General features: G+C 31.9%; 5 protein-coding genes across 6 annotated transcripts; 3 read left to right on the forward strand and 2 right to left on the reverse strand.

Annotated features, from left to right (window-relative positions):
• Positions 1-6,816: 6,816 nt before the first annotated feature.
• Positions 6,817-8,596, reverse strand: LOC140884097 (transcription factor PRE5-like). Its single transcript, XM_073290764.1, has 2 exons — positions 8,268-8,596; positions 6,817-7,232 (listed from the first exon to the last, which is right to left on the reverse strand). Exons 1-2 carry the CDS (start codon positions 8,403-8,405, stop codon positions 7,083-7,085), a joined length of 288 nt encoding a protein of 95 aa, XP_073146865.1. The 5' UTR covers positions 8,406-8,596; the 3' UTR covers positions 6,817-7,082.
• An 18,995-nt stretch (positions 8,597-27,591) lies between these two features.
• Positions 27,592-29,857, forward strand: LOC140880620 (tubulin alpha chain-like). The gene is made up of 3 exons (XM_073285217.1): positions 27,592-27,805; positions 28,337-28,942; positions 29,042-29,857. The coding sequence occupies exons 1-3, from the start codon at positions 27,713-27,715 to the stop codon at positions 29,690-29,692; spliced, it is 1,350 nt and encodes a 449-aa protein (XP_073141318.1). The 5' UTR covers positions 27,592-27,712; the 3' UTR covers positions 29,693-29,857.
• An 11,893-nt stretch (positions 29,858-41,750) lies between these two features.
• LOC140881207 (protease Do-like 8, chloroplastic) lies at positions 41,751-44,910 on the forward strand. The gene is made up of 13 exons (XM_073286333.1): positions 41,751-42,053; positions 42,143-42,303; positions 42,598-42,680; positions 42,786-42,884; positions 42,992-43,058; positions 43,235-43,310; positions 43,437-43,503; positions 43,647-43,864; positions 43,957-44,024; positions 44,121-44,200; positions 44,295-44,381; positions 44,454-44,561; positions 44,686-44,910. Exons 1-13 carry the CDS (start codon positions 41,884-41,886, stop codon positions 44,812-44,814), a joined length of 1,413 nt encoding a protein of 470 aa, XP_073142434.1. The 5' UTR covers positions 41,751-41,883; the 3' UTR covers positions 44,815-44,910.
• Positions 44,911-44,930: 20 nt separating this feature from the next.
• LOC140881206 (uncharacterized) lies at positions 44,931-47,553 on the reverse strand. Of its 2 annotated transcripts, XM_073286331.1 has the most exons (6): positions 47,529-47,553; positions 47,120-47,396; positions 46,173-47,032; positions 45,657-46,061; positions 45,349-45,578; positions 44,931-45,197 (listed from the first exon to the last, which is right to left on the reverse strand). In XM_073286331.1, the coding sequence occupies exons 2-6, from the start codon at positions 47,239-47,241 to the stop codon at positions 44,931-44,933; spliced, it is 1,884 nt and encodes a 627-aa protein (XP_073142432.1). In that variant the 5' UTR covers positions 47,242-47,396; positions 47,529-47,553. The 2 variants fall into 2 exon arrangements, with proteins under 2 accessions (XP_073142432.1, XP_073142433.1); XM_073286332.1 differs by lacking the exon at positions 47,529-47,553 and having other exon boundaries at positions 47,120-47,467.
• Positions 47,554-54,915: 7,362 nt separating this feature from the next.
• Positions 54,916-56,319, forward strand: LOC140882958 (myb-related protein 306-like). The gene is made up of 3 exons (XM_073289227.1): positions 54,916-55,163; positions 55,266-55,395; positions 55,539-56,319. The coding sequence occupies exons 1-3, from the start codon at positions 55,031-55,033 to the stop codon at positions 56,173-56,175; spliced, it is 900 nt and encodes a 299-aa protein (XP_073145328.1). The 5' UTR covers positions 54,916-55,030; the 3' UTR covers positions 56,176-56,319.
• The last annotated feature ends 15,770 nt before the right edge of the window (positions 56,320-72,089 follow it).

The following is a 72,089-nucleotide window of genomic DNA, read 5'->3' on the forward strand; positions in this document are numbered from 1 at the left end:
CATTGCAGTGACAAATGGTTGGACATGTATGTGCAAGCATGAAGCATGCATATTACAAGGCACCGTTTGGTTACCTATATTAATAATCTATGTATAATTTATTTTATTCAGTTCTACGTTCTTTTTGTCATATTATTTATTCATCTATTAATTATTTATATTACATCAATCAAATCATTAATTATTTTTCTACATCAATCAAATCATTGAATTTAAATTATTATATTACACTTTATAAATAATATTATTCATATTTTATTAATTTATTACAAGGATGAAATGGTCATTTTATCATCTTATATAAAATTTAATCAATCAAATCAAATAAACTATAATCTAATCAATCAAATCAAATAATATATCAACTATCATTTTTTATTTATTTTTTATCACATTATATTACTTATCTCTGTATTAGTTATCCTATCATCCAAACCAAACGGTACCTAAAAGTATATATTATGGAATTTTGAGTTGATATGCAGCAAAATTATGTTATTAATTAATTGGGGTAAGTGTTGCAGGGAGGGAGCCAAAAATTAATTAAGGATGAATTTTTAAAAATTAGTTGTAGGAATAAATTCACGTAATATAACAAAATTCAAAAGTAACAAATTAATTTGGGCCGGGCTAAAATCAGTTCGGTCCAGGGGCATAAAGAATTTTTTTCTATAAAAATAAATATCTATCTAATATGTGCCAAAGCAGGCTTGGGCTACGGCCCAGGCCTGCCACGCTTTCTATCTACGAGGCTATCTTGTGATACATTCTCACGAGCAGTTTATGTGGAACTTTTCGTGTTATGACTCGTTCAAAAAAATGCCAAAATAAGTTATCTAGAGAGAAATATATATCGATTCTGATTAACTTGATCGTGCCTTTTCAACTCTCCCTTAGGCTCTATCACGGCATCATGACTACATTGGAACCGATCCAGTCTCTTTTCTAAATCCCACATGAGTCAGAGGTCAATTGGCTCGTGGGAGGTTAAATCGAGGGATGTGCACGAGTAGGCAGGGACCTGAGGGAGGGAACAACATGGTCCAACCCCCAGAGCATACCCCCAAATATTTCAATGAGGAATATGCTCTACACGAGGATCGAACCCGCAACGCTAGGGAATTGGAACCGATCCAATCTCGTTCATGCATGTCGTGGACAATAAACGTCTCTTCTAGATAACGATTGAAACGTGATGTTGAATAAAATATTTATAATTTGTTGATATTGTAATTACATTCTTAGAGAGCAGTCATTTTTCCAACATTATATAATAATTGGCCCAGGATATAATGGACTACCCAACGCTTAGATTGTGGAAATTAAGCCCAGTGGCCTCAAGAATGCTTAGATTTCAGTTTCTCAAAATTTTTTTCCACCAGGCCCAATTTCGATCGCTCGTTGTGATACTTGTGTTTATAAAACATTTTTTTATATATAAATTTATATTTTAATAGCTATTTCTTTTATGTTATCAATTCTTGAAGACAACGGACAACCTACATTTTTAGTTTTAGAAAAACACTATCTGAGCACGAAGAGAGGGTGTTTGGCTGAACTTATAAAATATTAAAATTTGTTTGGTGAACATTTTTCCAAACAGCTTATAAGCTATCAAAATAAGCTGTTTGACGACTCATAAACTGTTTTTAATTTTTTTTTTGAAAAAAAAATCTTATTTTCACATTTTATCTTTTCAAAATATCCTTACAATATTTTCATAATTCTCGTCATATCCTCCAACAAGTTAAATATTAAATATTGTTTAAAAAAATTCCAAATAACACAAATGTTTCTGAATTAAAATATAAAATATTTTTATTTTTATAATATATTTATTCAAAAACTATTTTCGTATATGTATTACTCGTTACATTATCTTCATAACATTATATTTTTTTAGTAATTTTGACCAAAAAAAAAATTTTATACCAAGCATACCAACATCTTTAAGTTGTTTAAAATAAGTTTACCCAAACACTTTAACAACTTATTTTAAATAAGTTCTAACAGCTTATATGGTAGTGTTTTGGGAGAGAAAAAATTTTTGAAATAAAAGTTGAGAAGTGCTTCCTAAAAGCTCTCTCAAACACTACTTAGATAATGTTTAATTTGCAGAGCTTTTAGGAAGCATTTCTCAACTTTTTTATAACAAAATTTAGAAGTTTTGTGAATTTTTGTGAAAAAAAACTGAGAAGTGCTTCCTATAAACTCTCTCAAAGACTACCTTGTAAACTCCTAAAAGAATTTATAAGCTCATTGTTCTTATAAGCAATTTTTTATAAGTTTAATCAAACACATTCTAAATTGCATGTATATCACCACTCATATAGTGATATATATGTTTACTTTGGGTACTGTAAAAAATTGTCATGATAGGTCATATATATATATATATCTACTTAATATGAAATGATGGTAATATTTTAAGAAATTGCTGTTAGTCAGTGAAAAATAACATTTGAACTCAAACCATCTCCAATTCAATACTATGTTGGCGTTTTTGGGATTTTCATCTCTAACATATAACGCTATTTTCAATGCTAGGTTGGTGTTGATCTACAATGTTGCACCAAATTTGGTGTAACACAGTAGCTCTACGCTATTTGTTTCTTTTCTTTTTTTTTTTTTGGTTTTCTATTTCTTAATTATAATATATATTAAGATTATGTATAATATAATATATTATAATAATAATATTATGTACATTTTTAAATATTTTGGAAAAAAAATAAGATTAAAAAACCCAAAATTTATTGAAATCAAAGAAAATGATACAAAATTTATTATTTTATATATTAATGATATTTAATTATTGTGTTTAAAAATATTTGGTGGAATAAATTAATTGTTGTGAATAAAATAATAAAAAATATTCTGAAAATATTTTTTTAGTGTGAAGTTTAAAGTAAATGAGTTGGAGATTAGTTTTGTATTTGATGTAAGAATTACACTATCTTCAAGTTTATGTGATATCAAAATAACGTAATGGGTTGAATATTGCTTCAAACTCGTAATTTCAGATGTATAAAAATAATTATAGAATATATTTCATCAGCAGCAAGCGCCCGTGGTTCTGACGAATCCCTTTTGCTTAAACAGTGAAAATTAGTTAGTGAATCCATCAACTATAGTTAATGCTATTAATTACGAATCCTTATTTTGATGAAGACAAGAATTAAAACCAATAAAGCAATGTCCCTTTCTTCCGCACTTAGAGAGCAGATTTGTGTATGTAATTATCGCTTAATTAACAATCTTGACTTGGTAAATAAACACTTTTTGTTTTTGTATTAAGCTTGTTAGCCATGGATCTGATATTCACAAAAAATGTATGTACCCGAGGACACACAGAATCCCATCGTTTCCGTGAGATGTTTAATTACTTAATTTCAGTTTAAATAAAATTCATGATCAACGACCGAAATCTCTCCTTTGATTTAAGGAAAAATTCTTTTTTGGTCTTGTATGTTTGTTATTTTGTAATTTCGGTTCTCTATATTTTCAAATTTCAGTTTTAGTCCGCTATCTTTGTTTTTTTTTTGGGTAACTTTAGTCATTTTTCCGATTTGGTGCTGATATAACACCAATGTGGTGCTGATGTGGAGCTGACATGTATGGTGCTACGTAAGCATTTTCGAAGAAAAATGATTAAAATTATCAAAAACCGAAATATGCAGGACTAAAACTGAAATTTAAAAACATAGAAGACCAAAATCACAAAGTGACAAACATATCAGACCAAAAATACAATTTTCCCTTGATTTAACGATAGTTACTGTCGTTATCCATTTGATCCAAATTCTACAAGTATTATGCTTTTAGAAATTATAATGTTTTTCTACCATCATGGATTCATGTAGGGGTGGGTGTTCAAATTTTGGATAAAACCGAAAAAACCGGAAATTCAAACCGAAAAAATCAAAGACCGAACCGAACCAAAAACCGTATTTTGTAATTCAGATATAAATATTAAAATCGAAGTTTGTTTGGTTCGTTTTGGATTATATATGTCAAAACCGAACCGACCGAAAAAATCAAAATTAAATTAAATTAATAATTTTATTTATATTTTATATTTATATTATATATGTTATGAGATGATATTTAGTGACTGAATAATCATTTTGAATAATTTTAGTTGATTATTGTTTATTTATTCATTGTTATCGTTTACATAATTTATAGTTGATTAATTGAATGTTATTTATGTAATTTTTAGTTGATTTTATTTATGTAAGTCATTTAAACTTTATTTTCAAAGTTTTTACTAAAAAATCATGTAAAAAACATATTATATTTTACAATGTATTTATATTATTAATTTTAATAATTGTATCAAAATAACCATATCAAAATTTGTTTTGTTTTTTAAAAATATTATAAGACCGTGGTTGGATGTTTGTCCTTGTATTATTTGTTATTTTTTTGTTTCTTCACTATATGACTATAACTTTAAATTGTGTGTTGGGGCATTTAAATTACATGTTGGACGAAATTTATGTTTTTTTATTCTGTTATGTATTATTAATGATCAAACCGACCAAACCAAACCGTATAAACCGGTCCATTATAATACAAAAACCGAACCGAGCCGAAGTAGAACGGATTGACTTCGGATTACATTTTTTATAAACCGAAAACCAAAAAACCGAACCAACATTAGACAAATTAAAACCGAACCGACCGATGAACACCTCTGGCATCATGTTTCTGAAAATTATAACAGATAAGCGAAAAAATGGTTCGAGTATTAAATTTTTTTAGATTATAATTTATTTGATTTTATTGATTAAATTTTATATAAAAATGTTAAATGACTATTTTGTCATTTTAACAATAAATAAAATAAAAATTATATTATTTATAAGGGGTAATATAGTAATTTAAATTTAATAATTTGATTGATGTAAAATAAATAGTTAATGATTTGATTGATGTAAAATAAATAGTTAATATATGGATAAATAATAGTATGAGAAGAACGTGGGATGAGATGTGATGAGTTATACATATATTAGTAATACGATGAATAGAACGATGCCTTAAGATATGACACAACAATCAGTTCATGAATTCAACCAAGCGAGCCAGGTGATATTAACGTCGGTAGACATGACAACAGCTGAAGTTGAAGGTTATAAAGGCCTCTCGAAGCTCATATCACGGTATAAACGACGACGTCTCCCTCTAGACAGTTTGGTGTCGCATTTTTTTCCCATATTTCAATTAATTTGCACCAATGTGGTATAATGACATGCAATAATGGTAGTAAAGGTGATTATATATCATGAGCTAAGAAGGTGGATTATGCCAATATGTTTGGTGTTGTATATTTTGCTACATATAATGATACCCCGGGAAGTCAGGGGTATCAGAGCTATGTAAAATCAAGGCGTTAGGGCTGCTAGTCAGGACAACGATCAGGGTTCTAGCCCGACTATTTTATGGAGGAGTGGTGATACCCCGAGAAATCAGGGGTATCAGAGCTATGTAAAAACAAGGGCGGCAAGGTTTGATAAAGTTGGATTAGTAGCCCGGGATCAAGTGAGTAGCTCAGTTCGGATGGATGTGTGAGGCGGAAAAGACCAAGGCTAGCTGCATGACTTGGGCAATACCCATTTCTTCAGGAGCATGATCCCCACGATTGCCATAACCCCGATCCTTCCGGCTTCATCGTGCGTGACAGGTAAACGTGGGCAACTCCTACACCCACGACCCAGACCGTGGCCATTATCCTGGAAATGCTGAGTGACTCTCTCACTCCAAGTCCTATAAATACCTTGCCACAGGTATCTTTAGAGGTATGTTCTTCTGAATCTCAAAAACACTATATTCATTCTTCCTAAAAGCCCACTCTATTTCTAAGTCTGACTTAAGCATCGGAGTGGCCCCGCCGAAAAAACCTTCCGACGCCCCACTAATGTGCTTCTATTTCCTTTCCGTGTGTGCAGATCATCTTGGTTGTGGAAGGACCAACTGTATATCATTTTCATCAACCCGATCATCTCGTCAGGCCCACTTCACTACCCTGATAGCCCGGGCATTCATTTTTATCAAACATCATCATATAATATAAAATATTTTAGTCGCTCGTTAATTAGTCTAATTTGCTCATTGGATTCAATTTTTTGGATACAACTATAGCTTGTTAGAGCTAGTCGAAAAATAATAAAATTTCTCTTAACCAGTGTTTTCTTGTTCTTCTTTCGGATTTTAGTTAGGGGATCGATCATATTGAGATTTGATGTTTTGTATAAAAGAGTGCAATCAATCTAAATTATTAAACAAGATAATATTCGTTGGATTGAGTAAATCCAAAAGTTTCGTCAAATCCCTTCTAAAATAGTTATAATTATGATGGTTAAGTGTGTGATGAAAACGCTAGCTCTTTGATTTGTGAGATATAATAAAATGATGTATAATATATGAATGGTGAATGTCGATAAATATTAAATGCACTATCATTTACGCCAAAAGAGATACAAATTAAGTTTTTAGTGAAAAATAAATCATTTTTTTTTGCTATAACATTCAATTTATAATGATTAGAATTTCGAAATAATTATTTTTTACCATTGATTATTTGGATTTCGAACATTTAATTTAATTGTTCAAATAACACGCGGCCTAGGTAAATCAAATGTTTTTAATTTGAGATCAAGGTTGCATGTGACATGTGTAGATTTAAAATTTGAAAGGTATTTCTTTCAAAAAAAAAAAGAAAAAAAGAAAGGTATTTGAAATTCATTTTGAACGTTAACACTTAACATAAAACTAATACAAAAATCATCACATTTAAGATCAGCTTAGCAAAGTACAATCAATTTTTTTAATAATAAAGTACAATCCCATTTTTTTATAATAAATAACTTACTTTATAATTACACCATATATATTATCATAACCCCTGATAAATAAATATCTCAGATCTGATGAGTGATTGGCCTATTAATTAAGAGGCCCCTCATACAATAAGATCTAGCTATCCACACTAATAATTAATTAATTAATAAAACATGCAAACTTCATATAATTAAGATAAATTAATTGATTATTAATTATATAATAATATTGCATGATTAAATCAAAGTCCTAATAATTGCGGCCTCGGGGCTATCGGCATCTATGGTGGACAGCAACTGGGATAGCCTATCACTCAAATTATCCACCTCTCTGTGCAAGTTCTTTATGTAGTTGCAAGTTTCTTGAAGAACTTTGTTTGCCGATGCCTGTTAATTCATCCCAAAAAAAAACAAATTAAATAATTAATTATTGTAATCCCTTTATTTGTTTTATGATTAATAATTAGGTACAAGTTAATATCAACAAATTTTCTTGTAGTATATATATGTAATTGAATTCGACTCGAAACGCTCCATTGATCATACTTCACTTGCTGATCATGATCATCCAATATGTTTGTAATTTTTTTAAAAAAACATATATTTTAAAAAAGTATCGATTTTAAACACGAATTACTTTCGTGTTCTTTTGATTTTTTCTCGATCGGATGTAAATAATGCAAACTACCGGCAAATATATCGATATGCATTAATGAGTCGAAATGGATCGGAGACACTCTAAAATTAATTTGTACGTACTATACGTGGAATGGTCTTAATCGAGACATGTGATATACTGATGTATGTGCTTTTAGTCCCAAACAATTGATGCTAACTTTTTTTCCCTACAAGGAAGAAAATTTAATGAACTTTGACTTCCACAGTCCAAACCTTACTTGGGTAAATACTACCACAGGTATAGTTCATAAGGATTTCCCTAAAAGTTTCCTCAAATTTTGTAATTTTATAAATCCCAAATCCCATTAATGTCAAAATATATAAGTGGAATACATTAAATATATGCAACTGCTCATGCATGTGCTAATATTTTTTTTTTTTTTTAAATTTTTAACACGGTTGCATGGACTTTGCATCACATTGATCCAATTAATTTAAAATGTTTTTTTCCCAGTTGTATTACAAGCAAAAAAAGAAAAAAAACAAAACAAAACAAATAGAAAAGCAAAACCATTCATTTGGATTTTAAAAAGTGCATGTATAACAATATAAGCATCTCCGGTGAAATTTTCACGATTTTTTTTTTTCATTATATACGTTGAAAAACTATAAATATGAGTTTTTTTTTTGTGTGCGCGCTTTTTGAATTTTTAGAAGAAATAAGTATATTATAAAAACATGAACATACTCTAAAAAAAAAAACAACATGAACATATACGCATACGAATATATGTACGTACGTACCTTGTTGGATCGACGACCATTGCTCCGATTAATCTCAGGAAGGAGTTGGTGCAATTTGGAGACGAGTTCGATGATTTGATCATCAGAAATTCTCGAACTCCCTGTTGTTGACTGTGCTCTAGACCTCCTACTAGACATTCTTAAAGTAGTAGTAGTAGTAGTGTAATATATAATTTCACAAACTCAATTCTTTATGTCAAAAATCAAACAAATATTTAAATAAAAGTTGGTACAATATATTGCAAGACAAAAGGAAATATATATTCGAGAGAAGAAGAAGAAGAAGAAGAAGAAGATTTAGTGTAGCATATGAAGAAGAGGTGGCCGGATGAAGAAGAAGAAGACAAGTGTATTTATAACACGATTTTGATATTGAGGGTTAGAAAAAGTATAAATTGGAAGAGTTTGCGAAGTGGGAAAGGACCACAAATGAAAGAAAAAGGGGGGATTCATTAGTGCAATAAACTAAGATGGTGATGTTGTGTGTGAACAAGACAAGTGCATTGGGAGGAAGAAAACTATGTGGTAATTTTTTTTTCTTATTTTTTCTCCTAAAAATTTTCAAGATTGGGAGAAAAATTATCCCAAAAATTTTGTTTAATCAATCAATCGACTCTAAAATCTAGGAGTTCGGTGAGTTTGGCTAAATTTCATAGAATATTAATAATCGAGTTACGCACGTACGTATGGGTAGAAATTGCTTATTATTGAGGCGATTAAAGTCAATCGAGGATTAAGAAATTATTAAATGATAGTTCTAGTTCATGCTTTTCGGGGTTGTTTTCGCCCGATGAACCTATTAATTTCATAGGACGGGGGAAGGAAATGTTATGTGGGGGCCTACCGCAATTCTTTGCGAGATATATAGTCGTCGGTTTAGTTATCTATCGGATGATCAATGTTACACACAACATAGAATTGGTTTCAAATTAAATTATAATGTGTCGATTTTTTTTTCTTGAAAACAATATATATATATATATATACATAGATTTATACTTATGGTAATGTTATCATTATCAACATTGCATGTTTTTCTTGTATTTTTATGCATGAGATACTTATATAAACTAGTTTTGGTATCTAAAAGTAACCTCTACCTATATATAATGTTTTAATTTTTATTTAAATATAAATTTATGTCCTGATTTTTCTTAATTCGATAAAAATAATCAGTTGAGGCGCATGCATGTGTTTGTTTTAATTTTTTTATTTTTTTACCATAATATAGAATTTTTAATTCCTCTAGTTTTCCATTTTTTGTTTACTGATTTTTGTAGCGAGGAATAGACATATGCATCGTGCTTGCTATGGTACTAACAATGTGGGCCTTCGTGTGCCTGTCCAATATACATCACCATGTGATCATTCCACACTTATTAATAATCTGAAATTTCTCGTGACAATTATTATTATTAGACAAAATTCATCATGTTAGTTGATTTTCTCTTAGGTTTTTCGTCATGCAATCGGTCGAAATTTGGTTTCGACATCATTTTTTTCCGCATACATATATATATATATCCTTATCTCTTCTATATCTCTTCTATATTATTATTTTTTTTCAAAAGACGTCTGTTGATCTCTTTTATATTATTAAGTTTTAGGTATAGATAGTAACTATTTTTTGTAAGTCACGTCATACAAATTTTTATCTTCCAAATACCTTTACCCATAATTATCATAATTTTTTTTAAAATAAAATAATTAATAAAAAATTAATAACAAAAAAACATAAAATTAAATATAAAATTACTCAATATTTATTATTATATTTAATATAAAAGTTTGTTATACACGACAAAAAAATTAATTTATATACACGCATCGTGTGCTTATGTTTACTAGTTTAGTATGCATGATTTTCGGAAATATATTGACATGATCCCACATATATTAATATATGCAACTCAAATAATTGAGAACTCGATCTGACGAATATCAAATTAAATACTTCATATCATATATACAGGAGAAATATTTCATGTGTATCATAGAATAATCCCGTTAAGAATACCAAACTCCTACGTAAGTTTGTTTCCCCCAAACGTTACATTTTTCCCCCAGAATTATACCTTCATCAAATCGAATTACCAAAATACATGGCCCCGAAAAAAAAAATATAACATTAAAAATACGAAACAAAAATAAACAAACTTTAATATAAATATTTAAAATAAATAAAACTATTCAACTAAAAAAAGTTATATTATATAAGTATTACTATACACAAAAAATATAGTCAAAATATACAGCATAGTGCAATATATTAATTATTATATTATTCCATTAGACCATGCATGCTTTCCGCAGACCTTTAATTTCCCCGAATTTTGCTCACCTGGTTATGTGACAGTAAGCATTTATATATTATTTAACCTTTGACTTTGCCATAAGATCACCATGCAGGATTTCTTGTTTCGAATTGAAGGCTCTGCAGAAGTAAAATATTTGTCGATAGTTAGATTTCTTACTACAATATATTAAGGGTATAAAATTTCATTTATTTATTAATTATTTTATTTTACCTGAAAGGATCGATTCTCCATATATATTACAGAAATAAATTGTGCAGTTTAACTATGGGGTCTCGGATTGCTAATTTCAAATTTTAAGGGCAATTAATGAATAAGCATCATTAATCTAATAAGGAAAGAATAAAAATCAAGAAATTTTTTTTATTTTTTTTCAAAAAGGGGTGGGCACGGGCGGTCAAAAACTACCGCCCGGGCGCCCCTATTTTTTTTCCAAGCAGTAGGCTGAGATCCAGACTGCGCGCGGGCGATAATAAACAGCGGCGAGGGCGCAACTCCGGGCAGAAAACACACTGTTTGTATATAGCAAAACTTGATCCTTAAACTCCTCCCAATTCATGGTCTATTAAGTCTACAACATGTATTGATCAATACAAGAAGTGCCCATCATGTTTTTATTCATGAGATACCTCTCACAACTAACTTAAAGTACAACAAAATAGCTACAAGAAAACATGAGGCACCAATAGTTGCTTCAAACTCTAGTAATAACATCATTTTACTAGATTCATCAAGGATCTACTCATCAAACTCGCTAAAACCCGAGTCCACACGTGCAAAATCTCTCCCTTGAGCTATCAATGTCGTCTTCGACTAGCTCCTGCCCCACCTGATGTCATGCACACATACAAAACAAGACAACAGCCGGATAAACTCCGGTGAAAACTCCATTCTCAGTATAAGCAACATATCAAAAGCGTTAAATAAATCATATCGACTATATTTAACTCGACTCAACAAATAGAGTAAATAACGCATATCTCGATTAAGAATTGATTCATAAATCATCGTTGCCATCAAGATTCGTATCCGATCTTGACATAGATATCCATCTAACGTAGCCATTCTGGACTCGAAAATAAGGTCGCCTCAGACCTTGGCATAGAATCAATTCAATAACATCATCGTATCATAATCATATCGACTCAAATCAAAGATCCACTACCTGGGATGGATCGACAACATTAAAATCAAATCGAAACATAAACATGTATGTGGTTTTTGCGGAACAACTCAAGAATAATCGATCTTGAGTTTCAAAATCCCTGACTCGCGATGTCGTCATTATACCTTCGTATTTCTTCGGTTGTGAACACTTCAAGTCTAAGATATATAACCAAGAAATATATTTCAACTTCATTTGATCTCATCATATCCAAATCTGCTCACAATCATGGTTAGAACTTCAACCAAATATGGTTTCAAACCTTGATCATTTCCTCTTCGTTTCGAAGCAACTTCTCGAGCTCGTCAACTTCAAAATAATCTGAAATGAAGTGTTTCCAAGTTATGATTATCACTCATAACTCAAGGAATGTCCAGCTTAAACAATTTAACTTCAAAGTTGATCAAAATCTTGAACCGACGGCGTAACGGTACAAAATCGGTAACCGAAACGATATCGAATCAATTCTAAAAATCTTAACCATAATATATCAGCATCATATCATCCTAAACCAGCATCTCAGCAGCTATACAACTCGAAATACATGCTGGAAATCATGATTAAGTTCATTCAACATCAAATCGTCGATTCAATTTCAATATCGGAATGAATAAACATGCACGAACACAAAACTAACATCAAGTTCTGATCTATACTCATAACTGATTTCGAAATATATCAAACACATCATAATACTTACACGAGATCGAAGCCCTCGTCGCAAGGATTCCAGAACATCTTTCGGAATTAAAATCGAACGAACGGATCAAAAGTTACGGGGTTTCAAAAATCAAAAATCAAAAGAAAAGAGAAGACTTCGGCTCTCTGTTCCAACTTTCTGAATGAAAATGGCTTGTACACGTTCATATGCTGAGTAAGCAATTCAATAATCGGATATATGTTGCATAATTGTAATTTAGTCCCTCAAGTCTTCATTAATTGCAATTCAGTCCTCAACCTTATTTTTAATTCAATTTCAATCATAAATAATTTAAGAATATTAGAATTTAAATCTAAACTCCAAATATTTCCAAATTAAATATACTCGGACTAAAATTAAATAGATTCGGATTAATTAAATAATCCCGGCCTTTTTGCATTTAAGCCCTTGCAACTTTGATATTTGCAAATCAGTCTCTGATCAGGTTGAATCCTCAAAATTAATCTTCTTTAATTTCCGAAACATGGAATTTAATCTCAAATTCCATAAATATTCAATTTGAATATTTATTCTTTTAATTTAAGAATTCTCGAAATTTAATTCTCAAAATCCATAAATTCTCAAATTAAATATTTTCGGCTCGGAAATTAAATCTATAATTTCTTTCACTTCTCAAATCAATATTAGCCCATAATATGGAATTTAATTCTTAAATCTCATAATTAATAATTTAATATTTTCGGGCCTTACAATTCCTCCCCTCTAAGAAATGATTTCGTCCTCGAAATCACATTCAATCGAACTATTCAATATGATAGACTGAATAATTATCTGAAGTTATTCTCACTTCAATCATATAGTTCTGAACTTCGTATCTCATCTCTTTATCTCTTATCAGATTCTTTTTTCGAATCTGCTTCTATTCTCATGTATTTGGTATCTATTCAGTTGTACTTTAAATCATTAACAAGAATTGGTTCTGAGTTGTTTCTTTCTTCAATCAAAGATTTGTCGACTAATCGACTTAACTCAAAATATTTTCAATATTTATCTCATCTAATTAAAGTACATAGTAAGAATCTTCTGATACTTCCTTCACTTATATACGTGGAACAAATCAGATCCATCATATCTAGCTGATCAAGAACATCATCAATTCTGTCTAACATCTTAGTCAGTGAAATTCAACTTCACTGACGACTTGTTTCTTTCTGAATATCATTCGATGTTCTGTATAGAACATATATAAAGTCTACGTTATCATTCAATTCATCGCTTCAAGATCAGTATTCAACTTCATATTCTGAATCTGTAAATTAAACTCTGCTTTTTTTCTATTCTGAATTGAATGATGTTTCACGAATAACTTTTCCGCTTAACTAATCAGTTTCAGCTTCAAAAATTATATCTATCATTCAATTACTAATTCTGTTTCTTCTTCTATGTTTTCATTTCGTACAGATTCATCTTCAAAATCTTTGTGTGTCTCAAATCAAATCTGATCTGATATCGACAAATCATGTCTGATCTGATGTCATATATTTCGATAGTATCATTTCAACACAAAAAAATCGGATTTCTTTTCATCATATCATCATAGCATTATCTCAATATCGACTTAATAGCTGTTACAAGAATTATAATCATAAAGTGGCAACACATCAAGTCAAGTAATACCGAATCAGGTATTAAAGTTCTGAGAATATTCTCAACATCTGGAAAATCAACTCAGATAATCCATCAATCGAAGAATGGTATAATGCAATCACATATAACTATCTCTCAGAACATCAGTCAATCAATCGATGCCACATTATGTCGAATATATCTAAAGTCTTAATCCTGACAATAGATTTTAATCATTCTTGTAATTTCATCATATCTCTATCTTCTTCACAGATCTGAATAGATAGCTGTTATTCACATCTCATACAGTGTATTCCGCAAAATCTGATTAGTTTATTCGGACTATTCATTAATCATAAAATAATATACTGTATTCACAGATTTCAAAGTATTCAGAGCTGTTGATAATCGGTATCATATCAGGTAAAGTTCATTCTCGACATTCGGTTCATCTTCCATAACTATTCTTCCAATTCAAGGGTAATATGTTGTACCTTTACCTCAAAAAGTACTCGAAGTCTTCTGATCATCTGTATTATAATTTAATAGTAAACTCAATGTTTCAATCTGAAACATTATTTCTTGGCTTACTATTCATCTTACAACGAATCTAATCACAATTCAGTGATTTGATTATACAGACAGATCATCGTATACAGTAATTTCAATCAATCTGTTCATAACTACCACCTGTTGACATCATATAAACGTACTAATTCTGTTACCTCTATTTGCTTTATCTTCTGATAAAACAATTATTGGATGAATCTTAAATTCATTATTGTGCATTTTCTTCAAAATCTGATATTTCTTTTCAGAAATATCAAGCACAATCAGATAATCAATCATAATAGAATTCATTCATTCTGATCTGAGGCTTCAATTCATATCTCAATCGGGCATTCTTTACTGAATTCTCATCGCTTCAGTTTATTTTCTGTGTTTCTTTCATCTTCTGAACAGTTCTGTCTTACTTCCAATCGAAAATCATTCTGATTGGTGATATATTCGTCTGAATATTCAAACCAGAATACACAGAAATCTGGAATCACTTCATCGGATGCCTATTTCATTCCTCATTTCTATCTCCAAAATACTGACAAGTCATATCATCTATAACCCAAAAATCATGGATCATATTCAAATTCTTCTATCAGTTACGAGCCAAAAATCTTAAAATATGCTGAAATATCATCAAATGATCAATAATTCTCAAAATCAAAAGAAATAAATCAAGATTGAGAAAATCCCTCAATCAAGGTCATCCAAAATCAAATCTTCTGGATAAAAAACTCTGCGAAGTGAAAACAACTCACTTGCATCACATAACTCAGAATGAGTGAATCACTCAGGCTCTATGAACAAAACAAGGAGAGCCACTCGAAATCAAACATTTCAAGAATTATATGTCCACTTGAGGTATTCGACTCAGCATAATCAAAGAAAAGACTCATCTGTAACTGATTTTCATATCATCATCTATCTTCTAAACCTCAAAATCAATATTCAGTTCATAATCTCATTAAATTGGTAATTCATAAATTCATCAATTCTCTATTGAATTCCAGTTCACAACTTAAACTAAAGTCAAAAATTTTACTGGAATATATTTATAATCTCTATTCATTAGCATATTTATCAATGCTGATTTCGATCGTGAACATATCTAGTGCATCGAATATACTGATTTCGAAATATTTCTGTAATCAAACATCATATATCAAACCGAAATCACAGAATCTTAATTCGAGATTCTATATCATATCATCATATTTATATGCACATTATGTTCTTGCTGATCTAATTTTATCGCTTTTTATCATCATTCTTTCCGCTAATCTGTATTCGATTATTGCATCATCATCTATCATGCAACACAACAGATATTTCAATATGAACAAAATCATGTTCAGTTTCAGTTCATCGAAGCAATAGTTCCATTCTTCAGTTTAATTCACAAAGTCTCTTTTCTGATACAGAGGTGATCATACAATAAGCTTTCAGCTATCATGTATCTATTGCACCAATAATAAACAGGTCAAAACAAAATAAATCTGTTACCTGAAATTTCATTCTCAGGTGCAATTTCATTCTGATCTTCTGTATACTTCTGGAATTTGTTCTTCATTCGAATCTTTTCTCTGAATCGGATTTTCTTCTAAATTATTCTAGCACCTCAGCTTGAAATGTCTTTACACTACTTATTCGAATATCCCCCTCTAAAATGAGTGTAGTAATCTCTAACATATTCTGCATTTAGACCCAAACACTTCTGTCTCGGTCCGCTAGAGTTAAAGATTTACTTTCATATCATTCACTTCATATCTGTTCTGGAATAAAAATTGTAGATAAAGTTGTGAGTATCTCACATACTATTGCATCATTCTCCTAACTCATCATTCAGCTTCAATTTTCTTAGACAGGGCTAGGTCTTTCATAAAATGTTTCAGTCATCAACATTTACTCGGACATAATCTTCGAATTCAAGCCATGAATAAATACTGAATCTTGAGCTTCTTCATCATCTACAATTCAAAGAATTGTAGTAGGCTTGAAATCTAGTAAGATGTTCTTCAGTATTCAAAATATTCAACTTCTAGTTGGTATATTCTTTTTTCTCATCTTTTCTATCTACTGTGGCAAAGAACCGTTAATCCAAATCTGTTCTGAGCACTTACCACCAAATAAATATACCTCTGTTCTGTCAGAATTTCTTCATCAGAATCTATCAGCTGGTTGCTAGGTTTCGAAATTGGTATACAGTCAATCTGATACGTCATTCATCTGTATCTTTCAGGTATTTGAACAACTGGTAAAGTTCTTCAGGCCAACTTCTCCTGCAATAACATCTATTCATTTGCTGATATTATGTTCTGTTTAATCAGAAATACTTCTTTCAGCTGAGCAATATTGTTCTGTTCAGTCTGACCATACCATTCTGTTTAGTCTGGGGGTGCTTACATCACCCAAAAAACACTGTTCTCCTCGATTATGGGTGCTTACATCACCCGGGGAAAATCTTATAACAAAATCAGTAAGAAATTCAAAAATTTACAAATCAGTAAATTAGGCAGTTGAATTTCAAAGATAGATCACGCTCACATGCAATTTATCAAATCATCGAATCATCAAATCAAGTAATGCATAATCATGCAATACTATAAATGCATGTGACTCAATCTATCCCGCTAAGCTTCTATCTCAGTCCAAGAAACTTACGCTTTGATACCACCTGATGTGGGGCCTCGGGTTGCTAATCTCAAATCTTAAGGGCAATTAATGAATAAGCATCATTAATCTAATAAATAAAGAATAAAGATAAAGAAATTTTTTTATTTTTTTTTCAAAAAGGGTTGGCCACGGGCGGTCAAAAACTACCGCCCGGGCGCCCCTGTTTTTTTCCAAAACAGTAGGCTGAGCTCCAGGCTGCGCGCGGGCGATAATAAACAGCTGCGAGAGCGCAACTCCGGGCAGAAAACACTCTGTTTGTATATAGCAAAACTTGATCCTTAAACTCCTCCCAATTCATGGTCTATTAAGTCTACAACATGTATTGATCAATACAAGAAGTGCCCATCATGTTTTTATTCATGAGATACCTCTCACAACTAACTTAAAGTACAACAAAATAGCTACAAGAAAACATGAAGTACCAATAGTTGCTTCAAACTCTAGTAATAACATCATTTTACTAGATTCATCAAGGATCTACTCATCAAACTCGCTAAAACCCGAGTCCACACGTGCAAAATCTCTCCCTTGAGCTATCAATATCGTCTTCGACTAGCTCCTGCCCCACCTGATATCATGCACACATACAAAACAAGACAACAGCCGGATAAACTCCGGTGAGAACTCATTCTCAGTATAAGCAACATATCAAAAGCGTTAAATAAATCATATCGACTCTATTTAACTCGACTCAACAAATAGAGTAAATAACGCATATCTCGATTAAGAATTGATTCATAAATCATCGTTGTCATCAAGATTCGTATCCGATCTTGACATGGATATCCATCTAACGTAGCCATTCTGGACTCAAAAATAAGGTCGTCTCAGACCTTGGCATAGAATCAATTCAATAACATCATCGTATCATAATCATATCGACTCAAATCAAAGATCCACTACCTGGGATGGATCGACAACATCAAAATCAAATCGAAACATAAACACGTATGTGGTTTTTGCGAAACAACTCAAGAATAATCGATCTTGAGTTTCAAAATCTCTGACTCGCGATGTCGTCATTATACCTTCGTATTTCTTCGGTTGTGAACACTTCAAGTCTAAGATATATAACCAAGAAATATATTTCAACTTCATTTGATCTCATCATATCCAAATCTGCTCACAATAATGGTTAGAACTTCAACCAAAAATGGTTTCAAACCTTGATCATTTCCTCTTCGTTTCGAAGCAACTTCTCGAGCTCGTCAACTTCAAAATAATTTGAAATGAAGTGTTTCCAAGTTATGATTATCACTCACAACTCAAGGAATGTCCAGCTTAAACAATCTAACTTCAAAGTTGATCAAAATCTTGAACCGACGGCGTAACGGTACAAAATCGGTAACCGAAATGATATCGAATCAATTCTAAAAATCTTAACCATAATATATCAGCATCATATCATCCTAAACCAGCATCTCAGCAGCTATACAACTCGAAATACATGCTGAAAATCATGATTAAGTTCATTCAACATCAAATCGTCGATTCAATTTCAATATCGGAATGAATAAACATGCACGAACACAAAACTAACATCAAGTTCTGATCTCTACTCATAACTGATTTCGAAATCTATCAAACACATCATAATACTTACACGAGATCGAAGCCCTCGTCGCAAGGATTCCAGAACATCTTTCGGAATTAAAATCGAACGAACGGATCAAAAGTTACGGGGTTTCAAAAATCGAAAATCAAAAGAAAAGAGAAGACTTCGGCTCTCTGTTCCAACTTTCTGAATGAAAATGGCTTGTACACGTTCATATGCTGAGTAAGCAATTCAATAATCGGATATATGTTGCATAATTGCAATTTAGTCCCTCAAGTCTTCATTAATTGCAATTCAGTCCTCAGCCTTATTTTTAATTCAATTTCAATCCTAAATAATTTAAGAATATTAGAATTTAAATCAAAACTCCAAATATTCCCAAATTAAATATACTCGGACTAAAATTAAATAAATTCGGATTAATTAAATAATCCCGGCCTTTTTGCATTTAAGCCCTTGCATCTTCGATATTTGCAAATCAGTCTCTGATCAGGTTGAATCCTCAAAATTAATCTTCTTTAATTTCCGAAACATGGAATTTAATCTCAAATTCCATAAATATTCAATTTGAATATTTATTCTTTTAATTTAAGAATTCTCGAAATTTAATTCTCAAAATCCATAAATTCTCAAATTAAATATTTTCGGCTCGAAAATTAAATCTATATTTTCTTTCACTTCTCAAATCAATATTAGCCCATAATATGAAATTTAATTCTCAAATCCCATAATTAATAATTTAATATTTTCGGGCCTTACATAAACAAACACAAATATATCGGCATTCAAACTAGTGTAGTTTCTGAGCTTAATATAAAACTCAACTCTAATCCATTTACGTTAAATTTCACTCTAATATTGGTATTCCTAAAATATTAATTACCAACATTTTCAATTATTATAATGATTTTATACTGTCAGTTATTCATTCATAAATATATTAACTTATTTATATCAAAGTCACTTAAAAAAATTTAAATTAAAAATTAATATAAATATTTTCATGCATACTAATAATAAATTAAATTTTTATAAATATTTATCTCAAATAATATATATAACAACAAAAAAATTATTTAATTTATTGTTAGATAAATGCAGTGCTCCAAATAATTATTTATTTATAAGATAATCAAAATATTAATTATATCTAAAAAAAATTAATACAATAATCAACCTTTTTTCACCTGTTGTAACTTGGAAAAGGTCTTCAGCATAAATAAACGTTTGGATTTCAGAGTGTAGTATAGTTACTTATTTATCTGAAATAAAAAGACACGCGTATTTTATCAAAAGAAAAAACAAAAAGACACACATGTATATATATATATGTGTGTGTGTGTAATATATAAATATGTGTGTGTGTGTCAGTGTGTGACAAGTATTTTGACGTGCATACGACATATGATTATACAATTAAGATTGTATACAATTTTGGTGACAATCGTATATAAACTTTATCAAGTATGTCTCCTCAAGTACTATAATATGCATGTATATAAATATTCGCATATTCACCCATGATCTCTATATTTAAAACCATTTCAAAGATTATATTATACTAGTAGTACTACACACAAGCAATACATGTCATGATAAAATATATTATCAGGAAAAATTTTTGACTATCAAACATTCTTGGAAATAAATTTAAAGAAAATATGGTCAGCTAGCTTTTGGTGGTTTATATATAATAGCAATAGATATATGGAGCGTTGTCTGATTTTATTTGAATTCTTTTAACAATATATATAATAGGAAAACAAATTCACCAAATTCTTCGAAATCACTTGAGAATAATGTCTTATATATGCTCTGGGCTGACTTGCACACAAACAACTCGATCACATTGCACAGTTGCACTTAATTATTTCCTGGTATTCATTTTGGTGACCTTCTCCAATGTAATCATATTTTGAACTTAAGCTCGTGCAAATACAGCTGCACAATGAATTGCAGTAGAAATACTATTTAATATTCGTCTTTTTTTTACGAAGATAGCTAACTAAAATTTGCGCATATTTATGAGATTTCTTTGAAATCCAACCTTTTTTATAACATATCATTAATTTCGATATAAAATCTCCATATCGTTTAATTCCACATTTTACAAATGATATCACTCTCGATATCATATGGTTTTTTCGCATATGAGAAAAAAAAATTACAAATCAAAATGCATAGTGATATAAAGTCATAAGAAAAAAGAAGCTGATTGACCAAGATTAAAGGTCAAACTACCCTTCATACGTCGACGACTTATCGTATTCTGTGAGATAAATTTAATTTTTGTTTCTGTAAAAAGTAAAAACAACAACAAAATCAACATAAAATGTAAAAAAAAAAATAGAGATTGTCGTGCCTAGCCACAATAATTAGGGGTGGTTCGGTACGGTATACCGCGGTATTCAACGAATACCGCATACCGTACCGAAAACATCGGTACCAAAATTTTCGATACCGATTACGTACCGAAAATTTTTGTATGACATAAATTCATACCGAATTTCGGTATTCGGTACGGTATCGGTATGATACCGTGTATAACAATTTTTTAAACTATTTTTTTAAAAAAAAATGTCGATATACGCGGTATCATACCGATACCGTGTATATCGAATTTTTTTCGGTATACCGAAATATCGAAAATTTGAAAATCCTATACCGATACTGAAAATTTTGATACGATATTTTCGGTACGATATCTAAATTTTCGATATATATGATTTTTTTCGATACGATATAAACGATATAACATCATTTCGGTATTTTTCCTCAAACCCTAACAATAACTCTCTCCAACAACACACTTGCAACGAACTTAGGAAGGAAGGTTGGAGACAATTAATAAATTAGATCGGAGACATGACCACGAGAGTGTTTTATATTGTGCAAAATATGAAACTCACATGGCTTTCAAATCCACCCACAGCACGACACGTGGCTTCCTACATTTTTATTATTGTGGAAATAATTTTTCTAAAAGAGGCAACCAAATCCCTATGCCGACCCCTACTCACATGTCTTTTATAAATTTTTATGACCCCACCTCGAACATCATTTCCTACCTCCTCCCCCTCACATTTATTTCTCCCTATTTCACTTCTTTCTTGTTCAATCAAATTTTTTTTTTTCCCCTCAAAATCATTACAATTTTACAACTCCTTTATGACGGTCTCATAAATCGATTTTACGAGACGAATCTCTTAATCATAAAAATTTATTACTTTTTGTGCAAAAATATAAATCTATAAAATCGTCACACGAGAAATTTACCCACCCTTTCGAAATATAAATGTTAGAAGAGCGTATCTTTCATAATTCCTAATATTTTTATGAGAATTTGCAACACATTTTTTTCTTAGAAATGGTACAAATTTCGTAATCACACACGTCATTTTCCCAAGAAAAGATGCAAATTAAATTTCTTAATGACGGTACTGCACTAATTGGTCTGGTTTTTTTTAAGTTTGCATTTGGATCGAAGGATTTCAATATTGTTAATAATGAAATAATAGATAAAATTTTAAATTCATATCTTATTCATTTATTCATTAGTTATATAAAATATAATGTATTTCAATTGACATTATTATATGATGAACATAAAATTTATCCTAATTAACATAAAATACAATATTAACATGGAGTGGATTTGAAGTTTATGCTCATAATTTTCAAAACGACAAAAATAAATTTGAAATCCATGAATTTAAAATTGTCTCATCTAAACGTAACCTAAGGAAATGGGTATAATTTTTTGGGAACATTCAATATATATACATATATTTATATCTATTTTTATCTATATATATACGAAAACGGGTCAACATCAAACAAAAATAGTTGTGGGTGTGAAGAAAATCTGTGGGCCATGGCCTATTAGTAATGGGCTGAGAATACCACGTTCAGGCCGGTTAATTTGGACTGGTCAAGCTCGATGTTTTAATTGTAATTCCAATTTTGGTCCGTCTAAAGCTCCGTGCTTGCTGTTGATAACCAGTGAAACCCAATTGATTATGGGCCTATTGGGCCACATTTGGGACCTTTTTATTAAAAAAAAAAAACATTATAAGCTTTGGAAAGCTACTTTATAAGTTTGGCCTTTATATTAAATTCAAATATATCATTTAAACTCTTTTTTTTTTCAACCCATTATAGTTAAGTCTATTTGACTACTTTCATTTCAAGATAAGTTAAAATCATTAAATTTCCTTAGTTTGTTTTTGGGGAGATGAATTTAAAATCAATCGATTTCGATTATAGTTTTATTGTTAATACTAAAACAATAAGTCATACGTAGGGTTGGCAAAAAATATCGAAATGCCGTCATACCGCCTTTACCGTATTGAAAATAAATCGAAAATATCGAAAATTTCGGTATACTCATACCGTATCGAAATTTTCGATATCGGTATAAGATTTTTGAATTTTCGGTATTTCGGTATGCCGAAAAAAATCGATATACACGGTATCGGTATAATACCGTGTGTACCGATATTTTTTTTAAAAAAAAAGTATAAAAAATCGGTATACACGGTATCATACCGATACCGTACCGAATTTTGGTATTCGGTACGGTATCGATATGAGTTTATGTCATACCGAAATTTCGGTATACAGACATGTCGGTATACTGAAATTTTCGGTACGGTATCGGTATCGAAAATTTCGGTATCGAAATTTCCGATACGATATGTGGTATTCGGTACGGTATGCGGTATACCGTACCGTACCACCCCTAGTCATACGTTACTTATTAACTCCTACTAAAACAATAGTTCTTACATTTCTGCGTACAAAAGTCATATACAAATATTTAAACTTATTTCAAGAGATATATTTCGTAACACAAATTTAAAGTTACGGTTTTATGGGTCAATTTTACGATATTAATTTCTTATTTAACTCAACTCATTAAAAATATTATTGTTATTTACGTCAAACTATTACTTTTTATTATAGATATAAGTCGGTTCGACTCATCTCACATATATAGATGTGTGGAGCCGTTTCACATGAGACCAACACATTTAATGACAAAGCTGTGTTGGGTTACTACATATAATAATTCAATTCCATAAATTGTTGGTAAACATGTTTGACAAGACATGGGAAAACGTGAATTCAACTTCTCGAATAGGAGTTCATGGTGTGCAGGATGGAGACTTATAACGGGTTACTAGAGAGATGTGAAGCTCAAGCAAATGCGTTGCTTGAAGCTTTTATGTGGGCTGTTTCGTTGGAGTTTCAATATGTCATATTTGAAACGGATTCCAAGTTGGTAGTTGATGCGATACTTTTAACTCGGATTGATTGCATCGAGTTTAGAACAATCATTTCAGAATGTTGTTCTTATCTTTCAAGATTTTAATTTGTGCGGAGACAAGCGAATATGGTTGCTCATTTATCTACTCGAACGACCAATTCTCATGTTAGTCCTTGTGTTTTTTTATGATTCTCCTAGATTTATTATTGATACATTAGTTTCTGATTGTAATAACTCCACTTTAGTTGAATGAAATTTGTGTCTTTGAGGACAAAAAAAATAAAAAATGCTTCCTTCTTACTCGGCATTTAAAAATTAACTTGAGGTTCGACCAAATGACCAATCTTTGATCATGAATAAACCTTGAAAACGATTTGTTATCTAATCTATTTTTGCACATTGTTTGGCCCCAATATCGAGATATCAAAGTCAGCGTCTTAAACGAGAATAGTCATCGGATTAAACTCTTCGTCTTATACATAATCCCTTTTTTTTTTTTTGCCTGTTATATCTAAATATTTAAATGATATGCAAACGATGTTTTAAAACAAGAGGCGTGAAAAAAATATTCTTCGAAAATGTTATGTATTTCGATTTTGTTGAACAACTGCTTTATTAACTGGGCTGGGCAATATGTCATAAGAGGCTTGGTTTTGTTGGAAACCCTATCCAAACTTCAGAAAATTAACCGAAGCCCATTTCCCCCTATCTTTATGTGATTAATGGGCCCATTCTTTTATATTGAGTATATTAAAATTTTATTATTTAAACCACTATAATATACAATAAAATTCATAAGGTACACAATTCATATTATTACATTTTTTAAAATTATACTGAATATAATTCTTAATCAGAAGAGTGTCAAAGCTTGATGGTGGAAATCAATAACAAACTGTAAATCATGAATTGTCATCTGTTTAAAATTTGAAAATTTTGGGTTATTTACTTTATAATAATAATAATAAATTTATTCAAACCATTCTCAATAAATTATTTTTATATAAATTATTATCGGGAATTCGTGAACAAATAGGTCCCAACATGCAATATTATGAAAAGTGAAGGGGGTTCCCGGCAAACAATCCGATATAAAAAAAAATCCCCATACGATACCACGTGCCAACCTCGCCCGGCCCATATCGAAACCGGGTTTCTTCTCGGTTCCAGAATTTCAAAATTTTAAAACCAAATTCAAAGGTGTAAACGGTAATTATAAACTAGTGGACGTGGCACACGCGTTGCGTGTAGGACACAAAACATGAATATTATATATTTTATGTGCAATACACATTTTTTTTTTCAAGATATTTGATTTTATTGAACAAATAAAATCAAATTATTGTTAGTATTTTATTTTCAAAATTGAAAATCTATAGCAACATACTTCATACAATATGAAGAGAAATATCGAAAAAACTAAACCATTATGTATGGTATGTGAGTAATACTGATACATTTATATTTTAAAACTGTTGGATTTAATTATGATGAAAAAACTTTTGTTTTTTTAAATAAATGAAATTATATATCAAGAAAAAATAATATTATACAAAAATTTTGGCATAATTACCTCATAAATTAAACTTTCAATAAAAATACATCTACAATATAATCAATATATATTTGGTAGATAATCACATAACTTCAAAGGCATATCAATATACACCAAAACATGAAATAATAGATTCATTGTAAACACGTATATAAGCTACACCAACATAAAAAGACTATCAACAAAAAAAAAAATGAAGTTAACTCCCAGTGTAGTAAGCATATTCTAACATTGATTTAAGTATAACTCCTACACTAACAAAATCAATTAGAACATGAATATTTATATACAGACTAACGATAGCACTTGTAGTCTATTTACTTGTTAGTGGTCCAAATTAAGTAAAACAATATAGTTAACAGATACTAAAAACTAACTTTGTATTCATATTTTTACCATATGCTCTATCGGTGAAGAAGAGTATTTCATCTTATAATATGGTATCAATAGAAGATCTTTTGCTGCTTTGATTCTGGATCAATTCTTATTGATTCTCAGCGCTATTTCTGCTTCAATTGCGGAATTGTTGCTTCATTTTCATCCTGGAATTCGCTGAAAATTAGTAAAATAAAATAAAATGAAATATTCCATTGGTAAAAAGTTCAGATAAAGATAGGAAATGAAAGTTGATACAATGAAATTTGCTAGCTGTTAAAAAAGTCTTCTGATGCATATTTTCTCAAACAGGTTAAGATAACTTTTTTGGACGATAAGTAAGACTTAAGACGCTATTCTAAAATCAATTTGATCAAAAAAAATTAATAGTAGAAGTTGGAAGAAAACCGTGTTGGTTGAGGAATTATCAGCCAAAAAGGTATTTCCAGCCTCGTGATCACCAAACAGCTCACAGAACATGTTAAATTAATTATGTTAAATACCAGCCAAAATTAATTTTGCAAGTCCTGATCATGCTAAAATAATAGTCCTTGGTAATTCAGAAAAAAGATCACCAACAACGTGACTTCGAATTTTCACCACTTCAAAGTTTATAAAGTTAAAGACATTCCATAAAATGCTAAATGTTGAATTTAGGTAACAAAATATGGTATTCGAAAATTTTCTTCAAGAGAACCGGTTAAGGTTCCATACGTGTGGATAATGGTGTTACCAAAATATTATATTTCTATTAATCATGTATGATAAACGTTTCAATTAAGACAACACAAAATCGTTCCGCACATCCAAACTTAAGAAACCACAAAAGGTTCTTACCGAGATGGATCTCTGCTTAAGAAACCACAAATATGCAGAAGAATTGCACCGTAATTGTAATTACCTACGGAGAAGTTAATTGTTTGAAATAATGAACGTGTGGAAGCGGTTGACAGAAATGGGTGTGAGAAGTTGTTGTTGGAGAGATATCCACATTAATATTATTAATTAGCCCAGTGTTTTGAATTATACCATTACAATATATGGGGGTAAATTTGGCAAAAAATGTGGTGTATTTTGCCACACTAAAAAACAGTTAGTATAAGGTGCTCACCATTTATAAGATAGTAAAGAAGTAAAGATAGCAAATATTATAATTATAAACTATCCAAAATGTAACAATACTTACCAATGTAGTTTCGTTTTTTCCTACACATTAGGAAAACTCATAAAAAGATAAATCATATACAAATTTCAAACTTATTTAATTCATTCAAAAACTATAGTGTAGGTTTTTCAAGACATTTGATGTATTTGTAAACGATTAAAAAAACATTGTTAAATATAATACAAACTTACATGTTTGACGTAAATAAAAAAATATAATGACATATATAATCGAGATAGAGAAAGACGTAGTATATATTATTATTGTTAATTTTTTTTAAAAATCAGTAGTATATATTAAATTTTTTTTTTAAAAAAAAAAGGAAAAGGAAAAAGAAAAGTAAAAGAATGAAGCAAAGTATAAAATAGAAAACTGCCCCTAATTAACTGCTATAAATTGGGTAGAGACTCAACCCTAGCGCATTCCTATCATCACTCTGCATCTCACATTGTCCGGAGACGTCTTTGTATACGCCTCGGGCCATCGCAGTTCCTTCTTCATCAGATCCAATCTCAATTCTCTGTCAATATGAGAGAGTGCATTTCGATCCACATTGGTCAGGCTGGTATTCAGGTCGGAAATGCCTGCTGGGAGCTTTACTGCCTCGAACATGGCATTAAGGTTTGTATTTTTCAATTATCTGCGTTAGATCTGTGGTTTCGGGTGATCCTACGTTTTTTTTTCTTTTTACATGATGATGTGCATTTCTCTCAGATCTGGGAGAGATTTTGCATGGTTCTTTTGGTTTTCAGAACGAGAGTGATTAGATCTCACATCAACATTTGATTTTTTTTTAAATGATTGGAGTCTGAATTCGTAGGTCCGACTTTGGTTGCTTTTCTTATGTCTTTTTTACGGTCAATTTTTTATACGTGTAATTGTAGGTCCGGAGGGAAGTTTTTGTTCGGCTCGTATTTATTGTAGATTGTGGGGTTATATGATTTCATAGATCTTTGCAAACTATGAAGAAAATGTATCAGAAACCGGAGATCTAAATGTGTTTTTATAATTCAGAAGTTCAATTTTGGATGTTAATGGACTTCTGTCAGATTCGTTGTTCTTATCGTCTGGTGGTGTATTGAACGATTGATAAAAGGAAATTGAACAATGATGATATTGGATTCAAGTATTTTCATGCTCTACTTTATGCAGGCTGATGGGCAAATGCCCGGAGATACCACCGTGGGTGGAGGAGATGATGCCTTCAACACGTTCTTCAGTGAAACAGGCGCTGGGAAACACGTCCCACGTGCTGTTTTTGTGGATCTCGAGCCTACGGTGATCGATGAGGTGCGCACAGGTGGTTACCGCCAACTCTTCCATCCGGAGCAGCTGATCAGCGGCAAAGAGGATGCTGCCAACAACTTTGCTAGAGGTCATTACACTATCGGCAAAGAGATCGTGGATCTCTGCCTTGATAGGATCCGGAAGCTTGCAGACAACTGCACCGGTCTGCAAGGTTTTCTGGTGTTCCATGCTGTTGGTGGAGGCACCGGATCTGGGCTTGGATCTTTGTTGCTCGAGAGACTCTCTGTTGACTACGGTAAAAAGTCGAAGCTGGGATTCACTATTTACCCATCCCCTCAGGTTTCTACTGCTGTGGTTGAGCCGTATAACTCCGTGCTTTCGACCCATTCTCTTCTTGAGCACACCGATGTTGCTGTGCTTCTTGATAACGAGGCTATATATGACATCTGTCGCAAATCACTTGATATTGAGAGGCCTACATATACCAACCTCAACAGGCTCATTTCTCAGGTAATTTGTCTCTGGATGGTATAAAATATAGCATCCCGTACCGTCAATGGCATTTCTATGGTCCTAATGTGGAATCGATTCGATTGGAAATGTGTCCAGGTGATATCTTCTCTGACTGCATCTTTACGATTTGATGGGGCATTGAACGTGGATGTGAACGAGTTCCAAACTAACTTGGTCCCATACCCAAGAATCCACTTCATGCTTTCATCATATGCCCCTGTTATCTCGGCCGAGAAAGCATATCACGAGCAACTCTCTGTTGCTGAAATCACCAACACTGCTTTCGAGCCGTCGTCTATGATGGTGAAGTGCGACCCTCGCCATGGGAAATACATGGCTTGCTGTTTGATGTATAGGGGTGATGTTGTTCCCAAGGACGTGAATGCTGCTGTTGCCACCATCAAAACCAAGAGGACAATTCAATTCGTGGACTGGTGCCCGACCGGATTCAAGTGTGGTATCAACTATCAGCCCCCCACTGTCGTTCCTGGTGGAGATTTGGCCAAGGTTCAGAGGGCCGTTTGCATGATTTCCAACTCAACCAGTGTTGCTGAGGTCTTCTCAAGAATCGATCACAAGTTTGATCTGATGTACTGCAAACGTGCTTTCGTGCACTGGTACGTGGGTGAGGGTATGGAAGAAGGAGAGTTCTCCGAAGCAAGGGAAGACTTGGCTGCTCTCGAGAAGGACTACGAGGAAGTTGGTGCCGAGGGTCCTGAAGGAGATGACGATGAGGAGTACGAATAGATTTTTTTCGTTCCCGGACGAAATTAGATGAAGTATTTGTCTTGAGACAGTGCCTTTCTGTTGTGTCTGTGATCTGTGTTTCTCGTGTTTGTTATCCTTGTGTTGTGTTCTTGTCTTTGTAGCAACAAAACTTTTGATGCTATGTGTTTGTGTTCATCGTGTTAACTGATTTGTGTCGGGGTAATGGTGTTTACATTTTTTAATAATATTATATTATTATTAATTACAAGATTATTATTATATACTAAGGATCAGAGAATAATTTATATTATATATTAATAAATAACAAATTTTTAAATAGATATTTATCTTCATAGATAGAATATATGTATTTTTTGTTCACATGTCTAAAAGTTAAGAGTATAGGGACGATTTGATCCTACCTGGGTGAGATCCAAGGTTAATGTAAGGTATTTTTCATGAAGGTCCCACATGTAAAACATGAGAAAAATGTGTGGTCAATTCCCGACCATACACGTACACGGTGATGCCCTCACTATAATAATATCGAAACGCCAAGGGCCCAAGAGAGTATAGTTTTTCAAAAAAAGAGAGTATACTATAAACCTATATTTAGTGTGTTTCTTCTATATTTTTTTACTCATATATTTTTATTTTTTAATTTTTTAATTAAAGCATTTGGATATAAAACTCAAAAAATTCAGATAAAACCGGAAATTTATTCATATAATCAGTTTTTTTCCAATGTATCATAAAAACACAAATTAAACTACATTCGATAAGTTTCTCCTTTTCTTTTTCTTCTTCTCGTTGGAGCTATATATTAATATATCTCTCTAGTTTTCTTCTATTCGACGCATCAACTTTATTTTCAAAGTTGAAGCTTCATCGAGACTTCATGTGCATTATTAGTTACGTACGCTGCACGTCTGCACCTCCTGCTCCAAACAAAAATTGAATTAATTAGATTAACTAAAATAAAATTTTAATTAAGCTAACTTTTAATTCCATAATTGTTAATCCTAGATTTATAAAAAAATTCTTTAATTACCAATACCACTGCTGAACTCTGGAAAAATAAAAATATTTATAATAATATCATTTTTTTTTATAAACAGATATTTTTACGTTTATAAGAATTGAAGACATAACTCAGCTTATAAAATATAAAAGTTTATGAACTATTTAAACATAAATTAAACACCTTCTAAAACACTTCTCTCACCTGTCATCGAACTTTATATTTCTTCTCAATCATTAATAAAACACGTGGCTTTAATACTGAACATGAATCTAATGAATATTTTACTTTGATGCTCGTGTACAAACGTTCATGTTGTCGGTCATTTAAACAGTCCGATCCTTAGAACAACTACACAAAAATTTTGAAGATTTGTCCGGATTAATTTTGTGAGATTCGAGACTCGTGCAAAATATTATTTTTATTTTTTCCTGGTAGATATGATTATTATGTTGGTACGTGAACACCAATAATTTATAGAGCAGGAGCTGAAACGAATTGTTGTTACAGCAAAATTGCAAGAGTGTCTTAAAATAAAAGTAATCAGAAATAATATTACTAAATTTTATAATTCAATGCTCGTATAAAAAAAAATCCAAAAAACTAGAAATATTAATATATTATTTGAAATATAATAATTTACAAACCAGGCAAACAAAGATTCATTGGCCATCATCGATTCGATTCGATTGGTTTCGTTTCAATTCAAGCCTTGCCACCGAGAGGGGAAGCTGGCAAAATAGGCCTCGAATATATAACGAAATCCCGAAACCCTAATTTATTCAATTTCCCCTCCCCAATATCGTCTCCCAGATGCAAATCCTCCGCTCTGATCCGCAAGACCTGGCTATGGGCGCGCCCTTTGTCGCCGCCGCCGCTCTTCCGATCCGCCGCCATCATCAGAACCACCGATCTGGGAGACTCCACCTCCTCCGTCGAAGAACCACAGCTCTCCTGATCCATATCCACCCCTCCGGATTCGGAACCGGAATGTTCCGGGAAAGAGAACACCCTGAAGATCTTGTGATGAACGCTGAAATTCATGGAGAACGAAGGAAAACAAATCTGGTATTGGGTATTATATAAAGATGATGAATGGAAGGATGTAGAGATTGCGTGTGATATTTAAGTGTGTGAAAGAAAGGAGTGATGAGGTGTTGAGAATACTTGGCAAACTTGGCCGAGCTTCCCCTTGAGTGACGCTCTTTCCATGGCGACTTCAACTCCCTTCTCGCTTTCCGACGCGTGTCCTTTCCCACACTTTCTTGTTTTTTTACTATTTTTATTTTTTTAATTCCAAATGTATTATTATTATTGGTCGACGGGCCACACACTATTAACAGAATATTGATATGAAAAAAAATTATTTTTTTATGTCAAAAATATTATTTATTTATCGAATGGATACATCTCATGAGAGATATCCTATTTACATATTTTAACTCTCAATACGGTGTTCTAGTTGTTGGAGTAGGTGAGTACTAAATCAGAGATAAAGAGTTCGGTTTCCTCTTACCAACAATTTTTTAAACTAGTATGTCACAAAGAGCTTATCTGGATTCCCACATCATAAAAATAAAAAAAAAAAAACCTTTATATTTTAGCAAAAAAAAATCTCGTGTGATATTGAATTTATACCGTCCAAGTTCCAACTATCTTGTAGGTAGCCGGTCTACATGGTAGCTCGTGTGAGATCTAAAAGAAGCTGTTGTGTGACATTTTGTATTTAATTAATTAATCGACCGTTGCACGAAAAGAGTTGGTAAAAATCCTATCTCTAATGAAAATAAGATAAGAGAATGTGGAATGTAAGTAAAAATATATTTTTCTTGTGGAATTATGAAATTTTTTCTATTTGTTCAAAACAGATTGGAATATTCCTAGAACGACGATATAAGTATTGTAGAATAGTATGGATTCCATTTCCGACCATTAAAATAATATTCAATACAGGAGATCGATTTGGCTAGGTGTTAGTTGAAAATTTTATTTTATTTTATATTATAAATAAGTGATTAAATAATGTATAAGGATCTGAAAAAGCGAAGAAGATTTTAAATATGATATAAAGTTTTATTTAGTTGTTGGGGCAATAAACGTGCCTAAATGTTATTGGTAAGCGGTGGGTCGGCCGGTATGTTCGGTTCTATTCATATTCAATGAGTTTTCATATTTCTTCTCGAATATGAATATATATATATATATATATCATTATTTAATTTCTATAATATGATTTGTCCATTATCAAACCCCAGCTTAGGCTGAGCCCCGTGTGATGGATACCTCTCGTTTGGAATTCGACGTTCTAACAATTGAAGAAGACGATTTGTCGCACATGAATATTTTATTCTACACTTTTAAGTGACGAATCGAAAAATGATAACACATCACTTTGTCTCACATTATACTTAACTCATAATATCTATATATATATATATATATATATATAATTAATGACGATCAACATATTTTCATCATAAACCGATACAATTACATTTGTATTTGACATGCTTAATAACAATCGCTTTTCATTTGTATTCATTTTAGGAAAATGATTGATATACTGATATATGAGTCCATTGTGACATATTAAAATCAATTTAAATGTTTTGTTCCGAAGTGACAAATGATTTTTAAATAATTCACTAGAAAACACATTTGATATGATAGATATGTAATTAATCTCTTCAATGACATAATTATTATTAAACAAAGTTTGATTCATTGTCCATTTAGACGAGTGGCTCAAGGGGTATGCATACAAGTGGCAAGGACACGTGTGTTTCCAAGTGGCCGAAATTGCTTGTGCATTTAGAAGAAAACGTTTATTTGTATTATAAAATGTAAAACGTCAAAATTAATGACAATGAGATGTTCAATGTTGCCCAACAACATGAGTGGATTAAATTCTTACCAAGTCTACCAAACATTTGATTACCTAGATAAGTTTATCCTATCATATAATAATCAACCTTATACACAATAGCTAATGACAATATCAACAACAATAGCGATGCCTTCCCTTAAATTTCATGAATTATAAAATATAAAACATATTGTGTAAAAAAAAATTTGAATTAATTATCCATCTCGGAAAATTTCGAACAACTAAAGCGAAGCGCATTAGCACAATTGAGAATACGATCCCACAGCTGATATTTTGATATTGAAGCATACACAAAACAAGTCAAGTTTATATGTGATGACATTCCGTGATAGTAAATAGGCGCTTAAACTTGCATCTCGCAATACCACAATCAACATTCAGCGCAATTTGAGTAGTCAATGTTTTCCCCCCAAACAGCCAAATTTATGATCACACAATAATCTTCACTCCAATTGACATCCCTCTTCTCAGTATTTTTCGTTGTCATCGTTGCTCCCCGTCATCCCTTCTTGAACTTTTTAGCGTCAAGGATTAGATGTATGAATTTCAAAACCTAATTTTGAAAATTGGATTTTTTTTATTGAATTTGATTTTGAATGGCTAAGATTAGTTGATTATAGATTAAACTAGCATCTGAATTGTGAGTTTTGATGATTTATTGTGATTTTTTTTTTTTACAATTTCATAATTATGAATGTGAATGATAATTTTTTTTTTTTACAATTTCATAATTATTTCATTGTGGTTATATATTTTAATTTTCGAATCAATGCAAGAGGACCCATATTTTAAGTTTCGTCAACGGCCTCATTTCTCATAGGACTGCCTCTGTTAAAAACTATACTTGAAAAACACTATTTAAAAATTATTTTTCAAAAACATTTTACAAAAAAATTATCCAAACACATATTTTAAGTTTTTTATAAAATACTAAAACGTTTTTAAAATACATATCCAAACGAAATCCCTAACATCTTTCACGTGCTTATGTGGTTTATTTGCATCCAATTTTTGTGGTTGTTCAATGTGTTTTCATATAATTTTAATTGTTACCTAAGCTAAAAAATATAAATAATGAAAATATGTGAAAAATCAACAAATGGATGTCGTGGAAATAAATAGTCAAAAAATATCAAAAAAAATGTGAAAAAGAAATGGTCAAAGTGGAGTCTAATCTCGTGTTGGTGGCTGGATGTGAAGACTCGAAGAACGACAACAGAGGGCGAGACACGTTCAAACCCGTGGTAACCATCCACGTGGATGAGTGTTCCAAAATTGGCAAATCGGAAAAATTGTGGAAAATGTCTAGGTTTCCAATTCAAACTCAATTTTCTTGATTCTAATATCAATTTTGTTTTTTTTAAAAAAAAAAATTCGAATATCAATTATCTTGATTCTAATAGTGGATTTGATGAGTTTTTTTTTCCCGCACTCTTTTTTTTTTTCCCAAAGAAACTCTAAATAGATAAACATTAATTAGATACTATCGTTTAAAGAGGGAGAAACTCATGTTCAAACGAAATTACATATTTTAATTTGAGACTGTTTTCTCACGAGTTTTATTTTCGCGGATTTGAACATTGATATCTTCCTTTATCTAGTATTTATCTGAGTAGTTTTTTTTTAATTAACATTGTGATAGGAGGGAGACAAAATTATGTTTAGACATTTCATTTTAATTGTTTCATTTTTACCTTTGTTGAAAAATATTATTATTATTAATATTATGTTGAATATTGAATGTTGAATGTTGAATATTGAGTTGTAAAATGTGGAAAATTAGTGTGTGATGATGTAGATGATGATGTATTTATTTTTGGACTGATCTCAAATGTGGATCTATAAATAGGTCTTCATTTGTGATGAAAAATACAATTGAATTGAGAGAAAAATATTGTGAAGTGTAGAGTTTGATATATTTTGAGTTTTGGAGTTTTTACTTTTTACCATAAATTTTTATTTTTTCACAACACGTTATCAGCACGATCGCTCGAAGGTTCTCTATATTTTTCGACGCCCCAAAATACAAGAAGAAGTCAAAAATATTCAACAAGTAAGAATTTTTATTTTACTGTTTATATATTTTTATTGTGTACATATTAATATATAATATCATGTTATGAAAAAAATAAGTTTTTTTTCAAAACTTGTTATAAATCCTGGGAGGATGTTAAGACGACATCCCACACTCCCGGTAAGGGATACGACAAGTATAAAAGCCTCTAAGGTTTTTAAACAATAACGTGATATATATTTATTATGTATATATATTAACTATATTAATATATAATTTCATGTTATTATATAAAAGGTTGTCTACGACACTGACCTTATAATAACGTGATATGATATATATTATTGTGTATTTATATACTAACCATATTTGTATAATCTCATGTTATTATATAAAAGGTTGTCTACGACACCGACCTTATAATAATGTGATATGATATACATAATTATTTAATTATCATTATCATTATATGCATTGCATCATTATCACGAATTTTTATTCAACACATAATCATTTTTTCTTACCCTCAACGGTCACAAACGGTAACAAACGGCTAAATTTTTGCCCTATAAATATGTTCACTCAAACTCATTTTCAATCACACCAAATTCACTATTTCTCTCAAAATATTTTCTTCTCGGTTTTTTTTTCGAAAAAGAAGAAGATGGAGTTTTTGACCTTTCTAAGGCTATTTCTCATAACGACTATGATCATCATGCTCACGAGTTTTGTACTCACCGGCGATTTTCCACCACAGATTTTTTATCTATTTATATACGCACTTGTAATTTTCGTCCTTCCATTATTTTGTATTATCATACTAATAGAAATTAACTAATAAAATGCATTGTTATTTTTCTAGTACCACCATGTCAAATTTGGCAAAGCTTGAATTCGTTGCACTCGATATCACTGAAAAAAATTATATGCCATGGACTCTTGATGTTGAGATGCATCTTGAGTCATTGGGTCTAAGTGAAAGCATCAAAGAAAATAATATATCAACCTCACAAGATAAAGCAAAAAATATGATTTTCTTGCGCCGACATCTTGATGAAGGGTTGAAATGTGAGTATCTCACAGAAAAAGACCCAATGACTTTATGGAAAGGGCTGAAAGAAAGATTTGAGCATATAAGGGAAGTGATACTTCCGACCGCCCGTGATGAATGGAATACGTTGAGATTCCAAGACTTTAAAAAAGTCAGTGATTATAATTCTGCGATGTATCGAATAGTCTCGCAATTAAAATTTTGTGGACTTGAAGTTACAGAGATGGAAATGCTTGAGAAAACATTTTCCACTTTTCACGCATCGAATATAACTCTACAACAACAGTATAGAGTGCGTGGATTTTCGAGATATTCCGAACTAATCGCATGTCTTCTTGTGGCGGAAAAGAACAACGAATTGTTAGTAAGAAATCATCAATCCCGACCCACTGGATCAACGACATTTCCTGAAGCAAATGTCGTAATAAAAAATGAAAACCAAAATCAAAGGCATAGACCAGATTTTGGTCGTGGACGAGGTCGAGGAAATGGGCGTGGACGTGGACGTGGACGTAAAAATTATCGCGGTCGTGGTCATGACCGTGGATATGAAAATAATCGAGGTAGTTATTTCAATAACTCATCTCAAAAGAACGTCACGAATCACCCACCAAAAAGGCAGCATGAAAATACGAGTGAAAATGAAAATCACTCAAAAAGATCTGAGAGTGTTTGTTATAGATGTGGCACTCCAGGACATTGGTCACATATTTGTCGAACCCCTGAGCACCTATGTAAACTCTATAAAGAATCGACAAAGGGGAAAGGAAAAGAGACAAATTTTGTTGAAGATAGTGACCGTTTAATTGGTTCAACTAGTTTCAATGCTACATATTTTTTGAATGATTTCGAAGACATTGATTAAAATATTGGTGGGACTACATTGTAACAAATTTGTATTTTTCATGCATTCTTGTATTATAAAGCATGTTATATTTTGCATTTGTATTGTACTTAATTTTTCTTTATTGCATTTTTTTGTGAAGTTTGATATGGAAAATGCTATGAGCAAACATGGAAATAATATCATGGAAATTTGCATACCAGATAGTGGTACAACACACACTATTCTGCGAGATGAAAGATATTTATTGGAAATAAAACCAACAAAAATAATGGTGAATACCATATCAGGTCCTGTAGACTTGATTGAAGGTTGTGGAAAAGCACATTTTTTGTTACCTAATGGTACAAAATTTCTGATAAATGATGCTTTATATTCACCACAATCGAAAAAAAATTTGTTGAGTTTTAATGACATATACTCTCATGGGTATGATACTGAGACGATAACTGATGGAAATCAGAAATATATGTGTCTTACTACATATAAATCAGGAAAGAAATATGTGGTTGAAAAATTATCAATGCTCCCTACTGGATTGCATTATACACATATAAGGCCAATCGAATCAAATATGGTGGTTAATAGTTCTTCAATATTAACAAATTGGCATGATCGATTGGGACATCCTGGTTCAATAATGATGCGAAGAATTATTGAAAATACTCATGGTCATCCATTGAAAGACCAGAAGATCTTTCAGAATAATAAGTTTCAATGTAAAGCATGTTCTCTTGGAAAACTTATTATAAGACCATCGCCAGCTAAAATCCAAACTGAATCACCCATATTTCTTGAACGTATTCAGGGTGATATTTGTGGGCCAATTCATCCACCATGCGGACCATTTCGATACTTTATGGTATTGATCGATACCTCTAGCAGATGGTCACATGTATGCTTATTGTCAACTTGGAATGTGGCATTTGCAAGATTGATGGCTCAAATAATAAAATTGCGAAATCAATTTCCCGATTATACAATCAAGAAAATAAGACTTGATAATGCTGGAGAATTTACATCCCAGACTTTCAATGATTATTGTATGTCAATGGAAATCACTGTTGAACATCCTGTAGCTCATGTTCATACGCAAAATGGATTAGCTGAATCATTGATTAAACGTCTACAACTGATTGCTAGACCAATGATTATGAAAACAAAACTCCCTATTTCTATATGGGGACATGCAATTTTACATGCTGCGGCATTAATTCGCATCAGACCAAGTGCATATCATAAATTCTCCCCATTGCAACTTACATTTGGTAAAGAACCAAATATCTCTCATCTGAAAATTTTTGGATGTATGGTGTATGTGCCTATTGCACCACCTCAACGATCAAAAATGGGTCCACAAAGAAAAATCGGTATTTATATCGGTTATGATAGTCCATCAATCATTCGATATCTTGAGCCTCAGACAGGCGATGTGTTTACAGCACGCTTTGCTGATTGTCATTTTAATGAAGAAATATTCTCAGTGTTAGGGGGAGAAAAGAAACACATCGAAAAAGAAATCACATGGTCTGTACCATCATTTTTACATTTGGATCCAAGGACCAAACAATGTGAAAAAGATGTACAGCAAATTGTACATTTGCAAAGAATAGCAAATCAAATGCCAGATGCATTTGCAGACACAAAAGGGTGACAAAATCATATATACATGCTGTAAATGCCCCAGCTCGAATTGAAATTCCAAAGAAACAGATTGAAGACACTCATGATGTCATTAAACGCCTGAAGCGTGGAAGGTCATTCGGTTCCAAGGATAAAAATCCTCGAAAAAAAAAGGCATAGAGAAGCACGATGATCATAAAATAGAAAATGGTGTTCCAGAAGAAACACCTGATGATGAAAATGTTCTGTCAGAACCACAAACTAACGAGAATCGTGAAATCTCTATCAATTATATTAATACTAGAAAAATATGGAACCGAAAAGACATAGAAGATATTGATGAGATATTTTCTTATAATGTGGCTTGTGACATCATAAATGAAAATGAGGATCATGAACCAAAATCTTTTGGTGAATGTAAAACTCGTCATGATTGGGCCAAATAAAAAGATGCCATCCAGGTTGAATTGGATTCGCTGAATAAACGTAATGTTTTTGGACCTATAGTCCTCACACCTGAAGGTGTAAAACCTGTTGGATACAAATGGGTTTTTATTCGAAAGCGAAATGAGAAAAATGAAATAGTCAGATATAAAGCTAGACTTGTTGCACAAGGTTTTTCTCAAAGGCCTGGAATTGATTATGAAGAAACGTATTCTCCTGTTATGGATGCAATTACGTTTCGATATTTGATTAGTTTGGCAGTGTCTGAAAATTTGGAAATGTGTCTTATGGATGTTGTTACAGCTTACTTATACGGATCACTTGATAGTGATATATACATGAAAATCCCTGAAGGATTTAAGATGCCTGAAGCACAAAGTTCAAAACCCAGAGAATTTTATTCTGTAAAATTGCAAAGATCATTATATGGGTTGAAGCAATCAGGCCGAATGTGGTATAATCGGCTAAGTGATCATTTGATGAAAAAGGGATATGTAAATGATCCAATATGCCCTTGTGTTTTCATCAAGAAAACAACATCCGGATATGTAATTATTGCTGTATATGTTGATGATTTAAACATCATTGGAACGAATAAAAAAATTCATGAAGTTATGATGTACTTGAAAGAAGAATTTGAAATGAAGGATCTTGGAAAAACCAAGTACTGTCTGGGTTTGCAAATCGAACAAAAAGAATGTGAAATTTTTGTTCACCAGGCAAATTATACAGAAAAGATCCTTAAACGTTTTAATATGGATAAATCAAATCCATTAAGTACTCCAATGGTTGTAAGATCATTAAACATAGAAAAGGATCCATTCCGTCCATGTGAGGATGATGAAGTTATTCTTGGTCCAGAAGTACCATATCTAAGTGCCATTGGTGCCCTTATGTATCTTGCAAATTGCACTAGACCTGATATATCTTTTGCTGTAAATTTATTGGCAAGATTCAGTTCATATCCAACAAAGAGGCACTGGAACGGAATTAAACATATATTTCGTTATCTACGAGGAACAACAGATTTGAAACTTTTGTACTCAAAAGACACCAATCAAAGTATCATTGGTTATGCTGATGCTGGATATTTATCTGATCCACATAAAACACGTTCTCAAACCGGATATGTATTTACTCGTGGAGGCACCGCAATTTCTTGGCGTTCACAGAAACAAACACTCGTAACAACTTCATCAAATCACGCTGAGATTATTGCGCTACATGAAGCAAGCCGTGAATGTGTTTGGCTAAAATCAATGACACAACATATCCAAACTTCTTGTGGATTATCAGTAGACAAGAAGCCTGTGACGTTGTATGAAGACAATGCTGCATGTATTGCTCAAATGAAAGAAGGATACATCAAAAGTGACAGAACAAAACATATACCCCCAAAGTTCTTTGCCTACACTCAAGAGCTTGAGAAGAATAAAGATATTGATATCTGTTATATTCAATCAAGTGAGAACTCATCATATCTCTTCACAAAGACACTTCCCACGACGATATTCAGAAAGCATATATACAACATTGGGATGCGCAATCTGCGGAATATGTGAAGAATCACTCATGTTAACATGAGGGGGGGTTTACGTGGCTGCACTCTTTTTCCCTTACTATGGTTTTTATACTACTGGGTTTTTCCTGGTAAGGTTTTTAACGAGACAATATAAAACACGTAATGAAGACAGTCATCATATCACGATCATCATCACAAGGGGGAGTGTTGAAAAATATTATTATTATTAATATTATGTTGAATATTGAATGTTGAATGTTGAATATTGAGTTGTAAAATGTGGAAAATTAGTGTGTGATGATGTAGATGATGATGTATTTATTTTTGGACTGATCTCAAATGTGGATCTATAAATAGATCTTCATTTGTGATGAAAAATACAATTGAATTGAGAGAAAAATATTGTGAAGTGTAAAGTTTGATATATTTTAAGTTTTGGAGTTTTTACTTTTTACCATAAATTTTTACTTTTTCACAACCACTTTTAATTAATTATCTATTATCTATTGATATTTTTCACTGCATAAGAATACTCTGAGTCTGAGTCAGAGTCAGACCAATTGTTCGCAAAATTTTAGCATGTTCAATAAATTAAAATAAAAATATTTGAAATGTTTTACGAAAACATTTTCTTGATATATTTGAAAAAAAAGGTGATGCTTTCATAATCGTCCAATTCTCTCCAGTTTGAAGTGAAGTCGCTACTATGATTAAGCAACTCTATATTACGCGAGAAAACGCAATCCGCCATTTGTCCTCTCAGGACCCCGCCCGCCACCACTCGTCATCCATCGGCTAAGTTTTCTTCGCGATACAGCAAGAAAATGCAAGCAACAAGCGTATGCTGCTGTGTAATCCATCCTCGGAAATCTCATCGCTGCCATGCCAAACGAAGATCTCCGGCACGTACTATCCCCAAGAAACATCTCCGTTTAACGGGCCGCCGCAAGCTTTGTCTCAACTTAGTTTCTCGTCTTCCCCTTCAGATTCCATGGTAATCTGCTCAAACTCGTGTGTTTGGATACGTAATTAATTATTGGCTTAATTTTGATGGGTTCTTTTGTGATTTTTTGTGCTTGGAAGGGCTGATGATAAAGATGGAAAATTTGGGAAAGAAGATGTGATTTTGGGCGATAAGGTTGCTGATGAAGACTTGGCTTTCACTACTCGTAGAATGCTGTTTACTCGTTTGTTAATGGGAACGTCTTTTTATTACTATCTTCGTCCATCAAGGTACTATTCAGGTTCGTCCTTTTCTTGCTTCCTATAACAATCTTTAACCCTTTTAATTTTTCAATCTGCTGATGGAAATTCTTTCATCCAACTTAGCCAATTTGACAGTTTGCAACGCATGATTATTGTTTATGTATAAGCCCAATGTTGGATTATCCAACTTTAGGTACATTTAGCAGCCTATAAATTTTGTTGTGTAATTTATAGAAAACTGCAACTTTCTACTTGCCCTCTCCATTGAATTCGAGGTTCCTTTTTGAGTAACACTGCTTTTGTGAATCGGGCTATGTTATTTTGCCATACAGCATATGCTTTGGGAGATCCGTCTGTGACAATTGAACAAGTGACGCCCACAGTTTTCTCAAATGTGGCTCTTTTCCCTTCTGAGGTTGATTTCTCAAGCTTTTAAGTCATATTTCCTCTTTTCTTTTTATCTACTTGTAAATTTTCACACTTTGTGTGGCAGGTGAATTGATAAGTGTAAACTTGGCAGGAAAGAATTGTCGAACTCTTTGAGAGGAATACTTACTCTGTTGTCAACATTTTTGATGTCAACTTGCGGCCACAACTCAATGTCACCGGCGCTGTTGAGGTGATAGTTTTCTGTTTATACTTACTGTGAAACACAGTCATTTTGTGTTAGTTTCAACTGAGATATAATTGCAAGAATAAAGAGCTTAAGAGGTTATAAACATGCAGATTCCTGAAGGAAATGGTTCAGGAGTTGTATGGGATGATCAAGGCCACATTGTGACAAACTATCATGGTAGTTAATTTTTCCTGACTTCTGTTTTTGTGTAATGTGTAGTTGCTTCAGACTTGTTTCCAAGCAATTATTCTGTCTTTGTAAAACTATTTAGATAATTTTCTATTAATGTCACGTAATGGAAAATAAATGGATGCTTAAAGTCTTGGCTAATCGTTTGTTCTTGTTTTGCCCAGTTATTGGTAGTTCTCTTTCAAGAAATCCAATCAGTGGGCAAGTCGTTGCTCGAGTTAATATTCTTGCTGCTGAAGGGTCAGACTCGTATTTCTTTATAATTTCCTGTCACGTAATCAACCGGTCATGAATTTTTGTACTTTGTGCATTTTTTGACTATATGTTATTTTGGTTTTCATCAGCTTTCCCCTCTGTTTTGCGCAGGGTACAGAAGAACTTTGAGGGCAAGTTAATTGGTGCTGATCGAGCAAAGGATCTTGCTGTCTTAAAGGTTAATGCACTGACTTTGTTTGTTCCATCCTGCAATTGAAGTATGTTAAATTTAGTAAGATAGCCTTTGTTTTCAACGTCAATGCCGTTTTGGTTAATTAAAATTATCATGCAAAGTGCCCATTATATATAGTTTCCTACCAGGTTGAAGCCTCTAACGAACTACTGAGACCGATTAAAGTTGGTCCATCAAAATCTCTGAAAGTAGGTCAGCAGTGCTTAGCGATTGGAAATCCCTTTGGTTTTGATCACACTCTCACGGTTGGGGTCATTAGTGGACTAAACCGAGATATAAATAGTCAAACTGGAGTAACAATAGGAGGAGGAATTCAAACAGATGCAGCCATCAATCCAGGAAACAGGTTTTAAGTTAAACAAATTCGATATATTCCTGAACTTGGCCTCGAAAAATTCGCTTCATCTCTTACACATTTCATTTTTTGTGATATTTCAGTGGCGGTCCTTTATTGGATTCCAAAGGAAACTTAATTGGAATAAACACCGCAATATTTACTCAGACAGGTGAGTTTTTTCCTTCTATTTTAACTGGATTTTGCCTGTCGTGAATAGCTGAAAGTAAGATTCAGAATCGACCCTTCTTTCCTTGGGACACAACAGGAACATCAGCTGGTGTCGGGTTTGCAATCCCTTCCTCTACTGTGGCAAAGATTGTCCCACAGCTTATCCAGTTTGGCAGAGTATGTAGTTTTCTTCTTACACATCCTCAAGTGCTTTTAGGTTTGTAGAGTTTTGGATGGTGAAAATTTTAATACCCGTCTGTGATCGTTCCAGGTTGTTCGGGCTGGTTTGAACATAGACATTGCACCAGACTTGATTGCAAATCAACTGAATGTTAGAAATGGAGCTCTAATCTTGCTGGTATGCCTCTGCAAAGACAAATTTCACCAATTCAAATACTTTTATTTTGATGAACTTTTTGCAATTCCATAGGTCCCAAGCAATAGCCAAGCAGCTAAGGTTGGGCTTCTTCCTATAACAAGAGGTTTCGCTGGTAAAATTGTACTCGGGGACATAATCTTGGCCGTCAACGACAAACCGGTATCTTCTTTCAACTTTTTTTTTTATCCAGTTACTCAGCGGTGACAAGGTTTCGCTATTCGGATGCAGAAAATAGGGTACATTTTGAGGGGATGACTGATTTTTGGTTTGCATATGGTTTCAGGTAAGGAATAGAGCAGATTTGTACAGAGCATTTGATGAGTATAATATTGGAGATAAAGTAATACTGAAAATAAAGAGGAGCAATCAGGATGTGGAGGTGCCCATTATTTTGGAGGAAGATGATAAATAAATGAGGCTCATATTGTGTTATAGCCCCCTATTTTTGTTAAGGGAATTTTAGATCCAAAAAGCATCATGAAAATGAAATATTTTCTTTATTGATTACCATATATATTCTTAACAAAGCTAACAAGGAAACAGCAAGAAAGCTGCAGGCTGCACATGTATTTTTCTTCTATTCACAAAACTGATCCTGCTCAACTTGCTATGACACCATACCAATTGATCCCTGGTCACCCTCGACATGCTCAATACCCTACACACTAACTTCATATCTACTTGTGAAAAGAAGTAGAGCACTTCGTCCCATTCGTCGTCGTCCCTGCTCCTCCGACGAAATCTCCTGAGAATACAATTTTCGCTCCTCAGAATATCCTTGATCCTCCTCTCCTTCTGCATTCCGCAATGAAACAAATAAGTACATTGATCAACATGTTAAGATTTATGAAAACACATGCAAACCTGAGATTTAAGTTATGTTTTGATCGCTCTCATGACAGAATTACGTTTTTTATATTTGTGTGCATTTGAGATATGTATAAACCTTGAGAAGGTCTTTTTTAAGGTGGAGAAGAAGCTTGTTGTCTTCAGAATTCGAAACCTGCTGGGCCATTTTCTTGATTGATGCGACGTTGCAATCTTTGTCAGCTCCAATAAATCTCCAAAACAATCGAATCGATTCTTCCACTATTTCCACTAGCATTCCACTTGTCACACCATATTCTTCCAATATATCATTTTTCCCACTCTTCATTTTGTCTTTCATTTTGTCCTCTGCCAAATTATGTCATTTAAATACTTAACTCAAATATTTTAAACGGTACGAAAATACAGGTGTTTGATGTTACATACCTCTTATCAAAGGAACTTGAAGAAGGTTGCGAAGAACGCATCGATTTTGGACGTAGTTGTGAAGTCTAGGCCCTTGGAACGGCTCATCTTCTATGAATCTTTGAATAAGAACCTGAAACTGCTGAAACTCTCCTGCGACTTCGTTGTACAGACGGACTCCACGAGGATCCGAATCCCACAAACCCAAGGCTTTCTCGTACTGCCAATGCAAGAATTCCCAGGAAAGGCAGATCTGGCCGACGTAGACGACTTCGAGGTCGCCATGTAATTCGTTTATGAACTTCTTCATGGGGTCGCTGCCATTGATTTTGTGTTTCCATTGCCACAGATTGTGTGTAACCAGGGATTTTAGCGTTGGTGGCGATGGTGGGATCGAGTGGAGAGGGTCCTTCAGCTGCAAGAAGCCTGTGGTCAAATTGCATGATGTCATTTATTAAATCAATCGAGTGTGTTAACCGAACGTGTACATGTAACATTTTTCGTAAGTAAAAATACTATGGGAGTAGTGGACTTGACCTATGGCATACATCTTTTGGTAGTTCAAAATATCGAATTTGCGCATCCTTTCTCCGTAGCTCTTGAAGAACTTGTGAAGCTCCCCTATACATCCTTCATGCTGAAAGCTTTCGTCGATCTTCCATGGCTTCAAATCTTCCGATATCCTAGGCGACTCCGATTCTTCGAAAATGGTGGGCAGACCCGTGGCCCGAACTTTTCGTAGCTCCATTTTCAGCTGCTCGATCAGTTCTTGATGTTCCCACAACGACTCCAGCTTGTTTGCATCATCCACATGCGAATTCGCCGATTCTTTCGATTTACTGCTTTCTCTGTCGTTGTTCTCGTCGGAAAAATCGGCATGAGACAGGAAATCTGAGTTCAATGTCTTGAGATTACCTGGATCGTCATCGGTGACATGAAAGTACTGCTGCAATAATTCTTGATTCTCATCGAATTCCGACAACCGATCATTCTTTGAATCACTTGTCTCGACCAAATCATTGTCGGATAGGAATTCGTCGCTGGTTAAGTCTGTATCAGATCCCACCACAGAAATTTTGTCATCTTGAAACAGAGAGGACTCATCAAGAAAATCTTCCTCTGTTTTAATCTCTTGAGCCAAATTTTCATCACCATTCTGTTCCAGATTAAACTCGCTGCAGATTCCACTTCCATCAACTTCATCCACGTGTGGTGAAGTCTCGGTTTCTTCGCATGAACCAAACGAGAAGCATTTATCTTCTTGAAATTCAAGAAATTCCTCAAGTGTTGGGAATCTGAATTTCATAAACACCTCCGAATCATCTTCTTCTTCTTCTTCCTCTTCTCGTTCTGTTTCAGTCTCTTGATTGATCGGGGAGCCTCCATTTTTCTGCAGCCTGTCAGTGGCGAAAACCATCGAGATAAACAACACATGAAGAAGTAACAAACACGATTTAAAACTTGAGAAAGAGACATGCACGAACCTGGAAAACCACGCGAAAACGAGACTGCAGAGAAGTGTGGGGAAATAAATGGAAACAAAGGACCAAAAAACCTGGATTAAACACGTAATCTTCTGGGAAATGAAGGTTGAGACATAACCCATTTTCAGGAAACTGAAAAAGATTTACTGACAAGAACTGATTTTTGAAAGAAGCATCTGTCAAGTTTTACGGGTGGGTTCTGGATTCAGTCTGAAGCAATGAAAAGTGATTCATGACTCCTTTGAATATTTCGAATTATGAATGGACTTTGCACCACCTGTAAACAATGGAAACCCACTGAGATTTGAGTAAAAAAGACCCATAAATCAGAGCCTGAAGAGGTTGAAATCCAACCTAATTGGGAGGGAAGATGAGATTTTGACAGCAGGAAATGAGGGGAGATGGTTACCTGTAAGCGACCATAATGAACCTCGTTTCTTGCTAGCTTACAGGCATCGAATTCTCTCTTCTGTTAGCATTTATTTATTGTTTTATCATTACTTTGGATGTGTGTTGGAATTGGATTTAGATTTTAATTCATTGACTTTAAATTTTATTTTGGTGTTTTTCAAGAATCTAAAATGCAATTTGAAATTTGATTTCACAATTAAAATTATATTAAATCCTATCAATTTTATAAATATTTCATTTATTTGAATGGAATTTCGTTTTGCCAAATACTAAAACCATTACTTTCAATTTGTTGTTGTTGTTGTTGTTTTTTTTTTTTGAAAATATTCAGTGGAAAAAGGAGGTTAGTCAATGCTACACCGGGAGTGCTTTTCCCCTATTTCAATATAATTAGATCACGTGTGGCCCATATATTTTTATGAAAATTGACATATGTCTTGATGATCCAATGGTTGATATTTGACCACATCATGAGGAAAGAAATACTCCAGGTATAGCATAGAATAATCCGGAGAAAGGTGGGTGTGCTGTCAAAAATAAAATAGTTACTAAACAAAATTATGTCTTAATAATATGAGGAATTTCTAAAAGTAATTTTCGGGTTGTAATTCTATTTTCGACTGAAAAATTAGTGTTTAACTTTAAAAAAAGGTCAAAATAGAAAAATTCGTCACTTTTTCTGAAAAAAATATGGTTTTAGAATTTTATTGGTATTTATTTAAAATTTTTAAAAATACTTGTTTTATTACCATATTTTCTATAAAACCTCAATTTCTTAAAATAAATTAAAATTTGGATTTAATACGTACTTTTTAAAAATTGTAAGATACTTCCATTTTATTAAAATAGACATTATCCTAAGTATAATATCATGTATTTTCATTTAAATAAAGATATTTTTTTAAAATTTGTATTTTACTATTATGCGGTCAAAGTTCCATTTCAACCTTACGACCATAGGGTAACCATTTACAGATATAGTAAGAGTGTACAATTAATTAGCTTCCAACTCATTAACTTATTTTGTCCCTCCAATTTAATAAAATACAGTTCTTTTGTATAAATACATATTACACCTTGCTCAAACATGTACCAGTTCTTCATCAAATATCGTCCTATATGTTTGGATGGAAAAATTTTGGTTCACAACATGAAGAATTTAATTCGGAAAGTAAGAGGTAAAATTACGTTGGATTAATTTGAAATCTATTATAAGAATAATGCTAAAGGTACAGCATATATTGTGTACAACGATATTTACAACAAATATATCGTGAGATTTTGCTATTATATCGTGATATTTTACATTCAATTTATCATGAGATTTTGATAAATAAAATTTTTGTATTGAATTTTTTGTGTTGTACAAATTGATGTACAAATTTGGTTGTACATGTAGCATTGCTCATATTATAATCAACACAACTATAATGCAATCGTCAATCGATTTAAATGTAGCATTAATTAAAATGTACATTTAGCTAGGTTTCCGTTTAGATTAATGAATTTATTAGTTTCTATCAAGGATTCTGATTTAATAATAGATTTCAAACTTAATTTCAAGTTTAATAGATTTAAAATCATGCATTCGAGATTCATGATATCAAATATCTCAAACTAAATATAAATCTCTTATGTATTTGTTGGTTGACGAGATTATGAGAATATTATTTGGTTTATTATTTTTACATTTTTTTACAAATATTAAGTTAAAATCAGTTACGTTGGTTCATTTTTTTTAGCAAACCATCACATTCAAGTAGTTTCAAATTATATATACTCACAAAAACTATACATGTATAAATGTTTATGTCAAGTATATATATGTAGGTAGTACTTGGGAGAGCTTTTAGGAAGTACTTCTCAGCTTTTTCTTTACAAAATTTTGAAATTTTATTAAGAAAAAGCTAAGAAGTGTTTCAGAGAAGCTCTCACAAACACTACAGTATACAATTACTGTCAATTAGCCAGGTTGTTGAGATGTGTTATCTTCAGGGTTATATCTTAATCATAATTCTATTAGTAAATATTTCATTACGTGGATGATATTAATATTGATGTTGCCAATAAGGCAAAACATGATCATTAGATCGACTATTCGGAAATACCCTTAAGGTTAAAAACTAATTTAGATTGACTATTAGGTTAATATCCATATTTATATAGTTCCCGAAAAATTGCTATTACATCAATAAATAATTTCACACTAATTAACGATGTGTCGAAAGCACAATAATTAATAATTTGATTTGGCACTCTATACGTACATAGAATTATGAACGGAGATATTGGGATAGTTATGCATATTTAAGAAAACATATAGGGTTCGGATACCCTTTTTTTTTACACGGGGATACCAAATTTTAAATTTTAAGCCCTTTATATTTTATAATATACTAGCTATCAATGAATATGTGTTGAATGAGCATAATAATTATATACATCAAATAATATACGTTATTATCATTTTTTTGATTATATATAATAAATGTAAGTTGAAAATGAAATGTAAATTAATATAAATATCTAAAAATATATTATTTATCAAGTAATTTTTATTTAAGTTAAAAGTTAAAGTTAGAAATTAAAATCAGAAAAAATTAAAGTGATGAAAATTGGGATGTATAATGATATTTATAGAAATCTTGCCAAATTAATATAAGGTGTAAATTTAATATAATATCACAAAACTCCGTCTCATGGGTCAATTTTATGGGATGCATATCTTATTTAGGTCATCTATAAAAAATTAGACAAAAACTCCTATGAGACGATCTCAAGGGTTATTTTTTTTAGACGAGTCTTATATGAGTTATTCATTAAAATGTATTACATTTTATGCCAAAAATATTACTTATTATTATAAATATGGGTAGGGTTAACACGTCTCACGGATGAGACCGTCTCACAGGAATGTTACTAAAAAAATTATTACTTTTTATTATAAATATGTGTAGAGTTGACCCGTCTCACTGTTATCCGTAATATCGTCTCACTAGAGGCTTACTCGTAATATATTAAAGTTATCACGTTTTCAGTCTTTATCATATACTAAATTATTAATTAATTACTTTTAGTGATCAGTTACGTAATGTTATTATATGGAACTTTGGTGTACCTAAATCAATATTATGGGCAATTGTTAATTGAAATATGGTTTCTTATGCATGAGAGTTTAGTTTTTGTGAAATGTCAATTTATGGGAGTAAAAGCCATACTAATGATTAATGAAGAGATTCAAAATTGAAATGAAATAATTGAAGAAACAAATATAGCTCTATTAAATTTTTTAACCGGACTCAGCACATACAGCCATATCTTTAATAGGCCAACCGGTTTAATGTAGCCCAGGCCCATAAAAATAAATGGTTGTCCTGGGCCCATACTTTTTGTACTTTGATTTGTTTAGCTTAAGTTCCACATGTTTGGTCCAATCAACATGTTTGACCTGATCCATATTCGTTCGTGAGGCAATTTTTGTGTTATCTATAATCTTCCTTTGTATATAAAAAATCTATTCATTAAACACCATCTTTTTGTTTATCAAAATTACATTTATGTGAGATAGTCATATAGATATTACATTATTGTTTTCTTTTGTTTGTTTTTGTAAATTTCGACATTTCAAATTGCAGGAGTTTAGTTTCTCGATAATTTAACAACTATGATATTACTCTTATTTGAATATAAATCTAATTAATTACAAAAATATTATACAAGCACGCAACGCGCGTGCATCAATACACTAATCTATACTATTATATAAAACTTGGGCACCCTTTAATAACTACTTTTGGTGTGTCAAGATGACACCAATTTTTTTTCTCTATTTTACTCCTGTTCATTGAGAGTTTTCTGCACAACTTCCCTTTTTTTTAAGGCAAAGGAGAAAATAACATTTTGACAACTTTTATAATTCTAATTTCATCTCACGTCTCTCTCATATGTCTCCCAAACAACCGTTCTTTCTCCCAAATCAAAAACAAAAAAACAAATTTTATTAAAAAAATACTGTAAAAGCGTGCTTCGGATCACTAGTATATATAAATCATGAGACACTTATACTGACCATTCTGATCGATCAAGGTGACACCAAAATCAAATACATATTCATCCTTAAAAAATACTTATTCATTTTTTATTGATAAAAAACAGTAGTCGATATCAAAAAAATTACACTCTCTATATTATCTGATAGTATCCATGATAATCTTAAGTTTAAAATTTAAAAGAATCATTTATCAATTATCAACTTATTTCTTCGTATATATCTTTTTTTTTATTTCTAACATTTCTTCAATTTTTACATTGTTTTCGTGTGCATTAATAGCTAGTATATACAATATGTACTCGGGGACACATGAATTGATACAGAGCTCCTTTGTCTTTGTATTTATTGTTATTTCAATAATTAAGCAGTCACGTTGCTGACATTAATTGGCGCACCAATTCAGACACAATTATTACAAAGCTTTTATTAATAATATTCCGAGTTAGCACGCGACATTAATAAGTGGATTCCTTTAATTTTCCTCAAAATAAATAAATAAGTGGATTTTATAAAAAATTTGTGGTTAATCAGAGGGAAAATTATAAAATTGATCTCATATATTAGCCCATATATATAAACTTGTGTGAAACAGGCGTATGTTTCCAATTTAATTATGAATGGCAATGGGTCGGGTATGGGTAGGATATCACGTATTCATCCCCATACCCATTTATTAAATCCATTCCCATACCCATACTCATAACCGTCGGGTATTCAATTTCATCCTCATCCCCATACCCGTCGGAGTATCGGATATCCATACCCTACCCATCCCCCATTTATCTATCTACCTCATACAAATACATTTGTTCAAATTTGAATTATTTTAATAAAAATTATGCTTATTTATCAGATTTTATATCAAATTTATAAGAAAAAAAATAAAAGATAAAAGAAATCAATAACCTAATAACCTAAAAATTATAAGAAATAACAAAATATCGTAAATAATTTATCTCACATTATTATCCTACAAAACAGCGTTAGATTTATATTAATAAATTTCATTGTTAAATCCAACTAACATAATTCAACAAAAAAAATTAAATCAGAATTTCTTTAATATAAATTAATATGTAAATAAATATAAATTTATATTTATATTATATTTAATCGGGTATCGGGTCGGGTATGGGTAGGATATCACTACATCCGCCTCCATACCCATATACGACATCCCCATACCCATTTACCCATTTATTTAATCGGGTCCAAAAAACACCTCCATACCCTCCTCCATTCGGGTCGGATATCGGATTCTCCATCGGGTTCGGAGAAAATTGTCATCCCTAAATTTAATACATTTTGAGTGAGTAGCAAAAGCATATACGTAGCTTACGTCATTTTAAAAATATTTTCAATTTCAAAATTAATTTTGTGAAAAAAATTTGACAAAAATTAACATAACCTTTCAACTTGCAACATTTTGTCTATGCAATAACTGGTTTTAATGACACATGTAATCCAATTTCCACATGAGATATCAATTTTTGCCAACACATTCCTGCATGTAAGTAATATTCAAAGTCAAATGCCACAAATTTCTCGAATAATCTCAATAGTGACAACTGACAAGACGAAAAATCGGATCAAATTAGCAAAAATTATTTAATTTATATTAATAAGACAAAAATTAACATAAAAAATAAAATAAGTTATTCTGAGTTTGGATAGCTTAAAATAAGCACTTAAATAATTCGATCTTAAAGTGCTCTTATTTAAAAAACAAAACAGAAATAATTTTGACATTTGGATAAATATTGAAAAAAAAAACTTTTATTTTTATTATCAAATAGAACTAGAAGCAGATGCTAGAAAGCCAAATAATTTAGCTTATAAAAAACAATTTTAAGTGTTTTTTTAAAAGCAAAACACTATATATGTTTTTCTTAAAAAACTCACTTTTTTTTTTTTTTAAAAAAAAAGTGATTTTGGCTTCTCAAACCAAAAAAACTAATAATAATCCAGTTTTGCCGTTTTGCCCCTTCTGAATTATAAAAACACAAAAAATTAGAGTATCCCATGATGATGATAATCATATTTCTAGTCAACCTAATATTTAAGATGATGATGCACAATTCACAATGTACATGGGGAAGGAGAGAAATAAAATTAAAAATTAATTACTTCCTAGCTATAAAATACTAGACTAGATATATCAATTACTGCAGTAATTAAGCATGCAAAACTTGAATGCTGGACATGAATAATTCAATGTGGGTGTTCTTTTTATTGAATAAGGGAGACATAATTAGGGCAAATAATAATTTAAATAAATGTACCAAAATTAGGGTTTCTGATATGGGCAGCGGGGCAAAATCACATTGAATGCCACACGTTTTTTGGGTATTCATGAGGCTTCTGCAGAAAGGGGTGGTGGGCAAAGCTGACTTTACTTGCTCCATGTCACAGTAAATGCATTTATAGTCAAATTTTTTATAATTAAACATTTCATGTCATTTTAGAACAAAAATTTTGCCTCAAGTATCACTCTCTCCATTACATATATTTAGGTCCGTATGTAGATTAAAAAATATATTATTGGGAAAAAAAAATTTGCAGAGAAAATTTCAATTTTATCTTTATTCAATGAGTGGGGAAATAGTACTGTGTTTTGATCAATTGACTCGTTCAATTTTAAGTTTTGATACATTGAGTTTTTAAAGTTTGGTTTCGGTACAATAACTATTTATTTTTACTGTTTTGGTCAAATTGTTGATGTGACATCGAAGATTACTAAAGTGACACAGAAAAATAATGAAGTAGATTTGAAAATAATGATTTGTCAAATATCTAGTCAAGTCAGCAATTGAACCAAAATAACAAAAAATTAAAAGTTGTATCAAAACTAAAGTTTAAAAAATTAATCGACCAAAGCAAAAAAATAAAAATAGACAAGTTACTAGCTAGACAATAAAAAATCATTTTCTCCTAATGAGAGTGCTTTTGCTTTAAATATGAGAAACATATATTCTTAATTTGAATTTATTTAAGTAGTAATAAACGATTCAAATCAAGAAATTAATTTTGACCACGTACATTGTGTACATGCATTAATGCATAAAACATTGATATATATTTTTTTAATGACAAAAATAAATAAAAAAAATAAAAAGGACAAAAAAGAAAGAAAAAGATGAATCCCTATACTTTGACCCTCTCAAGGAGTACTTTTACATTTTACGGTCATGTCATCATCATCATCATATATAAATAAAAACACATCAGTGTGGCCTACTTTCTATATATGTGGATGAAACAAAACACACCCACAACACAAAATGCCTCAGCTGTCTCAAACAAGAAAGCAAATTTTTTTTAAAAAAAAAAAAAAAATTTAATCACACATAGCCCACACTTTATGTTCTTAAATCACTGCAGAAGTCGACATATATATATATATATATTTATATTATACAAATAAGAAGAAGAAGAATAAATTTTTATCAATGGGGAGGCCACCTTGCTGTGATGAAACGGGAGTGAAGAAAGGGCCATGGACTCCTGAAGAAGACATCATGTTGGTGTCTTTTGTTCAAGAAAACGGCCCCTCCAATTGGAGAGCTGTTCCCACTAAAACCGGTGCGTCGATCGTTCGTGGTCGCAGTTTTTTATTTTCGACTATTTTGGTCTAATTGTCCAATTATAATAATATTAATTATACACATATTTTTATTTTTGCAGGGTTGAAGAGATGCAGCAAGAGTTGCAGGCTAAGGTGGACCAATTATCTTCGGCCAGGGATCAAGAGAGGTAGCTTCACTAATGATGAAGAAAAGATGATCGTTCAGCTTCAAGCCCTTTTGGGGAACAAGTATATATATTTATATATGCTAGCTGCATTCTAAATTTGACAAAAATTTCAAAATTTTCAAGATTTTGTTAACGAAAAGCTGAGAATAATATACAATTCTTTAATAATCTTATATTATGTTTGATATATATGTGTGTGTGCAGATGGGCTGCCATAGCTTCTTATCTCCCTGAAAGAACAGACAATGACATCAAGAACTACTGGAACACTCATTTAAAGAAGAAACTGATGATGATGAGAAAAGTGGAGATGGATCCGTCTAATAATAAAGTCGAATTTTCACCCAAAAACGCGCACTCCGTCTCCAGAGGGCAGTGGGAGAGGAGGCTACAAGCTGATATAAACACAGCCAAAAAGGCTCTCCAGGATGCATTGTCATTCGAGACTAGTACTAGTAATAGTAATAGTAATAGTATTAATCATGCTACTTCTAATTATGCATCCAGCACCGAAAACATCGCCAGATTGCTTAAAGATTGGGTAAAAAAGACGCCAAAATCTGCGCCGGAGATTAATCATTCACCGAATTCGTCCAGCGATGATCATCAGATCCTCATGAGTACTCCTGGGACTGATGATCAAAGCAGAAGTGAGATTGATTTGTCTGAAGCATTTGAATCCTTGTTCGGGTTCGGTTCTCCGGCTTATGAAGCATCGTGTTCCGGGCTTTCGAGATCCGTTTCGGATGGAAAACCCGACCCGGATGGGTTCGCGGTGCTGGAGAATTGGCTGTTTGATGATCAAGCTAAGGAGTATTTGACAAACTTTGATTTAATTTGATATTGGAGATGATCAAGGTATAATTTAATTTAGTGTGTGATTTCAACTTTTGTTCTTTTTTTTTTTTTTTTTGGCGTTAATTAATTAGTATTAATTGAGATTATATGATTCATGTGACATGTTAATGATCATCTTGTAGCTAGATTTATTCTTGATCTAACATCCATTGTTGTACATTAATTATTTATTCTTGTTTCCTTCTTTTCTTATTTAAAAGTGATCAATTTACTTGATATTAATTAAGAGTACTCTTTCCTAGCTTGATTGGTATTTTGTGCATTTTTTGGATACTATATGTTGTCATCTAACTATAAAATGAAGTTCAAATAATATTTTTATTTATTTTAGATCCACCATTCTTGTGTTTTTTTTTTTTGATATTTTTATTAGAAATATATTTATTTAAAACATGACAAACATTTTAATTCTTTATTTCGGTTTTCATATTTGCGAACTTGATACTTGATACTTTTTTCCAAGTTGGAACACAAGCTGACACTAGGCCAAGAAGCATGTGACACAAAATTAATTATATTTTTGAAAGGTCTTATTAATTGTGTTCATATAATTTCGTAGGTAGCATTAAATAATAGTTAATTAGTAGCTAGTTTATATATTTCCAATCAATTTAATTACTTAATCACAATCAAAATTGTATTTTATTCTTCCAAAAAAATGTATTTAATTATTCTTCCCAAACATATACCTACTTCTATTTATAATAATAAAAAAACACTTTCACTCTTATCTTATGCGTACATTCGTTAATTAGTTCTTCACAAATTAATTAAAAGAACTATAATTTATTTAAAAATTTTAACCACACTTATAAAAACAAAATTATGACATATTAATAAATGAAAGGTTTTGTGGATAAGGAGCAGCATTAATGGTGAGAAATTAATAAAATGCCAACTCATAAATCTGTTACTTTTGTAGTAACTGATTGATATATCATCATACATCACATGCATGATGGATGATCATACGTACATGCATGTATGTATGCAGAATTAGACATAAATGCAAACATGTGCAGTGTTTGAACCTTTTCGCCTGTAAAGCCTCGCCCATCAACTTCACGTCAATTTCCTTCCATATTTATTGAAATATATTACAAAAAATCCTCTTGTAAATCGTAGGGTAAAAACAAAATTCGAAATTATAAATGCAGTAATTAAGTTGATTTTTCCTTTTTTTTTCTTTTTAAAAGACAAGTTTCGGTAATTCGTCGCAATGCCAATGTTTAACTAGATACTAGCAATTATGCACACGCGATGCGTGTGTTATATATAATATACAAATATCAATATCAAAATATAAATGAACGTAATTTAAATTAGTTATTTTAAATTGATAATATATATAGAAAAAGATATACAAATATCAATATCAAAATATAAATTAATGTAATTTAGATGAGTTATTTTAAATTGATAATATATATAGAGAAAGTTAGCTTAGAATAAAACGAGGACATAATAATTTAAAAAATGAGAATAAAATTTATTATATAAAACGATACAATGATGAGAAATGCAAGACGGTTGGACAAAAAGTTGAGAAATTGCAAGTGGTTTCAAATTCAACGTGGATTTGTGGATTAAGATAAAAAGTGGGTTAGTGGGATGTGGAATGAGAAGTGAGAGGTTAATGAAAAAGTAATAAATCAAATAGTAGAAAAAGGGCAAAAAAGTAAATTATAAAATTGGTGTCCTCAAAAGCAGTTTTTATAAGCCCCTCAAGTATTATAAAATAGTAGAGATATTCGGGAATGGATCCCCTGCTGTGGGGGCGGCTAGGGGTGTAAACGAGTCGAGCTACTCGTGAGCAGTTCGTGAGTAGCTCGGTCAAAGCTCGACTCGAGCTCGAGTAGCTCGAGCATATAATCGAGCTCGAGTCGAACTTTAAATCTATGTGTTCGAGTAGCTCGCGAGCTACTCGATAAGACACATATATAAGAAAATATAATATAAATAATATATATAAATATAATATAATATATATTATATTTATATATTTATATATTTTATTTATTTATTATATTTATATATTTATTTATTTATATAATATATATAATATTATATTTATTTATTTATTCAAATATTTTTAATTTCTATATATATATATAATTTTTAAGCTCGAGATTGAGCTCGAGTACTCGAACTACAAACGAGCTCGAGCACATATTTTACTGCTAGATCGAGCTCGATCTCGAAGTCGAGTAGTAAAATATGAGTCGAGCTCGAGTACTGTAGTGGTATAAAAAAAATTGAATTTAAAAATGAAGCTAAAATATATAGAAAAACAAAAAAACAAAAATTTTAAAAAAAGAAAAATGTGCTTTGGCGTGAAACGAAGTCACGCCACATCACCCTCTATTGTGGCAAGGCCACAGTAAAGGATCCTTTCCCGATATATTCATGTTTCCAAGTTTGTCTATACTACATCGAGAAAATTGTTTATTTTACAATGTGGACAAAATGACACGTATAATACAATGAATTACAAAACATATACAAATGTTTGTTCTATACTACACCGAAAATGAACATTTATAAATTATACAAGATGCTCACGTTAGCATCTGAATTAAAAACAAAAGGCCTTTAATGAACTCAAATAGTTTTTTTGAATTCATATACTCATGTAAATATCTTGTACAAAAATTTATTAAGAGTGTCAAGTAACACTTCCGATGTAACATAAAATGACCGTATATAGGTAACCATGTTTTTATAATTAGAATTACCTATCAAAATCCTTTCATTAAAAAAGTACAAATTTCCGAGGATTTTTGAAGGAATGTGAACAAATTAAAACCCATTTTCTGAGCTCATCCGGTTTGATATCTGGATGAGCCAGCCTAACTTTAATTCTAACACTTATTACTTTTAGATGTATGATAAAAATTGTTATCGATCTCCGAAATCATTAAAAAAAATGATAAAGGGGATAAATTATTTTTGCAGGAAATAATTTTAAAAAATAATTTCAAATTAAACTGAGATACAAGGAAATAATTTTAAAAAATAATTTCAAATTAAACTGAGATTCATGTTTGTATAGATTATTATTATTCAGTTTTCTCAAAACAGTAGCTGTTTATTCAAATCCCGCATTTAAAAAATTAAAAATAAAAATACTTCTGGGTCATCTAAAGATAGGTTGTTAATGGGCTAAACAAACTCCCATGGGCTAAAGAAGTTGACAGCGGAGAATGTTCGAGAATTAAAGACCCCTAATGCTAAATCTCTTCCTGGACAAGTCCAGTCTGATAATAAATAAGAAGTGAAAACAAAAAAAATATTTCTTCTTTTTTTTAACGGTAAGCTAGTAATATTATTCAAAAGAAATAATGTCATTTGTTACTAGGGTAACCAACCAAAAATGAAAATTTCCAAACCTCCAAGCAAAGGGGAAGGGGGAAGAAAAAACAAAAAAGGCGAGCTCATGTGCCACTTTATTCAGCGAACGTCGTATGATAAAAATTGCCGTCGTGACAACCTTCGCACAGAATATGAGTTAGTTCCTCAATGAACGTTGTGGCCACATCTAATCTCAGTTGTTGAACTTACGGCTTGATCTATTTGCATGGAGTTTTTTGTTACTTGCTCTATTTATTCTTTTTTTTTTTTCTCTATTTATTCTTATGGGAAATAAAAATCTATATAAATATGCATCCACCAATTAAACACCCGAATTAGTAAAAATAAAAAATATAATTTGCATAAGGTCATATTTCACAATAAATTCCACAAAACCAAATAAACAATAAACAATAATAATAAATAAATAAATAAATATCATAAACCTATTGTTAAAATCGATATGTTTTGGTGATGACAAAAGTGATCTAGATACAATCAAGATGAAAAAAACGTATAAGAACAAACTGTATGTAAGAATTTAATTTCTCTATAAAATAATTGATCTGAAGAAAACTAATTTGACTTTGAGAAATCTATATCACTCAAAGAACTTGATCAGACCAGTTCAGTTCTACATAAGCTATTCGGACCAGCTTCACATACCATATCAAATCTCTACCAGAACAGTTCGTACATATTCAAAATTAATCCGAATAGTTGAAGACAAGACAAATTTAAATAAAGCCGTTGATTTCATATTTAGGTATCATACAAAAGAGCTATTGCCACTGTTGATTTCACCAATGAGTCCGATAAGCAAACTCACTAAGAACACAATCGTCGATTCAACAATAAACCCGAAACCAAAAAATTTATCAATAAGAACTCCGCTGCAGAATATGATAATGCTAAAGAAAACACAAAGGACACAATCAATTACGTGGTTCAGTCATTTGCATGACCTACATCCATGGAGGAACCCCAAAAAAGTTTTATTGAATCACCACTGAAAGTTTACGATACAAGTATTTCGAATTGAACCAAGAATACAACAAGATCTATACACTCTTGGCTCCTATTCCTGCTTTCTCTTTTCTGCCTTGTATTTTTCTCCCTCTCAGTCTTGATCGTGAGTCTTGATTGTAATCGCTTGTATATCTCTTCTATCTCTCGTGTAACTCAGAATGAAAGACTCCCAACTACTTATATAATTTACATCTAATTTTCCAGCTCATTTTAATGGATCGGTTGACAAGCCAACTGCTTTAACGGATTCTTGAACTGCTCAATTGGGCCTGAGTCTATCCAGTCCAATTAGTAGGTGATATTGGGCCGTCACACATCAAGGGAAGTCCACACAAAAGATTGGAGACATAGTCCAAGCCCAACAACCACTATACTATATTTGGAAAGAAGACAAGACACGTGGCATGCTCTTCATATATAACCGTTAGCTATTTTTTAAATAAAGTTACACCGACTAGAATAGATTTTGTGACGTTGGAATCTTTGCCTATAAATATGATGATGTCGGAATTTTACCTCGGGTTCGGTCTGGTAGAATGGATCCTCCAATTCCTTTATAGAGCAGGTCGGGTCGGGTATGGCAGAACTGCACAAGCAACAGCTAGGTCAAGGGGCGCCGAAAGTGTTTTCGGCGTGACCCCTCCGATGCCTAAGTCAGTGTCTTGAAGGCAGAGGGTATGATTAATGCGAAAACTGAGAGATATGAGTGCGTAAATGTAAAAGTGGGAGTGAATGTGTGATGAATAATGAAGATTAAGTAATGAATAATGAATTATGAATAATGAATCATAACAATACCTGTATTTATAGGAAAAGAATAATAAGTTACCTAGTAGAATTATAACATGTCTTGGACTAGGACTCTTCATCCATTGGTCCCTTTGTAAGCTTATCTATATCTCAGGAATATTTGAAAAGATCCAGGTTTATCTCATATATATCAGAGTCCTACCTGAACTCGAAAAAGATGCATGCGGCCTATTAGGCCCAGCCCAAGTCGGCCCATAAAATACCAGCCCTGGTCATATCTGGTAGACCCATTATAAACGGGCTCGGGTTGAAATATTTTCTCGGGATAACAATAGTACCTCCCGAACTGGTCTAAAATAAGAATGAGTTTAGACCAAGATTGTAGACCGGACCCTGAGCTCAAATAAAGAGTTGTAGATAACAATTGATTAGAACCGAGCTCGAATAAAGAGCAATAGACGACAACCTGATGAAACCGAGCTCAAATAAAGAGCAATAAACGACAATTGATGTTGACGAGCGGATCGGGCTTTTAGGATAACCACAAGTTGCGTGGGATTACATGATGCCGAGCTTGGTCGGGCTTTGGAGAATACCACTGACGTAGATTTATGACGCCACTGATGTGGACTTTTTGATGCCACTGATGTGGGCCTTTGATGCCACTAATGTGGGCTTTTGACGCCACTGATGTGGGCTTTTGATGCCACTGACGTGGGCTTTGAGACCACTGTTGTGGATTTTTGATGCCACTGACGTGGGCTTTGAGTGCCGGACCTGCCCGGGCTTTGAGACCACTGTTGTGGATTTTTGATGCCACTGACGTGGGCTTTGAGTGCCGGACCTTCCCGGGCTTTGAGACCACTGTTGTGGATTTTTGATGCCACTGACGTGGGCTTTGAGTGCCGGACCTGCCCGGGCTTTGAGACCACTGTTGTGGATTTTTGATTCCACTGACGTGGGCTTTGAGTGCCAGACCTGCCTGGGCTTTGAGACCACTGTTGTGGATTTTTGATGCCATTGACGTGGGCTTTGAGTGCCGGACCTGCCCGGGCTTTGAGACCACTGTTGTGGATTTTTGATGCCACTGACGTGGGCTTTGAGTGCCAGACCTGCCAGGGCTTTGAGACCACTGTTGTGGATTTTTGATGCCACTGACATGGTTGAGTGCCAGACCTGCCTGGGCTTTGAGACCACTGTTGTGGATTTTTGATGCCACTGACGTGGGCTTTGAGTGCCGGACCTGCCCGGGCTTTGAGACCACTGTTGTGGATTTTTTATGCCACTGACGTGGGCTTTGTAAAGTGTTGAACCATAAATTGGGCCTTATTGCTAGATTGCATGCCCGATGTGATATAATTGGGCCTTACAGCGAGATTGCATGCCCAATGTGATATAATTGGGCCTTATAGCGAGATGGCATGCCCGATGTGATATAATTGGGCCTTATAGCGAGATGGCATGCCCGATGTCATAAAATAATACAAGGGAAGAGAAGTCCAACAAATTTGATCACAAGAAAACAATCATGTAATTTTGATAGTAGAAGATGCCTCATAATATTATTAATAATGATAATAAATAAAAATTTAATAATTTAATTCGAACATAAAGATTATTGAAATACTTATCTTATTCATGCGTTGTCGATGACATGACTTTGGATTGTAAGATAAAATCTTATATTCTTTGATCAAAGAACCGACTTGATGTAGCAACGAAAATTGATCCCCACCGTCCAAAATCATTATCAAGATGTTCAACTTTGAACTCGATCCGACGGTTCAATTAATTCTTATGATTTTTACAAGATTCTGATAGAACACATAGAATTTGTGCGAGGGAGCGACATCTGTGCGGCGGTCCAGATCTGATTCTAAAAGCCACCAATCATAATCTTCACCGTTCAGATCTTAGAAAACATATTACTGAATATGTATATAAAATTTGAACTTGATCCGATGGCTAAATTAATTCTTGTGATTTTTTCAAGATTCTAATATGCAAGCCCCGCGAAGAACACATAGAAGCTGTGCGAGAGAGCGGAATCTCTTCGGCGGTCCAGATCTGATTCTAAAAGCCACCAATCACAATCTTCACCGTTCATATCTTAGAAAACATATTCATGAATATGTATATAAAATTTTAACTTGATCCGATGGTTCAATTAATTCCTGTGATTTTTGCAAGATTCTGATATGCAAACCCCGCGAAGAACACATAGAAGCTGTGCGAGAGAGCGGAATCTGTTCGGCGGTCCAGATCTGATTCTAAAGGCAACCAATCACGATCTCCACCATTCAGATCTTAGAAAACATATTCATGAATATGCATACAAAAGTTGAACCCGATCCGACGGTTCAATTAATTTTTGTGATTTTTTCAATATTGTGATATGCAAGCCCCACGAAGAACACATAGAAGCTGTGTGAGAGAGCGGAATCTGTTCGGCCGTTCAGATCTGATTCTAAGGGCAACCAATCACGATCTCCACCGTTCAGATCTTAGAAAACATATTCATGAATATGCATACAAAATTTGAACCCGATCCGACGGTTCAATTAATTTCTGTGATTTTCGCATGTTTCTGATGTGCAAGCCATGCGAGAATCCGAAATTTGTTTCTTCTCTTGTACTCACCATCTTAACCCTTTGTTTTCAAATTCCCACAGACGGCGCCAATTGATGATGTCGAAATTTTACCTCGGGTTCGGTCTGGTAGAATGGATCCTCCAATTCCTTTATAGAGCAGGTCGGGTCGGGTATGGCAGAACTGCACAAGCAACAGCTAGGTCAAGGGGCGCCGAAAGTGTTTTCGGCGTGACCCCTCCGATGCCTAAGTCAGTGTCTTGAAGGCAGAGAGTATGATTAATGCGAAAACTGAGAGATATGAGTGCGTAAATGTAAAAGTGGGAGTGAATGTGTGATGAATAATGAAGAGTAAGTAATGAATAATGAATTATGAATAATGAATCATAACAATACCTGTATTTATAGGGAAAGAATAATAAGTTACCTAGTAAAATTATAACATGTCTTGGACTAGGACTCTTCATCCATTGGTCCCTTTGTAAGCTTATCTATATCTCAGGAATATTTGAAAAGATCCAGGTTTATCTCATATATATCAGAGTCCTACCTGAACTCGAAAAAGATGCATGCGGCCTATTAGGCCCAGCCCAAGTCGGCCCATAAAATACCAGCCCTGGTCATATCTGGTAGACCCATTATAAACGGGCTCGAGTTGAAATATTTTCTCGGGATAACAAAATATTTGAAGAGCAATAAGAACAAAAAAAAAAAATCAATCATCAAGAATCGTGAATTTTCTACAAACTTGCCTGCTGATTTTTCAAACATTCGAAAGATATAAGATCAAAAATCTTAAAGTTGCAAGCACACGCATAATGAGATACCAAATCAATTTGTGATCAATCCATGCTACACTTCAAAGCTCACGAAGATCAATAATTACGTTTCTTATTTATTGTTGTAACTCTATCAGAAATTGTTCTGAGGAGAGAGAGTTATTTTTGACTGAGTTGCTAAGAGTTCCTATTGAGAGTCGATTGGATTGAATTTATGTTAGTTGTTGTATAAATCAAAGTCTTCTAGTGAAAAACCTTATGAAAACAAAATAAGGGAAGACATAAAAGCTTAGTCTTCGAACTTCCATAAAACTTTTTTGTGTTATTTACTTTACTCAAAATTTTTATTAACTTAGTGATTAGCTCAACTTTGCACTGCAACAATTTTTTGCATTGGTCAGATCAGTTCTTTCACCAACTTGTCTATTAAGCAAAATTAGATAATAAAGCTGGTAACTGATCAGCTTAATTGTCAAAAATTTTTTATGTTATTTAAGATGTTTATTCACCTTTTTTCTACACACATTTTCAATCTTAACACATATATTTAAAGTTTGTAAAATAAAATTAAAGAACGAAAACATCCCTTACTATCATTGAAATGATCAAAATCATACAACCGCAAAAAAAAAAAAAAAAGAGAAAGAGAATATATGAGAGAACAGATAAGAAAAAAGTGTAAAAAAAAATCAAAGAAGATTTCGGGATTAAGGATTTGGGAAAAGAAGAAAGAAAATTTTTGAGGATTTAGGCATTTTTGCATTTTATCTTGTTTCAATGTAGTACTACTCTTGATGTAACGTTAGAATTTATATATATATATATATATATATATATATATATTTATTGATGCATCAATGGAAAAATGTTGACACTCCTGACTCCACAAGACTACGATGAAATAAAACTAAAAGGACAAAAAGAACCAATTTACATTATCGATACCTAATTTTAATTATTTAGAGGACTAGAAATTAAAATATGACAAACTAAAGGACCAATTTTGCAATTTTCTCTATACAAAAGAAGCGTACAAAATTCTACTATAGACTCTAGTACTTGTTCATCTAGTTCAAGTTGCCTCCTAATCGAGCTGGTATTTAACCAAAAAAAAAAAATATGATTCCATTAATCGAGCTCCATAAAGGTGATTTTCTACCTCAAAATAAAAAAACCGCTAATATTTTGAATAGTATATAGTACGACTTTTATTAGAGCAAGTTAAGCACACAATTAAACATAGTTTATTTTCTCCTAAAAAAACATATAGGGCCGGGTTTCATTCATTCCTTTCAATCAATTTTTGTTTTCTTGTTTTTTCGTGTTTCTAAATGAAAAAAGGGTGCTAATTTATATTTCACTAAAATTGTTAAGTGACGGTAGCACTGATCAATTTTATGAAATGAATGTTCGATCTGACTATTGAAAAAATATGACTTTATATGTCAAAAATATTAATTTTGACACCAAACATGGATTAGATCGATATCCGTTTGATCGTTTAACAAGAAATCTGCTCTTTAAAATTTAATTCGTTCAGTTGACGACAATCATGTATGGTTAAAATTACCATCAATTATAATCTCAATTATGAATTTGATTAGATTAAGTTTAATCACACACAAACATTAGGGATTTATTCATTCATTTCAATCAATTCTTGTTCTTTTGTTTCTTTGTCTTTCTAGAGCCATTTTCTGCAAATTGATTTTGCGTTGCTATTGACGATGATGTGGCTACAGATATCCAAGACCTTAGATTTTAATCTTCTTAAAGTCTTTCAACTTAACCAATGCACTACCATTAGGATATTTATTTATATATGAAAATGCTATATATACATATTCGGTTACAAACTCGATTCTTGTTATATTTGAAATTACAAAACTATTTAAATATCTGTATATGTAAGATAATTTTATGATTTCAAAAGTAATATGTAATCGTGTGTATCCTAACATGTACATGTCGCATAACTCTTTATTTATATATAGCCAATTAATTATTGGGTGAAAAAGAAATAAAAGTGTTCATATGATTAAGTTTCCATCTTATACATGCATTTGGTTATCTAATTAGAAATTTTTTTCATCAAATTTTTTTCGTAATATCGTCTCACTGCCCAATCATATTTTTTCACTTGGTCTGCGACTACTAAAACCCGGTAGTGGGTTTTAGTGATGCGAAAAAAAAAATACAAAAATCACTAAAACCGACTACCGGGTTTTAGTGGTCGCGGATCAAGTGAAAAAACATGGTTGGGCTGCTAAAAATTTTGCAAGATGCCAATCGATATATATATATATATATATATATATATCTCGATTGGCATCTTGCAAAATCAAATTAATTTCTTGTGAACCATCTCGTGAAAACTGAACTAAGGTAATGTTTGTAATTGCTTCTGAAAAGTACATTCAGTGAAATTTTTGTTAAGTTCAAGCTGAAAAACACTTTTTAAAATCAATCTCAAAGACTACCTGTATTTGGAGAAAAAAAATTAAGATTCCATTTGGATATGTTCAGTGTTCTTATAAAAACATTTTTATAAAAGTGTTTTTTGAAAATTTATTATAAAATGTTTGAAAATTGTTTTAAGAATATGTGTTTGGACAGCTATTCTATAAAAACATTTTAACATTTGAAAAGTAATTTTTTTTATGAACATCTAAAAACACCTCTCGAGTGTTCTGTAAAAACTATATTTGGAAAACATTTTAAAAAAATATTTTTAAAAAAAAATTACAAAATTTTTTCAAACACATATTTTAAGTTTTTTTCAACTTATAAAACATTGTTGGATTAAGATCGATCGAGCGTTGGCTAATTCCCACGAGTGAGTAAATTATTTCACACAAAAACTAGAGTGACATGTGAAATCAGAATTATTTTTAATTAACTTCATTTAAAACTTTAACAAGTCATTATCATACCAACAATGAAATATTCGAATTGAAACTTAAAATCAATTAATGCATCGCACATGACAAACGAGAGTAGACAGATTAATTAAAGGTTTGTCTACAAAAGATTTGGGCAACTATGCTTTACCTTTTCCATCACAAATTAGACTACAACGAAAAGTTTTGATGACCATCGACTTCTTAAATTAAGCATGATATGAAAATTTATTAGTAAAAAATTAAATAAATGGAACGACATATACTTAAATATTTGAAAAGGTTACATATAAAATATCCGGGAATCGTATATGTGTCTATGGAAAATTTTAAAAATAATAAATCGGACTACGTACTATTGTTCCAAATACTGATTTTAATAAGATAAATAGTTTTTTTTCCGCACTTTATCCTTTTTTTATGTGGTGTTGACATGTATAGATATTAATGAAATATCCAAAGGAGTGAAATTAAGAAAAATATCAATTAATTGCATTGTAAATTTTTTTTGATCAATTAGACTATTAAGTATTAAGTACCAAAAGTTTGTATAGTCCAAGTTAATTACATGAAGATTTTAGGATTTTTCTCCGAATTTTTCATGTGGTGTTCTGAGCGAAAACAATGGTTTTTTTAGTCTTCGTTTGCTGCCACACGAATGCTAACTAGAGATTTGAAAGATAAAATTAGGGGAATACAATTCCTTTAAATGAAGTTAATTAAGCTTTATAATCACGGTTCAAATCATGAAATAAAGCTCCTAATAATGTAGATGATTAATTAAGCGGCAGATCCTTTCAATGTAATCTAATTGTTAATTGTTTAATTGGCAGTTAGGCAATCAATTCATGGCGACCATTCCACAAAACTACCACGTTCAAAGAGGAAAAATGAGACATTTCTCTTTGATTAAAGTTAATCATTTTAGTATTATTAAACTATAATTGACTATACTGTAGCTAATTCTCTCAAAAAAATACTATATTATAGCTAATTAATTTTGTAAGCATTTTACATGAACTTACATCTAAAATAATAATAATAATAATAATAATAATAAATAAATAAATAAATAAATAAACAAATAAACTATGAAATAGAGAAAAAAATATTATACGAAATAAAGTTCGAATGTTTTAATTGACCTTGAAAATTATATTTTTAAAAAATTTGAGATGATTCATTAAGAAAATGGTGTATGATATGTCAAAAATAGCGGACGAAAATGTTCATGAATAATCAAGATTTTATCAATTTTTTTTTGAACGGTGAAACTCTTATAATTTTATTCAAAATGAGTAGATATCTTTGAATATAAGATCGACTTGAAAAGAAAATTTCACGTTCTAAGGGAAAGAAAAGAAATAGCAAAAGAAGCGATCGAACGTGCAAATGATCTATTTGTTGAACAAGATCAGAATCTGAAATTATTTTTAAATATCTCATAATCAAACTAACTTTTTTCCCCTAAAATAAACCTTTGTTTCCTTATACATTAAAACCACTATAAATATACACACACAAACTTCATTCATATGCCTGGGATATTGGAACGTACAATTAATATTCATAACAAATTAATGTCCGGTGTTTGAGGAGGAAACATTAATATTTTAAAAAATTAATAAAATAAAATTTGCAATTTTTTAATCGAAATGGATATTGTACGGGCAATAAGTTCATTGAAAAGAAACGGCCATGTCTGTTCCAATTTGTATATAATTTATTGATATACGTTGGTATAAATTTATAATTGCATACAAGTTTTACTTGCCAAAAATTAGAAATTAAAAATCAATCATACAATATATATATACATATATATATATATATATATTAGCATATAATAATATCCATGATAAACATGAAATACACTAACATGTCCAGTGATAAGTCCTGATCATCAGTGAATATTCTGGTAACAAATCACCATTACAAGTAAACATTACTAACTGGAGTGCTTCTTCAATAAGATATCGGTCTTGTCCGCCTCTATAAAATTCTGGGAAACGGTTTCACGGATAAATTTTATTAAATAGGTCTTCTAATTAGATAATCCATGAAAAATTATTAATTTTATGCCAAATTAAGGTATTATTCTTTATTGCAAATTTAGGTAAGGTTAACCCTTCTAACAGATGAAAGATCCTTGAAACCGTCACACAAAAGACATATTCATCTATAAACACACAAGCCCCTAATGTTTGTGCTTATAATTTTGCTCACCAAACCTGACCCGAGATAATTTCCTTTATATCATCACATGCGATGTACACACACAATCATGAATATTATACAATAGTGTAGTACTACATACATAAAAATACAAAACTCTTGAGAGACTGTCATACGAATAAAGTTTGTGAGACGAATCTCTTACATAAGAAGACGTATGAAAAATTATTATTTTTTATGGCAAAACTACTGTTAACTACTTCATTCCTACATCACGGATTTCATCGTGAACTTTTCAAATTTTCAATTATGATTATTGTAGAATAATAAAAATTCATTAGGTGTATATATAAGCCTCATAGCTAGGTGACCCACAACACTAGGTTTAGGGTTTCTACTAAATATTTTCCATCTTCACGTCTCTCAGGTGCGCCCTTAAAATACACTAGTATTCAATAAAAAGTAACAGAAGATAAATAAAAAAGAAATGGAGAAGCTTCATGCGGGGTCGAAAATCGTCGAACACGAGCAGTCTTCGGGGAATTCTGCAAATTCAGCCTTCACTAGAATGACTGTGAGATATGGAGAGTGCCAGAGAAATCATGCACATGATATCGGAGGATACGCCGTAGATGGATGTAGAGAATTCATACCAATTACGAACGAGGAGTTCACCTGCGCCGCCTGTGGTTGCCACCGGAATTTCCACCGGCGCGTGGTGGCGGCCGAGTGGGTTTCGGAGTATCCCTCCTCAACTTCAAACTACACGTCGTGAAGTACGTTTTTAGTGTGTGTTCCGTGTGTATGTGTGCGTGTTTTTTTTTTTTAAAGATGGAATAGGTCCATTGAGTCGTAAGTATAAGAAGTTTACCAACGATGCCATTTATATGTTAGAATTGTTTTTTTTTTTTTTTTTAATAATATGGTGAATTAGTGTGTGAAAATTCGAGGTTGTCAATTGTTAATTTGGTTTGTTTCTTAGTGTGAATTCATCTCCGATAAGTTTGATGATTATTTTACTTATAAAGGCAAAGAAGGGCAACGTTTAATTAGTTCCAGCGATTGGGGATATTTGGGAAAATGGATTTGGTCAATAATCTATCCTTGTTGTGACATGCAATAATACATAGTCCGGGTAGATAATTGGAGAAAATTAATTGTTACTCTAATAAATCACAAGTCGATGAAGATAAAACCGAATTATTGCCGCTTTACCAAAAAATACATCTACTGGTAACTGTGTAACTCAAAACAGTAGCTAAAGCCAGCGTCACATTTTGACTACTCTAACCAGTAGGAAAAACAATTAATTACAACCACCAACTTTTTTTTTGAATATGGAACAACATCGAGTTTCTGTGTGCACGCACACATGTATTAGGAGTTTTAATAAGCACAAAACGTGTACGTAAATACTACCAGATTATGTAATTTTTTTTTAACATAGACATATGTAATTATTGAGTTGATTTAATTGTGATAATAAAAAGCTACGGTGTTATCGATCTTGTGTGCCCGTACGAAAACAATACATCATGGTACTAATTAAGCTCGGTGTTAACGTCTTGTATTTGTGCACGCACATATGTAACATGCATTTCGATTGATGTGAGATTTCATTTATTAGAAAACACAAATTCGTACACCGATAAATAATCATCGTATATTGTTTAAAAAGTAGAATAAAATTAAATGATCACGTTATATTATAAAGGAAAAATAAGTTTTTTAGTCCAGTAACTTTATCCCCTTTGAATTTTGGTCCATTAACTTTTTCGATGTGGGTTTTGGTACACTAACTTTTCATTTTCAGTGTTTTTTGGTTCAACTGCATACGTGTCAGCTTCTGATTGATCCACATCAACATTTTGGATCAATCAAAAGTTGGCACGTATGCAAATGGACCAAAAAACACTGAAAATGCAAAGTAGTGTACCAAAACCCATATCGAAAAAATTAATGGACCAAAACCAAAACATGGACAAGTTAATGGACCAAAAAACTTATTTTCCCTATTATAAATTATTTTTAATATTTTCTTATCGAAAATATTCAAATAACCTTGAAGTGATATGTTTAAAGCTAACTAATTAAGCAAATAATAAACTATGTTTTGACTCGATAAAGTATTATTTTAAGTTATATCCATCGGATTAAACAATACAAAATATTATTTAATAATTAACATAATTTCAATGGAAAAATAATTTAAATTTTAAACATAGATCGAGAAAATTGCATTTTTGGTCTTGCATATATGTCTCTTTGAGATTTTTTCCTCTATATTATCATATTTTAATTCGTATCACGCATCTTCCAAATTT

The sequence above is a fragment of the Henckelia pumila genome, chromosome 2 (genome assembly GCF_033568475.1).
Source record: "Henckelia pumila isolate YLH828 chromosome 2, ASM3356847v2, whole genome shotgun sequence".
NCBI lineage: Eukaryota > Viridiplantae > Streptophyta > Magnoliopsida > Lamiales > Gesneriaceae > Henckelia > Henckelia pumila.

Excerpts from the sequence above, each read along its gene's own strand:
- LOC140882958 (XM_073289227.1), top strand. The coding sequence starts at position 55,031 with ATGGGGAGGCCACCTTGCTGTGATGAAACGGGAGTGAAGAAAGGGCCA. Across the intron at positions 55,164-55,265 it reads AGCTGTTCCCACTAAAACCG|GGTTGAAGAGATGCAGCAAG; the intron begins GTGCGTCGATCG and ends TTATTTTTGCAG. Across the intron at positions 55,396-55,538 it reads CAAGCCCTTTTGGGGAACAA|ATGGGCTGCCATAGCTTCTT; the intron begins GTATATATATTT and ends GTGTGTGTGCAG.
- LOC140880620 (XM_073285217.1), top strand. The coding sequence starts at position 27,713 with ATGAGAGAGTGCATTTCGATCCACATTGGTCAGGCTGGTATTCAGGTC. Across the intron at positions 27,806-28,336 it reads GCCTCGAACATGGCATTAAG|GCTGATGGGCAAATGCCCGG; the intron begins GTTTGTATTTTT and ends TACTTTATGCAG. Across the intron at positions 28,943-29,041 it reads TCAACAGGCTCATTTCTCAG|GTGATATCTTCTCTGACTGC; the intron begins GTAATTTGTCTC and ends AAATGTGTCCAG.
- LOC140881206 (XM_073286331.1), bottom strand. The coding sequence starts at position 47,241 with ATGGGTTATGTCTCAACCTTCATTTCCCAGAAGATTACGTGTTTAATC. Across the intron at positions 47,033-47,119 it reads GTTTTCGCGTGGTTTTCCAG|GCTGCAGAAAAATGGAGGCT; the intron begins GTTCGTGCATGT and ends CGCCACTGACAG. Across the intron at positions 45,198-45,348 it reads TTAAAAAAGACCTTCTCAAG|AAGGAGAGGAGGATCAAGGA; the intron begins GTTTATACATAT and ends TGCGGAATGCAG.
- LOC140881207 (XM_073286333.1), top strand. The coding sequence starts at position 41,884 with ATGCAAGCAACAAGCGTATGCTGCTGTGTAATCCATCCTCGGAAATCT. Across the intron at positions 42,054-42,142 it reads CTTCCCCTTCAGATTCCATG|GGCTGATGATAAAGATGGAA; the intron begins GTAATCTGCTCA and ends TGTGCTTGGAAG. Across the intron at positions 44,025-44,120 it reads CGCAATATTTACTCAGACAG|GAACATCAGCTGGTGTCGGG; the intron begins GTGAGTTTTTTC and ends GGGACACAACAG.
- LOC140884097 (XM_073290764.1), bottom strand. The coding sequence starts at position 8,405 with ATGTCTAGTAGGAGGTCTAGAGCACAGTCAACAACAGGGAGTTCGAGA. Across the intron at positions 7,233-8,267 it reads ATGGTCGTCGATCCAACAAG|GCATCGGCAAACAAAGTTCT; the intron begins GTACGTACGTAC and ends ATGAATTAACAG.